Raw genomic sequence first — 72,089 nt, 5'->3', positions numbered from 1 at the left:
AGCATATATTACTGCATCCAATTCCAAATCATGAGTCGGGTAATTCTTTTCATGCTTCTTTAATTGTCTTGATGCATAAGCAATCACCTTCCCATGTTGCATCAATACGCACCCCAAACCTATACCTGAGGCATCACAATATACCACATAACCTTTTGTTCCTTCTGGGAGAGTGAGCACTGGCGCGAATGTCAATCGATTCTTTACCTCCTGAAAACTACGTCACAAGCATCAGACCACTGGAACTTGGTAGCTTTCTGTGTTAACTTAGTCAATGGTGCTGATATAGAGGAAAACCCTTCTACAAATCGCCTATAATATCCTGCTAGCCCCATGAAGCTGCGGACTTCTGACAGTGTTGTAGGTCTCGGCCAATTCTTCACTGCGTCGATCTTCTAAGTGTCGACACTAAGACCCTCGTCAGATATTACATGGCCAAGGAATGCTACTGAGTTTAGCCAGAATTCACATTTGGAGAGCTTAGCATATAACTTACGAACCTAAAGGGTCTGTAATACTATCCGCCAATGGCTCGCATGTTCCGTCTCCGAACGAGAATACACCACATTATCATCAATGAATACGATCACGAATACATCAAGATAAGGCCTGAATACACTATTCATGAGATCCATAAAAGCTGCTGGGGCATTTGTTAGCGCGAACGACATCAACAAGAACTCAAAATGCCATATCTTGTCCGGAAGGTCGTCTTTGGAATATCCTTCTCCTTAACCCTCACCCGATGATACCCTGAACGTAAGTCAATCTTGGAAAAATACTTGGCACCCTGGAGTTGGTCAAACAGGTCGTCAATCCTTGGAAGTGGATACTTGTTCTTTATAGTAAACTTATTCAACTGTCGATAATTGATACACATCCTTAACGACCCGTCTTTCTTCCACAAGAACAAGACTGGCGCATCCCAAGGTGAAGTGCTAGGAGTAATGAAGCGCTTATCCAGCAAATCCTTCAACTGCTCCTTCAACTCTCGCAACTCTGCTGGGTCCATCCTGTATAGAGGGATAGAGATCGGTTGAGTGTCAGGCAACACATTAATGCTAAACTCATCTCCCTTTCAGGAGGAAGGCTTGGGAGTTCATCAGGGAAAATACCTGGAAATTTATTGACCACAGAGATTGATTGTAGAGTAGGAGGCTTCACCTCCGCATCCCTAATGCGAACGAGATGATAAATGTAACCTTTTGAGATCGTCTTTATTGCCTTAAGATAGGAAATAAATCTACATTTCGGCGTAGCAATATTCCCCTTCCATTCGATGATGGGTTCACCAGGAAACTAAAACCTAACCATCTTCATACGACAAACAATATTTGCATAGTATGAGGCCAACCAGTCCATTCCCATTATCATATCGAAATCAACCATTTCTAACTCAAATAGATTTGCTGAGGTTTGACGACTACAAATCATTACTGTGCAACCTCTATATACCCTTCTAGCAATCACAGAATCTCCTATCGGAGTAGATACTGCAAGTGGTTTACTTATCAATTCAGCTTCAACGCCAAACATATTAGCCACAAAGGGTGTAACATATGATAATGTAGATCCCAGATCAATCAACGCATATACATCATAAGAAAACACAGACAATATACCTGTAACAACATCCAGAAAGGACTCGAGATCCTGTTGACCTACTAGAGCATAGGTTCGATTTTGAGTACCACTGGAACTCAGTACTACACCTCTACCTCTACCATGACCTGTCGACTGCTAAAAACCCCGTGCTGGAAGTCGAACTGATGAGGAAGAACCAGACATAAATCCAGTTGGTTGAGCCATACCATCACCTCCTCTGTTAGGACAATCCCGCATCATATGGCAAGGCTGTCCGCAAGAATAGCACGCATCAGAACCTCGACAACACAGTCCAAAGTGGGCCTTGCCGCACTGATCACAACGAGGTGTTGGGGGTCTCGTCTCACTAGTATCCCTATAATATTGTGAGCCTGATGCCGACGAACTCTTACCTGAACCAGAATAGGTAAATCGATCATACCGAGGCCTCTGAAATTGTGGAGGAGCACTAGCTTCAGGTGGCGCCGAACTCCTCGAAGACTGGGGCCTGATACTACCTCTGAAGTCATCAGAATACCCTGCAAACCTCGCCCTCTTATGCTGGCCCATATCTTGCTCTCTATCTGACCTTTGCTGGCACTTACGATCCTCTAATATCTGGGCATAAGCCTGAATACGGGAAATATGCATGCCCTCTACCAAGGAGGCTGTCGTGCACTCATTTATCAGATGTGGTCCCAACCCGTTCACGAACGAGTGCACCCTATCGCTCATCTCGGCCACCATATGGGGAGAATGCCTTGCTAAAGAATCAAACTGCATACTATACTCTCGCACACTCATATTACCCTGTCAAAGGTTCAAGAACTTATCATCTCTAGCTCGTCGTATCTCAACTGGAAAGTAGTGACGAAGAAAGGCCTCAGAAAATTCCTTCCAAACAGCTGGAGGAGCGTTCGGACCCCTGGATCTCTCCCAAATATCATACCAGAAAATCGCTAAATCCCGTAACCGATAAGAAGCCAACTCTACTACCTTTGTATTACTAGCATGCATAACCCGCAGTGTACGATGAACCTGATCAATAAAAGTCTGCGGGTCCTCCTTGGGGTCTGATTCGGTAAACACTGGAGGGTCTAGATTAATAAAATCACGAACTCTCGCACTAACCGGTTTATCAGCAGCACCGATATTCTACCTCTGATCATGAGTAGCTACCAAGCCAGTCAACAACTGCGCCGCACTTCGCATATCCTGGTCTGTAGTGCCAGACGGTGGAACTGGAGGTGCTGGGTGCCTCCTAATATCCTCTGGAGGAGACAGAGTAGATTAGTTATGAGACGGCATCTCACTCTGAGCCTCACTTTGGCCTGCTCTGGCTTGGGACCTGACCGGTACCCTCTCCCACAGCTGTATCAAGTCGTCTACTAATTGTTTGCTTCCTCGTCGAAGGCATCGCTGAAAGAAAACAAGATCAATATTAGAGACAAACACTTACGACTCAACTCTATCCACGATCTCGATTTAGGAAGAAGGTAACAACCCTAAATGTCATATAGCCTCCTGATTATAAATGCGGCGTGCGACAACATCCGTAATCAAGACTCTACTAGACACAGCTCATAGACAACCCCTAGGACAGACTTGCTCTTATACCAAGTTTGTCACGACCCAAACTGGAGGGCCATGACTGGCACTCGGGCCATACCTGCCGAGCACCAACGTACATTTAATCTAACCTTTCATGTTTGCTATAAGGGCCGACAAGATCAATATAAATGGTAGACATGAATACTAAACAATCAACAATGACAGATAATGGCATGAACATATATAACATAGGCCAACAAGGTTGTCATGGATCTTTGTATAAGGTACGAGCTGACAAGCTGCCATAAGATACTATACAACAAAAATCAGTCGACAAGGCAATCCAAATTATACATGAGTCGACACCTGTCTATGAGCCTCTAAAAGAACATAAGTGCTGCAACATTGCCGGAACAGGTCCCCGACATACCCATAATGTCTATAACAAAAATGCATACCAAGACCACGGCAAGTCCGGAGAAGGGATCTCGCCAATAACCGCTGAACTGAGCAGCCTACTATGGTGGGGGAGCTTTGCCTACCTGTCTATTAGGACCTGCAGCACGACATGTAGCGTCCACAAATAAAAAGAACATCAGTACGAATAAAGTACTGAGTATGTAAGGCAGGAAAGCATAAGTAAGAACAGTAATATAAACATGGATAGAGAATATACAACCTGTAACATCTGGGTACCTCTAAGGGCTACTGACATGAAATGCATGATACATATATATATATACATAAACTTTTAAAACATACGCCTCTGTGGGATCATCATCATCATATCATACTCGGCCGTAATAGGCTCATCATATCGTACCCAGCCGTAATAGGCTCGGTAAAAATGTACGCGGTCATCATAAGGCTTGGTAGAATTGTACCCGGCCACGTGGAGCTCGGTAAAACCCAATTGATCAGTAGTTGCACAATAGGTTCCGTACCCGGCCGACTATAGAGCGGCTTGGTAGAGTAAAATAGATACATATATATGATGCGTGCTGGACTAATTAGAATCACATTTTGAACCTTTCGGAGTGACGTAAAGTCGGTATCCTCCGTACACGTTATTAGGATTAACTCTTCATCAAGAATATTATAAGAATCAGGAAGTACCAACAACATTGATAACATAAGAATAAGAGAAGTAACATCAACATCAGTCGTTCCATAAGAAGGGAAACAATGCAAGTACTGCTAGCTTCTAAGAGTGGAGTATCTTTGGAAGCTCATTCATTACATTATGTACAATCGGAGTCATGCAAAAGAAGGAAAGGTATAGCCTTACATACCTTGTATATACTTGCCAACCTTAAGCTATGAAAATGTCATGACTCCTAAGTCTACAATAAGAGAAATGACACTATCGTTATCGTTTAAGCGTCGTAACTATTATGTATCGACCGCAACCTATTTTACGATGAAACGGAAAGAACCTCCCCTATTTATATGAATTCCCACAAGTTAAAACAACCACAAAATAGCCCAAACAACATTAATAATAATCATATTGAGCATCACAAAACAGTCCACCAACCAACAACATTACTAACAAGCCTTTCGATATATATCTCACAATTCCTAGCTTTAATGACTTAGCCGTAACTTGGATAATCTTAAATACATGTAGGGTAAGAGGTTCATTACCTTTAAATACAACTCCAATTTGACCTTAATTGACCACGAAATATCCCTCCAATGCTGCCACAAGAACAAGGAAGCGAAACTAGCAATCAATTAGGGTTTTTCGGCACTAGAATCACTTTAGAAGACTTGAAATAACCTAGGTTGATATTAAAAAATTGAGGGAGTATTTTACAGAACATAAACCACTTAAAACAACCTCTCACACGAGCTGTAACAACACAAAAATCAGCAACAACAAGAAGAACAAGAAACTTACTAGAGCCACGGGATTCCTTACACTTGATTTGTGTTGTTTGCCCTCTTTTTTGGTCTTGGATCATGAGAGAACCTTGAGAGAGTGTTTTTAGGGTTTTAAGGTTTGAATATACTGAAAATAAATGATTTAAAACGGGGTTGAGGCATGTTATATATATCCATATGTCTCAACCGCCTATGTGGGCCCCATAGAGAGCTGCTTGGCGCAGTCTCGCGACAACGCGAATATCTGTCTACTCCAAGATCGTATTGACAAACGGTTTAATGCGTTGGAAACTAGACTCATAGATATTTAATGTGATGGGTAGATCACCCCATAAGTACAATTAAGTTTGGAGAAAAGCTTAGTAACATTTGACCTAAAGTTTAAGTAAAATTATGAACGTAAGTTGCGATAACTTTTGTCGACTTTTGTTTCATAACTCTCTTGACTTCAAGAATTATGATACGAATATTATATGATTACAATACCTTAAAATACGACCTCTTGGGAATATAAATCACCTCTAGTTTTACCCAAAAATACGGGTTACAACATCCTTGATTCGTTTAACTTCTAATGCTTGTTAACCACTCTTACACACCCTTGTATCGTTTAAGACCAATAGGATTAACTTCTTATCATCTCAAAGATAATATATTCTCGGATTTACATCGAATAACTTATCGTGTGATCTAATGTACGCAAATATGGGTTGTAACAGACCCTCTGACTCCTGTAAAGATGTGAGCTTATTACATCGTATACCCGAAGGAATATTTATGTTCTTACTCGCCTATAATTATCCTTAGTTACTTACCTCCGCACCCTTGTGCTGTAGGGTTGCTTCTGAACTAAAATTTTGGCTATCTCCCCAGTAGCACTTTCTTTTATATCTGTAATACTTATACGGTACCTTTAACTACCCCAACTCCTATCTGAATATTTCTCAAGGATCACGATGTCATATCTGCGAGACTGAATTCCCTATGTTGGGGCTCACTACGTTTATCTTTCATGATATGTTGATTTATTTATGTCCTCTTGTCTAGCCATAACTAGACTCTTCCTGAATTAACTACCTCGTTGGTCCATTCTCATATCTATATTTCGCATAATCTCTCTTGGGTTATTTCCTTTGTCTTAACTTACCTCTCGCATTGGCTCGTTATGTATCAAGTGTTTATTCGCACTTATTTATGAATAACATCCCGGGCGGGAACCCTTACTTCCACTCCCCGGTGTCGTGCTTCCATGATGTTCTGGAGTCGTAACATATCTGTGGGATCTTAATAAATGCAATCTCATTCCTTTTGCCTTTTTACCGCATTCTTCCTTTACTATTCCATAGTTACCTCATCATCTTTGTGCATTTTTCACATCTTCACTGACATCTTACTCACCTTGCATTAACCCTTTTGTACCAAGGATAACTGAGTTTTTTTACGCACGAGGGTGACACCTAGTATAACTGACACACTCAGTCCCTTAAGCTTAACTCTGCTCAAAGTTCTTGATTTAGGGAAGCATCTTCCTGAATGACCTTTAAAGGTTATTATTTTGTTGTCCATTCTATTATTGCCGGAACGCGATCTATGAAATTGTCACGATGTCGACTATTATCAAATCTTCCGATCCGTAATTCATGTTCAGTATATCTTGTTTACTAGCCCATGCTGATTTCTATTACTCTAAGGGTCTAACTTTTCCTTTCGGTAATCATGTTCGAGTCACCAACTCATTTCTTGAAATGCGGATGTGACTTTATAGCTTATACTCTGTATTGTCTCAAGGCCATTCACCTCTTGTCTTTACCTTCACTTGACTATAGACTCTATCATCCTGTCATATTTTGATTTACCATCATCATCCATTTATCACGTCTTACTCATAATGCTTCATTTACTCTCTTCTTATTCTCTTGCTAATATTTCTGTCTATCACCTTATTCTGAAAACTTCAACAGAATATTCTTTTGTTTTTAGGTTCCCTTGCTCTATCCACTGGCTCTTCGGGTTGCCTAAAATGCTCTCTTGACTAGGGACGAGAGCCATACTAAGGTAAATATTTATCCCTTCTAGGATTCCAGTGCCAATCTTCTAAAATTTCTAAACATTCTAGTATTCATATTAGACTGTACTATTCTAGAGTGCACCATCTCGGTGTCTCACAAGGGATCTATTACCACGTTTGCACTATCCTTCGGAAAGGTTAGCTAATGATAACAATCCATCCACCATTTTGGGTTAATCTAACCCCAGCTGGATCCTGATATCCCATCCTTCTCTTAAACTATATATGTTAGATCCCATAGGGCATAATTGAGATAGGTGTGGCCAATTGTATATATCTTTGTTACTGTTGAATCTAACTCATAATGCTTATATTTCTCTGAATGAATTATAAATACTGGTAATCTTCACTAACTTGGTACCTCGTACCCTTCTTCACCTTGCTTCATTTACTTGTTGAAACTTGTCTCTACCTTCCGATTCTCTTATTGCTTTATACCATATGGGTGGATAGATGTTCATGCCTTAGGGTTCCTTATCAAGAAGCTTACACGTCTTAGTACACACATGATATGCTGAAGACCTCATATTTACTCATCATAAGCATGATGCAAAATCGAGTTCCTCTTACTCAACTGTTCCACAGCCATATTCAATCTCTTACCAACTGTCTTTCTGGACGTAGGTATCGTTATATTACAAATAAAATAGAATTTAGGAGTTTGAATTCTTACAACTGAGCTCTACCACACGATCTAGAGTAAGAAGTAAGAGTAACAGTCCTAAATGCCCTTTAGCCTCATGCTTATAAGTGTTGTGCACAACACACCCATAAATAAGACTCTACTAGACACGACTTGTAGACTCCCTAGGACAAAATTGCTTTGATACCACTTTTGTAATGACTCAACTGAGTACCAATGTAACATATCCTTCTTATCATAATATCATGGGTAAACTAGCCGGAAAGGCCATCATGAGATAACCACAATTAAACATAAGAGAATACTCGACATAAGATGAACCAACATGGTATATAAACTTATACATGTGACATACATGCTTATAAGACTGAAATGATCATTTGTACACTCAAAACATAGGCCGACAAGGCCATACATTCATCCATATATATGACATCAGTCTACAAGCCTCTAAGAGTACATAAACATCATAAAGGCAGGGACAGGGCCCCGCCATACCAGTCTATACATGTTCAAAGCATACTGACCAAATAAGCAAATCCATAGCAGCTGGAGTGCACCAACACCTTCCGCTGAGCTGATAGCCTACTAGGAGGACTGTCAACCTATCTATCGGGACCTGCGGGCATGAAACGCAGCATCCCCAGGCAAAAGGTATGTCAGTACAAATAAAGTACCGAGTATGTAAGGTATGAAAGTAGTATATAAAAGACATTAAAGAAACATGGAGTAAAGAACTAAACCTATAAGTGTTAATAACTCTGTGAATCATGAAACATTTATAATGTCATGCATATGCGTATAAATGTCATATCATGCATGGGTATATGCGTACATAACATCATCAGGCCTCTGAGGGCATCCCATCATATCATCTCGGCCTCTGTGGGTGAAATCATCAACGTATGCCAGCTGATCAGGTGGTGGTGCGTATATAACACCATAACCTATTCCCATACCCCATATACATATAATATACGCATATATAACGCCATATGGTCATGGGTCAATGTACATGTATAAATGAATGCAATGCATAAGAAGTAAGTCAATAAGATCTCTCGGGATGTCATAAGATCAATATGCCTTCGGTTAATATCACAAAATAAACTTTCTCACTTATGTATTTTCTGAGACCCATGAACAAACGATATAATAATAAGACATATGGGGAATCAAGAACATAGGCAACCCTAGTACTTCTAAGAATAGAGCCATTTGTGAAAGTTGGTGTTTGCTCATTTCGTTGTATCATATGGATCATGCCAAAAGGAAAGAAGTGATAGCCTTAACATACCTTATAGAAATATGTCCAATAACAATGCTAAACTTGGCTCACAGCACCTTAATCTAGAACAACGACAATGAAGCTATTGTGAAGTTACGGACGACTCTCTCATTTATATAACGAAAGTAACAAACAAAAAAAACCGAGCAGCATTTACCCTGATTTTACTGCTCCCTCAAGCTTACTATAGGCGAGACAATAACACAATACAATCAACAACTCGAAAACAACTAACTACAATTTAGGACCTTTAATACAACAAAAACCCCAATATACCATAACACACCCAATCAACAAGTTATCAAGTAGCCTGAAACTGCAATGACGAGCGACCAACCCACTATCCTACCACATGTGCCGTTTCTCCACGCCTTTTATCTTTCCAAACTCCATAAATCAGCAGAACAAGAGGCCAACACGAGTGGACTACAAAACAGTCCACTTAAAGTGGAATAAATCGAACTCACAGCTTCCGATCAGCATCCCGTGAGTTCTAACTATTAGGAAATGAATTTATCAATCTTCCTTGATATTTAAAAGCTTAAATACAGAAAGTATGCATTTTCTTAACTATGAAGTACCTTCCAAAACTCAAACTACAAAGAAAAAGAGAGGCGGTATAATGATACTTACGTCGTAGGGATCATTATAATGTTATCGTTTCTTGATTTCGTACCCGGGATGTTAATCTTTTTTGAGACCCTTGTAGAGAGCTTAAGGATAGGTTTATGGAGGTTCTCTGTTCGTGTTCTATGAAAAATGAAGAGAACGACGACTTAAAACCTATATATATTAACTTTTGAAAAGTCAAAGAGGTGCTAGCTTGGCACCCTAACATTGGCCCTTCTTCAGACGCTCATTTCATTTTATGCGGACATCGTATGAATGAACGGTTAAGAGTGTTGGAAACTATATTCCAAGACCTTCAATTTGGTATGTAATATGTCCCAAAAACACCTCTTATAACACACGAAATGTATTTCTCAAAAAGCTTTATTACAAGACAAATCCTTAGTCGGTTATTCCGCAACTTAAATTCGATTTTTCCCAAACTATATATTTTATATCCAAACATCATATATAGTCATATTATGACTTTATATTCATTTAAATAATTATTAATGAGTCTCATATTCATTATACATCTCATTGGGAAGCACATGGTGTAACAAATTCCAAGTATATTGGGAGAAAATCGCAGCTACATTTGACCTAATTTTTAGCACAATTATGAATGTAACTTGTGATGACCTTTGCCAACTTTTGTTTCACAACTCGCTTGAATTCAAAACGTAATACATGAATATCATACGACTAAAATAACTCATAACATAACCTCCTTATCATGTTAAGCACCCTATTCTTATCCCAAGAGTACATGTTATAATATTCCCAACTTGTCGACTTCCGACGAAATTTATTTTCTTTAGTTTGTTTAGCTTCTAAGTCTTTCAACCCTCTTGGTACTTGTTATTCATGATCTTAAAGATTTGTAACATCCATGGTAACATGATTAACTTACCTTAGGTACTTTCAAAAATGATCTCATTTCTGAACTTACATCAATTGTCTTACGACATACTCTTACATATGAAAACATGGGGTGTAACACGATACTTGGGACATGGCGTCGATTTTTATTGAAAAGCTCGACCTCCGTCCTCAAAATATACCCCAGTTTATTGTTAGAAGATAATTCCATGTTGTATCGCGTCAGTAGAGTTGGTGAGGTGTGGACTATGCGTCCGTCTGAGAAAGATAGATATGTAATTTTTTGAACGAAATAAGGTCCCAAGTTGGAACTCTAATTCGAAAGGGATACGGGCTAGATACCGGTCCGAAGTGATCGGAGCACTTTGATTTTTGAAGGAAATTTGGACTGTGTACCGGTCAGAAGTGATCAGAGCACTTTGATTTTTAAAGGAAATCCGGGTTGAGTACCGGTCCGAAGTGGTCGTAGTACTTTGATTTTTAAAGGGAATTCGGACTGAGTTCTAGTCCGAAGCGATATCGGAGCACTTAAATCTAAAATACCCGTATTGGAAAGTGGGCGCCTGTAAAATTGAACTTGAAACGAAATGCCCATTGTTTAGGAGGGTGCCTGGAAGATTGACTTTAAAATAAGAAAGCCCATTGTTGAGGACGTCTGGAAGATTAACTTTGAAATAAGGATGCCCATTGTTCAGGAGGGCGCCTGGAAAATTGTATTTGAAATAAAAATACCCATTGTTCAGGGGGGCGCCTGGAAGATTGACTTTGAAATAAAATGCCCATTGTTCAAGAGGGCGCCTGGAAAAGTAAGAAGTTATTTTTTCTATGTAGGAAAATTGATGAAAGGGTTCTGTTATTAATGAGTCGAGCACGCAATGGATGCATAATGATAGAATTTATGAAATGATATAGCCGAGTCTGACTAAGACTGCCTACGTATCCCAATGGAATCAAGCCAAAACGTAGTTTGATTACAAAAGGTGACTGAATCCGATGTGGATTGCCTACATATTCCTACCAAAGGAAATCAAGTCGCGTCATAGTTCCGAATATATAGGAATGATTTTTTGATTTTCTATTATAGGAGTGAGACCGGATCCTACGTGGGTCGCCTATGTATCCCCCCGTGGGAAGTCAGGTCGGGCGTAGTTCTATTACAACAAGACCTAACTCTACCATCAACAAAATTTAACTCTTTTTTTTTGTGTATTTTTCTCTATTCTTGTAGCTTTTTGTAGAGAGTGTTGGAAAATTTGAGAAGTAGAGAAAGACTATGATTTATTGATCAATCATCTTTTTTACTTGACTTTGGTTGGTAACAACAATTAGTTTTGTGCGTAAGAATTAACACCATATACTTTCCGACAAACCGAGATCAGCTTATGGGTAATTTCTATAGCTTCGAGTGGTACCTCAGATATACCTAGGTTCTACAAGATTTATTCGTCTTGCTTCAATCAAAGGTTTTGAATTCTGCCTATCTCATGTTTCAAGTGCCCTCACTACAAAGAAAGTCCTAATTTGCACACCTTTTTGAAGTATTTTTGTATTTTGATTTTAGGATACTTTTTGAGAAGTACACTCACACTCAGAAAGATGTTCAATGCATGCGATTGAGATACCATATGCTTGGCCTTTATCTGAGTATCCACTAATGTGAGAACACTTGGAATAAGATCATGTAGGGCTTTGTCATTGGTTTGTAATGTAGGCTTGGGGACGGATAGGTTGTTCATTTGGGATAAAAGTGGTTAATCCATTCTTGGGCGTTGCACTGCGTCCGTGTCTTTGGAGTTCAAACAATGCTTCGGCGTTTGATCTTGTTCGGCTTGATGTCCCTTTCTTTGCATTGACTTCTTTTGAACTTGTAGGAGGTTCTTCTTCCATTTTTGGAGGCTTTTTTTCTTTTGTTTTGAGGTTTCTCCTGCTTTGCAAGAGTTTTTCCCTTCTTCTTTTTTTCGTGGGGGTTCCTCCTTTTTTAATTTTTGGAGTTTTTCCTTTCTCTCCTTTTTTGTGATTTTTCTTAGAATTTGTGGAAGTTTTCTCCTTCTTGTTGGATCCTCCTTTTGAATGGTGGAGTTTCCGCCTTCTTTTCCTGAAGTCATGTCTCTAATTGTCTTGGACTTTGCATCTTTTGTTTTTTCATGTTTGTCGCCTTCACTTTAGTCTTCATCCAAAGTTACACGTCTTTAGTGCGTGCAGGGAGGTTGGGCCAAGAGAGGGATAGTGCTCTTAAGCACAAATGGGTATGGGCTAAGATGTGGTTGTCCAAGAAAAGGCTTAAGGCTCAAAGGGGGGAATGCTAGGGATTGATGTCATTCGGTAGGCTGGAAAGGCTCAAACGGGTAAAAGAAAGCCTACGATCCTTTCCCAAACCAAGGTTTACTCAGGTTTTTACCTCAACAGACATTCAGGTCAAGTTCTATATCTACAATGCTATGCAATTTAATCTAGGCTCACCACACAATGTACATGAAATGATGAGGACGGCTTTGTTCTTACCCTAACTGTAAGCAGGAGATTTTTCAAGCATCGGTAAGGTATAATTGAGAGGTACCACAAGCCTTTATGATTTACTCGAAGATGATCCTCTCCGTCATGCCACTTAAACACTTGTTCTTTCCCATGCACACTCCTAACTATGTTGGTAGCAAGCAAGTCAATAATTGATGATTTTTCCTTTTTGTTTTTTTTGTTTTTTGATAAATGAGACCAAACATGAGGAAGGGTGCCCTCCTTTTTATTTTTTGGATTTTGACTTAGCAATTGTTTTTTAATTTTCAACTTAAATTTTTTAAAAGATGAGACCGAACCTGAAGGTTGCCTACGTATCACGTTGAAATGAGAATCAGGTCAAGCGTAGTTCGGGAAGGGTTGGAAGAAAATATTTTTAGATTTTTATTTTATTTTAATCTTTTTTGAAATTTTGAATTAATCATTTTTGTGATTTTTGACAAAGAGAACTGAATATAAAACGGGCTTTGTAGTTACCGTTCCGATGCGATATCGGAGCATTGAAGGTTTGATGGGCTTTGTTACCGTTCCGATGCAATATCTGATCATTGAATGTTAGGCGGGCTTTGTAGTTACTGTTCCGTATAGGAGCATTGACAGGAAAGTAAAATGACAGGCTGTGCCATTCCGTATAAGAGCATTGTTAGTACGGGGCTGGGTACCATTCCGTTTAGGAGCATTGACAAGAAAGTAAAATGACGGGCTGAGTACCGTTCTGTATAGGAGCATTGTTAGTACGGGGCTGGGTACTGTTCCGTTTAGGAGCGCTGGCAAGAAAGTTAAATGACGGGCTCTGTACCGTTCCATATAGGAGCATTGTTAGTACGGGGCTGGGTACCATTCAATTTAGGAGCGCTGACATGAAAGTAAAATGACGGGCTGTGTACCGTTCCGTATAGGAGCATTGTTAGTATGAGGCTGGGTACCGTTCTGTTTAGGAGCGCTGACATGAAAGTAAAATGATGGGTTGTGTACCGTTCCATATAGGAGCATTGCTAGTACAAGGTTGGGTACCGTTCCGTTTAGGAGCGCTGACATGAAAGTAAAATGATGGGTTATATACCGTTCCGTATATGAGTATTATTAGTACGAGGCTGGGTACCATTCCGTTTAGGAGCGCTGACAAAAAAGTAAAATATCCACGTGATGGGAGGGACAAGAAAGTAAATCTCCACGTGATGGGAGGGACAAGAAAGTAAATCTCCACATGATAGGAGCATTTTTGATTTTTTGAAAAATGAGATCGAACTCGGGAAGGGTTCTTGATTGATGATTTTTTGATTTTTTGAAAATTGTGACCGAACCCGTAGGTTGCCTACGTATCTCGTCGAAACGAGAATCAGGTCAGGCATAGTTCGAGAAGATTAGAGATAAATGGGAGATGTTTTAGCTTTTAAATGTCCTCAAGAAAAGAGGATGATATTTTTTGGATTTTGATTTTGATGTCTCACGGAGAGACTTCTGCAGAAGAAACATTTTGAAGGTATATATATATATATATATATATATATATATATATATATATATATATATATATATATAAGTTTGACTTTTTGGAGATGATCCTTTTGTAAGGATTTTCGGTCAACTATGACCCAAGTGGCCAGACTTGGACCTATTCGTCCAATTAAGGACGAGAAAAACCAGACCCATTACAGGTTGACTACGTATCTTGACACAAGGTCAAGAATCAGGCACGTGTAGTTCGTGAAGATTAGGGATAGAGGAAGATGTTTCGGATTTTTTTTAAAAATTTCCTCAAGGAGGAATTATGCGGAAATATGTTTTGGATTTTGATTTTCCTTTGATGTCTACAGAAAGACTTCGAAGCAACAAGGGAAAATATATACATTTTACATTTTTTTCTGTCACGACCCAAAATCCTAACCTGTCGTGATATCGCCTATTGTGGTACTAGGCAAGTCGACATTAATGAAATAACTCCAACACTTAACAGAAGACGGATTTAGAATAGTTTAAATAATAACAACTCCTCATAAACAAGATAGAAATCCAAAATACAACGCGGAAATTCCCAACATCGGGGTGTCACTGAGTACATGAGCATCTATACATCACAAGTCCGAAAAATACTGTCTATGAAAATATGATACCAAATACAATAAGTGAAAAGATAGGGAAGGAGAAATAAGGATTGCGAAACACGACAGCTACCTCTGAATCTCCGAAAAGTCAACCGTGCAAAAGAATCAACACCCACTATATCCGGGAATACCTGGATCTGCACACGAAATGCAGGATGTAGTATGAGTACAACCAACTCAGCAAGTAACAATACTAAATAAAGAACTGAAGGTAGTGACGAGCTTTACAGTCATAGTTCAATTACAATGATTTCTAACAAGGAAGGTAGGCATGCTTTCAAGTTCAACAATTAAGGCCAAAAAAGTAATTTCATGTCAAGTTCAACTGAAACAAAGTGCAATATCCTTCTGATATTATCAAGACAGTGATACCTGGCAGCTAAGTGCAACAAGTATGGAACCAAATACATCCTCTCATGGCCACAGTCACTCAGCCCTCCCATTCACTCAGCACTGGGCACTCGCACTCAGTAGGTACCTGCACTCACTGGGGGTGTGTGCATACTCCAGAGGGGCTCCTTCAGCCCAAGCGCTATAATCCGCCCGGACAACTCACGTGCTATAATATAACATCTAGATCCGCACGGACAACTCACGTGCTTTAGTATAATATCTGGATCCGTACGGACAACTCACATGCTATAGAATAATACCTCACAATCAGGCCCTCGGCCTCACTCAATCATCATTGTCTCGAGTCTCTCAGGCTCTCAGAAATCATAATAAGCAGCCTGACAACAATGATATGATGCATTAAAAATGAATAATAGAGACTGAGATGTAATATACAAATAAACTGTGAGTGAGTACAAGGAAATAATTTAGCAGATAATTCAACATGTACACGACCTCTATGGGTCCCTACAATGCACACACATAGTCTAAACATGATTTGTGGTTCAATTTCTCTAATACATGGAGAATAACAGATAACAACAGATTATTCACTACGCAGTCCAATGGAATTTGACCAAGTCACAATTCCTACGGTGCATACCCACACGCCCATCACCTAGCATGTGCGTCACCCCAAAACCAAATACGTGACACGTAATACAGGGTTTCGTACCCTCAGAACCAAATTTAGAACTGTTACTTATCTTAGTCCGAGCAAATCTCTACTCCGATACACCCTTGCCTCGCGAAACGGCCTCTGAATGCCTCGAATCTAACCATAAACAATGCGATACAATCAACACGGGCTATATGAATCAATTTCACTAGAAAATACGAAGTTATTAATCAAAATCTAAAATCGGCTCAAAGCCGGCCCTAAGGCCCACATCTCGAAATCCGACAAAAGTCACAAAACCCAAAATCCCATTCAACAACGAGTCTAACCATACCAAATTTCTGAAAATCCGACACCAAATCGTCACCCAAATCCCCAAATCAAACCCTCCAAATCCCTAGCCTCAAACCCCTAATTTACACCTTAAATACACACCAACTAGGGGAGAAATCAATGGGGAAACAAGATTGTTGATAAAAAATGAGCACAAGGGACTTACCTCAAGAATCTCCTCAAAAACCCTCTCAAAAATCGCCTTAGACCGAGCTTGGAATGTCCAAAATTAAGAAAAATCGCGAACCCTTGTTTTTATATGTTCTGTCCAGTCATTCTGCTTCTGCGGCACCGCTTCTGCGGTCTACCATCCGCTTCTGTGGATTTCACTCTTGCGGACCAGCTTCCCCACTCATTCCCGCTTCTGCGCCAAATTCACCGCATCTGCGGACACATAGGTGCGGAAAGGACCTCACACCTGAGACCTCTGCCTCCTTCCTACTTGACCGCTTCTGCGGTCTCCTTCTCGCTTCTGCGGGCTCGCATCTGCGGTGCCCACTCCGCAGGTGCGATTACACCAGCAGCTGCCAACTTCAACAAATTCTTTAAGTTCAAAACTTGATCCGTTAACCACTCGAAATTCACCCGAGGCCTTCGGGACCTCAACCAAATATACCAACAAGTCCTATAACACAATACGAACTTAGTCGAACCTTCAAATCACCTCGAACAACATCAAAAACACGAATCGCACATAGATTCAAGCCGAATGAACTTTGAACTTCCAATTTCTACATACGATGCCGAAACCTATCAAATCACATCCGATTGACCCCAAATATTACACACAAGTCACAAATTCCATTACAGACCTATGCAAACTTTCGAAATTGGAATCCAACAATGATATCAAAAAGTTCAATCCCGGTCAAACTTCCCAAAAATTCAACTTTTGCAATTTCAAGCCTAATTCCACTACGGACTTCCAAATTACCATCCGGACACGCTCCTAAGTCCAAAATCACCTAACAGAGCTAATGGAACCATCAAAACTCCGTTCTAGAGTCATTTACTCAAAGATCAACATCCAGTCAATCATTTTAACTTAAGCTTTCAACCTTGAGACTAACTGTCTCATTTCATTCTGAAATCACACCGGACCCGAACCGACTACCATGACAAGTCACATAACAGTTATAAAGTACAAAATAAGCAGTAAATGGAGGGGACGGGGCTGCAACTCTCAAAACGACCGGCCAGGTCATTACATCCTCCCCCTCTTAAACAAATGTTCGTCCTCGAACGGGTCTAGAAATATACCTGGAGTCTCAAATAGTTGTGGATATCTGCTCCGCATCTCTCGCTTTGTCTCCTAAGTAGCCTCCTTAACTGGCTGACCTCTCCACTGCACCTTTACTGAAGCTATGTCCTTTGACCTCAACTTTCGAACCTGTCGATCCAAAATGGACACCAGCTCCATATCATAAGTCAGATCACCTTCCAACTGAACTGTGATAAAATCCAAGACATGAGACGGATCGCCGACATACTTTCGGAGCATAGAAACATGAAATACTGGATGCACACTCGACAAACTAGGTGGCAAGGCAAGCTTGTAAGCCACCTCCCCAATCCTTTAAAGTACCTCAAATGGCCCAATATACCGAGGGCTCAGCTTGCCCTTCTTCTCGGACCTCATAACACCCTTCATGGGTGAAACCTTGAGCAGTACCTTCTCCCCAACCATGTAAGCAACATCACGGACCTTCCTATCGGCATAACTCTTCTGTCTAAATTGCGCCATGCGAAGCCGCTCCTGAATCATCTTAACCTTGTCCAAAGCATCCTGGACCAAGTCAGTACCCAATAGCCTAGCCTCCCCAGTCTCAAACCAACCCACTGGAGATCTACACCGTTTCCCATACAAAGACTCATATGGAGCCATCTGAATGCTTGACTGGTAGCTGTTGTTGTAGGCAAACTCCGCGAGTGGCAGAAACTGATCCCAAGAACACCCAAAATCCATGATACAAGCGCGTAGCATATCTTCCAATATTTGAATGGTGCGCTCGGATTGTCCGTCCGTCTGAGGGTGAAATGTTGTGCTCAACTCACTCTGGGTACCCAACTCTCATTGCACGACTCTCCAAAACTTCGATGTGAACTGTGTGCCCCAATCTGAAATGATGGACACTGGTATGCTGTGGAGGCGAATAATCTCTCGGATGTAAATCTCAGCCAACTGCTCCGAAGTATAAGTAGTCCCAACTGGAATGAAGTGCGCAGACTTGGTCAGCCGATCCATAATTACCCAAATAGCATCGAACTTCCTTGAAGTCCATGGGAGCCCAATTACAAAATCCATGGTGATCCGCTCCCGTTTCCACACTGGAACCTCTAACCTCTGAAGCAATCCGCCCGGTCTTTGATACTCATACTTTACCTGCTGACAGTTGAGGCACCAAGCTACATACCCCACTATATCTTTCTTCATTCTTCTCCACCAATAATGTTGCCTCAGGTCCTGATATATCTTCGTGGCACCCATATGAATGGAATACTGCAAATAGTGGGCCTCCTCAAGAATCAACTCACGTAGCCCATCCACATTTGGCACACAAATCCGACCCTCCATCCTCAATACCCCATCTTCCCCAATAGTAACATCTTTGGCATCACCGTGCTTAACTGTTTCCTTAAGGACAAGCAAATGCGGATCATCATAATGGTGCTCTCTGATGCGATCATATAAAGAAGACCAAGAAACCACACAAGCCAAAACTCTACTCGGCTCGGAAACATCCAATCCGACAAACTGGTTGGCCAAGGCTTGAACATCCAAGGCTAAAGGCCTTTCTGCTACTGGTAGATATGCTAAACTCCCTAATCTCTCCGGCTTGCGACTCAAGGCATCGTCCACCACATTGGCCTTTCCGAGATGATAGAGGATGGTGATGTCATAATCCTTATGTAGCTCCAACCATCTCCGCTGCCGCAAATTAAGATCCTTCTGTTTAAACAGATATTGTACACTCCGGTGATCGTTGAAAACCTCACAAGGAACACCATACAAATAGTGCCGCCAGATATTCAAGGCATGAACAATAGCTGTTAACTCGAGGTCATGGACAGGATAGTTCTTCTTATGCACCTTCAGCTATCTAGATGCGTAGGCAATCACTCTACCGTCCTGCATTAACACTGCACCGAGACCAATGCACGACGCATCATAATATACGGTATAAGATCCCGAACTAGTAGGCAACACCAACACTGGGGTTGTAGTCAAAGCAGTCTTGAGCTTTTGAAAGCACTCCTCACAATCTTCGTTCCACCTGAACGGAGCACCCTTCTAGGTCAATCTGGTCATAGGTGCTGCAACGGACGAGAAACCTTCTACAAATCAACAGTAATGCCCCGCAAAGCCAAGGAAACCCCGAATCTCCGTAGCTAAGGATGGTCTGGGCCAAATCTGCACTGCTTCAATCTTCTTCGGATCTACCTTTATCCCCTCACTCAATACCACATGACCCAAAAATGCCACTAAATCTAGCCAGAAATCACACTTCAAAAATTTTGCATACAACTTCTCCTCCCTCAAGGTCTGGAGCACAGTTTTCAGGTGTTGCTCATGATCCTCCGGGCTCCGGGAGTACACCAGAATGTCGTCAATAAACACAATTATGAAGGAGTCAAGATAGGGCTGAAATACATTGTTCATCAAGTGCATGAATATTGCTGGGGCATTGGTCAGCCCAAAAGACATCACAAAGAACTCGTAATGACCATACCGAATCCTGAAAGCAGTCTTCAGGATATCTGGCTCCCGAATCTTCAATTGATGATAGCCTGAACGCAAGTCGATCTTGGAGAATACCCTGGCACCCTGAAGCTGATCAAATAGGTCATCAATACGTGGCAATGGATACCTGTTCTTCACTGTAATCTTGTTCAACTGGCGATAATCAGTACACATTCGCATAGAACCATCCTTCTTCTTTACAAAAAAGACAGGTGCACCCCAAGGGGACATGCTGGACTAATAAACCCCTTATCAAGGAGTTCCTGAAGCTGCTCCTTCAATTCCTTCAACTCATCCGGTGCCATACGATATGGTGGAATAGAAATGGGTTGAGTGCCCGGTGCCAAGTTAATACCAAAATCAATATCCCTGTCGGGCGGCATGCCCGACAAGTCTGCAGGAAACACGTTCGGAAACTCTCACACCACCGGGACAAAATCAATAGCAGGAGTATCAGGTCCAACATCCCTCACAAAGTCCAAATAAGATAAACAACCCTTCCTAACCATCCGTTGGGAACATAGTCTAGAGAACCTCTCCACTCGATCCTTGTCAACCCCGGCATCGCCAACGTGACGGTCTTAGCCTAACAATCCAGAACATCATGACATGGAGAATACCAAACCATACCCAAGATCACTTCGAAGTCCACCATACTAAGCAATAATAATATCTCCCACTAGCATAGATACACGAACATATGAAACTAAGGACTCACGGTGCATGTCCAGATAATGAGCAAAATACGATGATACATATGAATAAGTGGAACCAGGGTCAAATAATACAGAGGCATCCCTGTGGCATACTGAGACAATACATGTGATCACTGCATCGGAGGCAATAACATATGGTCTGGCAGGGTTAGCATAGAATCGGGCCTGATCGTCCCTTGCTAGGCCTCCCCCTATAGGGCAATCTCTAGCTGTCTGGGCCCCATCCCAACCTGGCTGAGTCGGTGGTGTAACTGCTGGTACTGGTGCCATCAACCGAGAACTCTAAAGTGGATCCCCACTCAACAACCTAGGGCAATCTCTCTTGATATGGCCAAAGTCTCCGCACTCGAAACAACCCCTCCTGTGACGGAACTGCTGCTCTGGATAACCCGATGAACTACCTGTAGAAGCTTGAGCAGATGAGGCATGGTGAGAACTCTGCGTTGGTAGTACACTGAATGAAGACTAGCCTGAATGAGCACCGTAAGAACCGTGGCTAGCTGATACGCCACGATGAGCTAGACGAGTCGTCTGAGCGGGCCTATAAGGATGACCCCTACTTTGGTAGGCCCCAGAAAGTACACCACCGAAATCGGCCAAACCTCGAGGCCTCTTGGCCTCCCTCTAACCCCGCTCCTGGCTACGAACCATCTCTATCTGTCGAGCAATGTCAACCACCTCGTCGAAAGTGGCATAAGATACCCTCTCTCTAGTCATAAGCAACCGCAGCTAATATGTGAGGCCATCAATGAACCTCATGATCCTATCCCGGTCAGTGGGAACCAACCAAACTACATGATGAGCTAACTCAGAAAACCTCATCTCGTACTGGGTCACAGACATGCCATCCTACCGAAGTTGCTCAAACTGTCTGCACAGCTCCTCTCTAAGAGACTCCGGCACGAACTTCTCCAAGAAGATAAAGGATAACTTCTGCCATGTAAGTGGTGCTGCACCGACAGACATGCGCCTCTCATAAGCCTCCCACCATCTGAAGGCAGTCCCAGAAAACTAAAAGTAGTGAACGAGACCCCACTGGTTTCCAAAATACCTGTTGTACGAAGCATCCGCTGACACGTGTCCAAGAAACCCTGGGCATCCTAAGACTCAGCACCGCTAAATGATGGAGGGCGAAACCTCTCAGATCTCTCCAGTCTCCTCTGCTCATCATCAGTCATAACTGGGACCACTGAAACCTGAGCCTCTGCAACCGGCTGGGCGAGTAGTACCTCCGATGTCTGAAGTCCCTGCACCGCATGCTCTGGAGTATGGGCAGCGGGGTTATAAGTACCTCCCCTGACCTGAGAAGGGGTTGGTGCGGCCTGAGCTGAAACCACCCGAGCAAGACCAGTGCAAACTGTCAATATCTGGGCCAATGCCTCCTGAAGGCCTGGAATCACGATGGGCACAACTGGTGCCTGGGCTGGACCCACTGGCTCAACTACATCTGGAACCTTCTCCTGAGCTGGAGCAACTGGTGGATCTGCAAGTGCTTGTCTAGCTGTTGTACGAGCTGCACCTCTACCCCTACCACGACCCCTACCACGACCGCGGCCTCTCATGGCCCTAGCTGGTGGTACTGGTGGCCATCCATCCTGTCTGGTAGCACGTGTCCTTACCATTTATGAGAGAATAGAATACAGAAGTTTAGTTACCAGAACAACAAATCCGCACGACAAGAATACAAGAATGTGAAATTTCTTAAGGGTTTGGCAGCCTCCCAAAGATAAGTACAGACGTCTCAGTACCGATCTGCAAGACTCTACTAAACCTTCTAATGATTCGTGAGACCTATGTAACCTAGACTCTGATACCAACTTGTCACGACCCAAAATCTTAACCTGTCATGATGGCGCCTATCGTGGTACTAGGCAAGCCGACATTTATGAAATAACTCCAACACTTAACAGAAGACGGATTTAAAATAGTTTAAATGATAACAACTCCTCATAAATAGGATAGAAATCCAAAATACAACGCGGAAATTCCCAACATCGGGGTGTCACTAAGTACATGAGCATCTATACATCAGAAGTCCGAAAAATACTATCTATGAAAATCTGAAACCAAATACAATAAGTGAAATGATAGGGAAGGAGAAACAAGGTCTGCGAAACGCTGGCAGCTACCTCGAAATCTCCAAAAGATCCACTGGGCGCAAAAATCAACACCCACTATGTCCGGGAACACCTGGATCTGCACACGAAGTGCAGGGTGTAGTATGAGTACAACCAACTCAGCAAGTAACAATACTAAATAAAGAACTGAAGGTAGTGACGAGCTTTACAATTATAGTTCAATTACAATGATTTTTAAATGGAAGGTAGGCATGCTTTCAAGTTCAACAATTAAGGCCAAAACAGTAATTTCATGTCAAGTTCAACTGAAACAAATCGCAATATCCTTCAAAAATTATCAAGACAGTGATACATGGCAGCTAAGTGCAACATGTATGAAACCAAATACATCCTCTCATGGCCACAGTCACTCAGCCCTCCCATTCACTCAGCACTCGGCATTCGCACTCAGTAGGTACCTACACTCACTGGGGGTGTGTACAGACTCCGGAACCTTCATCCCAAGCACTATAATCTGCATGGACAGCTCATGTGCTGCACGGACAACTCACATGCTATAATATAATATATGGATATGCACGGACAACTCACGTGCTGCACGGACAACTCACGTGCTATAGTATAATACCTCACAATTAGGCCCTCGGCCTCACTCAATCATCATCCTCTCCAGTCTCTCAGGCTCTCAAAAATCATAAAAAGCAGCCCAGACAACAATGATATGATGCATAAAAAATGAACAATAGAGACTGAGATGTAATATACAAATAAACTGTGACTGAGTACAAGGCAACAATTTAGCAGATAATTCAACATGTACACGACCTCTTTGGGTCCCTACAATGCACACACATAGTCTAAACATGATTTGTGGTTCAATTTCTCTAGTACATGGAGAATAACAGATAACAACAAATTATTCACTACACAATCCCATGAAATTTGACCAAGTAACAATTCCTACGGTGCACGCCCACATGCCCGTCATGTAGCATGTATGTCACCCCAAAACCAAATACATGACACGTAATACGGGTTTTCGTACCCTCAGAAACAAATTTAGAACTATTACTTATCTTAGTCCGAGCAAATCTCTACTCTGATACACCCTTGCCTCACGAAACGGCCTCTGAATTCCTCTAATCTAACCATAAACAATGTGATACAATCAACACGGGCTATAGGAATCAATTTCACTAGAAAATATGAAGTTATTAATCAAATTCCGAAATCGGCTCAAAGCCGGCCCCCGGGTCCACATCTCGAAATTCGACAAAAGTCACAAAACCCAAAAGCTTATTCAACAACGAGTCTAACCATACCAAATTTATGAAAATCCGACACCAAATCGTCACCCAAATCCCCAAATCTCTAGCCTCAAACCCCCAATTTACACCTTAAATACACACCAACTAGGGGACAAATCAATGGGAAAATTAGACTGTTGATCAAAAACGAGAACAAGGGACTTACCTCAAGAATCTCCTCAAAAGCCCTCTCAAAAATTGCCTTAGACCGAGCTTGGAATGTCCAAAATGAAGAAAAATCGTGAACTCTTGTTTTTATATGTTCTGCCTAGTCATTCCGCTTCTGCGGATACTTAGCCGCTTCTGCCGCACGGCTTCTGTGGATTTCAGTTTTGTTGACCATCCGCTTCTGCGGTCTCAACCGCGCTTTAGCGGGTGCACATCTATGCAAAAGAGTCCGCTTCTGCAGACCAGCCTCCCCACTCATTCCCGCTTCTGTGCCAAATTCACCGTATCCGCGGACACGCAAGTGCGGAAAGTACCTCGCACCTGCGACCTCTACCTGCTTCATACTTGACCGCTTCTGCGCTTTCTTTCTCACTTCTGCAGGCTCGCATCTGCGGTGCCCACTCCACAGGTGCGATTACACCAGCAACTGCCAACTTCAACAAATTCTTTAAGTTCAAAACTTGATCCGTTAACCACCCGAAATCCACCTGAGGCCTCCGGGACCTCAACCAAACAAACCAACATGTCCTATAACACGATAAGAACTTAGTCGAACCTTCAAATCACTCGAACAACATCAAACATGAATCACACATAGATTCAAGCCTAATCAACTTTGAACTTCCAATTTTTACAAACGATACTGAAACCTATCAAATCACATCCGATTGACACCCAAATTTTGCACACAAATCACAAATGACATTACAGACCTACTCCAACCTCCGAAATTGGAATCCGACCCCGATATCAAAAAGTCCACTCCCGGTCAAACTTCCCAAAAATTCAACTTTCGCCATTTCAAGCCTAATTCCACTACGAACTTCCAAATTACCATCCGAACACGCTCCTAAGTCCAAAATCACCCAACAAAACTATCAAAACTCCGGTCCGGAGTCATTTACCCAAAGATCAACATCCGGTCAATTATTTCAGCTTAAGCTTTCAACCTTGAGACTAACTATCTCATTTCATTCTGAAATCACACCTGACCCGAACAGACTACTTCAGCAAGTCAGATAACAGTTATAAAGTACAAAATGAGCAATAAATAGGGGGACGTGGCTACAGCTCTCAAAACAATCGGCCGGGTCGTTACATTTTCAGAGATGACCCTTTTGCAAGGACTGTTTGGTCAACTGTGACCCAAGTGGCCAGACTTGACCGACTCATTCAATTAAGAACGAGAAAGACAAGACCCATGATGGGTTGCCTACTTATCTTGACACAAGGTCAAGAATCAGGTACGCGTAGTTCGTGAAGGTTGGAGAGTATGAGGTGTATGATTTTCAACACTTCTTTTACTCTCCTATTTCAAGGCATTACAACTAACTATACTAATTTCATCAAAGATATGTATGAAATGCAAGGGCATAGACAAACTTAGAGTAATGCCTAGTTGTACCCATGATTGGGTGTGGTATCTCTGGAGTTGAAGAGCATATCCCTCCAGAAGATGTGCCCTAGCTGCTCCTTCGAACAGTTGCCTCGATGCCCTTGACTGTTTGCGAGACAGTTGTTGTGGTCGTCTCTCAATTGACTATATGGATGTTTTGTTGCGACCTTCCAGCTATCCACATGAACCTTTGGGTGATCGTCCCCGGCTATTAGTCGGGGTGATAATATGATCAAGATATAGAAATATTGTGAGAGTAATGCCGTCATAAATGATGGAATTAAGAATTGTAACTAACACTCCGCTGATTGTTCGGTTGATGTTCCACAATGTCCGATGTCGGATGCTATTTCACGTGCAGTCCCAGGATGATGCACCTTTCGCCCATCCACATGAACCATTTGATGATCGTCCCCAGTTGATAACAGGGAACGATGTTCTGATCTGAATATAGCAAAGTGGTGAGAGCAACGAAGTCATAAAAAATGGTGAAGTTAATTGTGAACTATTACTCCCCTGATTATCTGACTAATGTTCTACCAAGTCCGAGACCAGATGTTATCTCTTGGGAAGTGCCCGAGATGATGTACCTGCAAAACTCAGAGGAGAAAATGTTAGATTCCCTTTTAGGTGAAGTTATAAAATTAAGAGGGTACGTAGTTAGGCCGCGCAATAGTGGTGTATCCGGTTGTGATCGAAAACGTGATGTCGACAATCCCTGATGGTTCCGGACATTGTGTTGTCCCTCCTGCGTGCAAAGAAAAATTCTTAGTTCGATGGAGGGATGTTGATTCATGTTGACTTGAGTCTTTGCCCGTTCTTCCTTTTTTGTCTGAGTCGTGCGAGAATGACACTCCTTGAAAATTGACTAACGACTTGCCCCTGTAACAAAATGGGTTGACTTGTATTGAATCTTTGAACTTGGGAAGTGGTAGTGAACACCATGAATCTATAGCCAGATGTTTGAAGAAAGGACTTGCATCCCATATGTTGGGATTTAAGTCGGGTGAGGGTCAGAGTAAGGTTGACATGGTATTTTGTTTGGATTTTTTGGGTGATGTTTGGTTGACGCTCTCAAAGATTTCTGGGTTGAGAGCATCATTGCACTATTTCAAAAGAACTGCCCCAACTTTTCAATGCCGAGGAAATTAATTTGAAATAGTGGGGAGACCGAACCCTTATGTAGGGTTGCCTACGTATCTTGCTAGAGAAAAAATTAGGTCAAAACGTAGTTCAGACAACTACTAGAACCACGAGGGATCTGTATGGTTCTCATGAATGATTAATTGTTCCTAGAGAAGAAGTGCAATTACTAGTGTGAATTCCCGGGTGGGTGGAGACTGGTAACCTTTGAATAAGAGATAGATGGTAGCATAGCGCATGGATTTATTTCAAATGACGGAAGTCAGTGAAAGTGTGAGGTATGTTGAGAAGAATACATCAAATCAGTGGAAGATATACCAAGCTAGATTGAAGTATCTTTGAAAAGGATGGTAGAGTCCTAATGATGATGTGATTATGGTGGATGGTCATAAAGACCGGAGTGGGTATGTGCATTTGAGAGATTCAAGGTTCGACACAAGTCAACTAAAATAGTTAGATAAAGAGAACCTAGTGGTGGACAACAAGTAGAAAGCATATGTAGCAGATAGAGGGCACAAAGCAATGGCAGGCAAAGAATATATACCAAATATACAAAGAATATATAGCAAGTAAAGGATATGCGGGGATTAATTCAATTGAACCAAGATGCAAGATTGTGTGTACAGTGACCTAGGAATTCTAAGAGTTGATTTGCCTAGATTCGGATATGAGTTAAGGACAACTGTGAGATGGTACGTAGTTAACCTCGTCTACCGATCTTTGAAACTAAGGAGTTTTGAAAGAAGGTTTGGAGGGGTGAAAAGACAATCCTCGCGTGGCTTGTGTGTGATTGTGCACGACATAGTGTCAATAGAAAAGTAATGATAATTGGATAAGGCAGCACCAAGAGCATGTGTGAAAGAGTATACATCACAGTCATATGTAACAGAATATACAACATAGACATGTGGGAAGCATATACAACATGAGCATGACAGAGAATACGCCGCTTGAAGCGGATGACAAAAGTATACCACTTAAAGCATATGACAAAGAATATGCAGCTTGAAGTATGCAATAGAGGATACTCGACTTGAAGCATGCAACAGAGAATATGCGGCTTGAAGAATGCAACAGAGGATACACGATTTGAAGCACGCAATAGAGAATATGCTGCTTGAAGCATACAACAAAAAATACACAACTTGAGGCAAACGACAAAGAATATATCGATTGACAAAGAATACACCGCCTGAATCGCATCACAAACAATGGACTAATTGTAGCATGCGACAAAAATATACCACTTGAAGCAAATAATATACAACTTAAACCAAGAAATATACAGCTTGAAACAAAGAGTATATGATTGAAGCAGAGAATATACAACCTAAAGCATGTGATAGAGAGAATAAAAGTTGGAATATTGGAGAACCTGTAATCCCTCAACTATTGGATCGAATATGCTGTGGTTAGAACTTGAAGTATCCCCAACAGAGTCGCCATGTTGTTGCACTCTATTTTGCATGAGACAAAATAAACTACAACTTATAGTACTCTACAAGGTTATTAAAGTTTAGAGTCGACACCTAATGTTTAAGGTACACTAGGACACCTATATTACACTATATAATGTACACTTCGACTATGATCTACGAAACCATTGAGATTCTAGTTAAGGGTTCAAGTTATCTCGAGGGGAAGGTTTTAGGCATCCCTCAAGATCCACAAAAGGTAGTTCATGTGGACTCGATCAAATAAGGAAGGAAAGGTTCAAAAGAATGATTAACTACGCCACAAAGGATTTCTATCAAAGAGCAGTCAACACAGTTGTCACGTAGTGAATAAATATTCAAAGCGTGACTATTTTATTTGTGATAAAATTTATACAACAAAATATGCAAGCAGATTAATAAACAAAAATCTTTTTGGGATTTGATTGAAAGAATTGGATTCAAAATAGAGTATAAAGGAAACTTCGACTTACAATTAAAGCCAAATAATTTAACTATAAAAGGTTAGTCTTAATTGAATACACATGGTATAAGGTGAAGAATTATTTTTGGATAAAAACCAACTAGCAATTAGCTTAAAGAAATGACCAAATATAGTAGGAGGGTTGTGATGATAGGAAAGCATAAGAAAGAAATTATCCACATAAATCTTACATGTGATAATTGAGTAATTAAATCAAACATGGAATGTACATCAACAATTGAAATGATCTAAAAAAGAGTTTGAATAAATCTGAAGAAGTTAATTTATGATTAAAGTCAAATAATTACTACAATGAGTTATATTAAGTATATAAGAAAAATATGTGAAAAAATGAATAAATAGTGGTGAAAATTATCTTAAAAAATGAGTAAGTATTTTGTGATTGACTAACATAATTGACTAGATATATAAAGAATAAAACGTAAAAAAGGTTTGTTAAGATGTACAGATATAAAGGAATATAAATTTTTATGACAAAAGAAAATCAGGACCATATAAGAAAGACTTTAGAGTTTGATTTAAAAGGATTGAATAAACAAATAAATACTAATAAAATGCATATATAAGAAATCAGACAAATACACAAAGAGGCTAAGAATATTATAAACCTTGTACAAGAATAGCCTTTAAGACAATAACTCATGGAGAATATTGGCAATTATCGGGTTAGGCCTAAATGGATGTAACAATTGAATTAATCCTAAATATGGTAGACTCAATTATGATTTCTACAAGTTATGTCTAATTGGGGTGTATAATTAAGGAACGATATACAAGTAGATTGGTTCGAAAAGCATCCTAGTATGATTATAAAAAAGGTAAGTTTATTTGTTTTGAGAAAAGATGGAATACTTTTTGTTTTGTTATGTAGTATCTAATTTAATTAATTACATGCATATCTATCCCAATTATCCAAACAAGTTACGAAATATACTCGACATCCTAAACATGTATATATAAGCTTAACGAGTTATATAATGCACAACTTCGTAAGTTAAACGGATTAATAACTTGATGCAACTCATCCTAAGTGTTGGCAAATATGCAAATAATAAGTAAGCTAGCAAATACGTTATCTATCTATGGTTTCACTATACTTGCGTTTTGTACATCCAAGATAGGAAGTTACGAAGTGGGAAGCTTAACGGGAATTTATCTTTTCGTCTTTGAATGTCATCCTCTGAAAGCAACCCCGTGTGATAGTACCTCGCAAAATGAGAGAAAAATGAAATTGTTAGCTAAATAATATAACATAAAAGATAAAATAAGGAAGTGACATGTTTTGAAATAGTTTTTGTTTTAAAATATTTTTGGGAAATTTCTCTTGAAAATGATTTTAAAATGTTTTGTTTTTGAAAGATTGTTTGCAAAAAAAAATAATATTTTTTTGGGAAATTGTTTTCGAAAGATAGTTTTAAAAATAATATAGGATGCTCAGATATATGTAATATACGATATCCGTCTAGACAAGAGAACAGGAACCGCCTCGGTAACAACTCTGGTGGCCAACTGTGTCGCCTTCCGAAGGTTTTATTGGGTCATCGCATCCTCGTCTTTTATTTTTCTATGTTTATCATCATCACCTCATTATTTAGGGCCCAGTCCGAGTGTCATTCGGGGTGTCATGGGGCGTCATGGCCTCAATAACTCGGAGATTATTTTCTCATCGTCCGCAATCTTGTATAATATATGTTCGAATCAAATAACAAGATATATACCGTCACCAGCATGTCAAGAAAATCAGTTAAACCGTTTCCGAAAAGCCAAAAGAATCGATCAGTGGCTGGCCTACCCAAAGTGCACAAAAAGGTCCAAACAACATCAAAACAAAGCTGTCAGCCATAGCAAAATGGTGAAAACAAACACAAAAATGGAACACTTAGAATCCGCATCATCATCCGCCGGAGAAGGCGAAACTCGTCGGAAAAATCAAAACCCATGTTAGTCTCAATTATAAACAGTGATAATGACACCTAACTATCATAAAAATTAATAACCAATCGAACAGTGGGTTGCCAGAAATACACAGGTCTCTTGAAGATGGGCCAACAGTCATAAAACTCCATAAAACAACACACAAAAGGCTAGCCGGCGATGAACTCCGGCTTAATCGAAAGGATAACAGAAACAGAGGAGCCCGCCGGAAAAGCCATAAACTCCAGGTCCGTAAAGAATAACAATAAAAAATCATAAAGGGATGAGTAAAAGAGGCCACCGACATTCAATACTTCACAACAGATCTGAAAGTTTCCGGCCAAACTCTGGCGAGAAGTGTCAATTTCTCCAACCAGTGGAGTCTACCGAAGAGAAAAGAGAGGAAAAGATAGGAATCGCCGCCTGGCCGGTGGTCAACTCCGGCGGCAGCGACCTGAGCGACAGCCATGTCTCTCCATAATGAAGAGAGAATTTGGAGATGAAGAAGGAGCAGACATGGTCTCTCAAAAATGAGAGATTGAGAAAGCCCAAAAAATGGGGTGTGTGGCTATGAGTTCTCTCAATGGAGAGTGAGAGATTATTTAGGGTTTGGGTTATAAAAATCTGATGTTATAAAGTGAGGGAGTGTGTAGGTGTGGGTATATGTATATAGTGAGTGTGTAAATAAAAGATGTTGGTTCTTATTTTAGGTGAAAATATATGTAAAATGGAAGAAATATATGTGGTCAAAATTAAAGGAGGAGGTCATGTCACATCAGTCACATCAAGTCACATCAATTGACTAGTCACATCATGATGTCTTGTCGTGTCAATGTCATGTCGCGTCAACGTCTTGTCACACCAGTTATTGACTGGACATTGAATTTAATCAGAACTGGCTTCGATGTAATTTAATAGACTGTGCTACGAAATAAAATATGATTTTTTAATTATAAAATCTCATACTCCCTCCATTTCAATTTATGTGAACCCATTTGACTGGACACGGAATTTAAGAAAAGAGAGAAGACTTTTAAACTTGTGGTGTAAAATGAGGCACATATATTTTGTGTGGCTATAAATCATTGCATAAAGGTAAATTATTTTCAAATAGAGAAAGAGGTCATTCTTTTTGGCACGGACTAAAAAAAAAATAGGTTCACATAAATTGAAACGGAGGGAGTAGTATTTATTTAAAATGTAACTGCTACAATGGTGTTGTAGTAATTAATATTTTATTTTTGAAAAGACGATAAAATTGATAGAATATCCTAATTTTTGAAAAATAGGACCATTATCAATAAATCGCTTAAAAGTTTAGAAAAACGCACAAACACTACAGTATTTAACTAATTGCAATACAATGATAGAAATTCTCATATTTTGTGAAAATAAGAATAATTATCAATAAATTGCATTAAAGTTTAATAATGTGCAAAAACTACATTTTTGAATAATTGCAATAAAATGACAGAAATTTTCATATTTTGTAAAAATAGGAATAATTATCAATAAATTGTATTAATGCTAAATAACGTGTAAAAACTTTATTTTTATCATTTTTGACTAGGAAGCATGCATAAGTTAATTTTTAAATACGGAGGGTCAAAATTGAGTGTCAACAGTAACCTTGATACTTCTTAGGATATAACTTCTAAAAATGACTCCACTCAACACATTTATGAATTCTTGAATAATTCCAGCTCACTCTCGAACCTCGTCATTCCTAACTGAACTAAACTTGTTAGTGTTTAAGGTTCAAACATGTAAAAATATCATTCCATGATCAAACATACAGGGCATGAGACTCTATGGTCATATTCATTCCAACTCATTGTAGAATAAGGTGGAGGAGGTTGAGGGTCGCCAAAAGTCCAATTCAAATGTTCGACATAGAAATTTGGAGTTTGGGAAAGTGAATCGGTTCTTCTCAAGAATTTCTCCTTGAAGACATTATGTGATTTGTTAATAAAGATAAATTGAGTCCAGTGCACATTTCAACCTTACAGAATCTAGAAGAAAATATGCCAAGTAGCCTATGAGTTTGATTATCTCAAGAGTTATCATCCATGCATCCAGTATTTCATGTGTCCCAGTTAAAGCAAGTGATTAGGGGGTTTTTCACTCGTTGTCCCTATGGAGAATATTGGAATTTATGAAGGTTTGACCCATGAAGAGGTTCCTTTCCATCATTGATAGACATGTTCGGAAGTTGAAGAATGGAGAGATTGCCTCTGTCTAGTGCTGTGGCAAAATCAACTATGTCGAAGAGGCCACCTGGGAGGCCGAGGAAAATAAGAAAAGAAAATGTTCCCATTTGATATATAACCCAATGGTTGTGTTTAAAGAATGTTAGCGGTGTGCTATCTATGAGTAATATTTTAAACTCGTACAACTTATGTTAATATGCCCTTTTGGTAATGTAATGCTTGTAATGTTGAGATTGATGTTATTTATATTTTGTGATGCTTCATTGAGTTGTGGATGTGTTGTTAGGATTGGGTTCTGTGGCTCTCTGACAGGTGGATATACCTAAAAATAGGAAAAACTCTGTCGAAATATTTGGAAATCTGGAGAGTTAGCCAAATTTGGAGGCACTAGTGATTAATGATAAGTAAGAAGAGACGTATGAAGGTGATTAAGTGAAGAGCAAAGTTATCTTGGTGTCTAGGGTGTACTCTAACCCTCATTCGAGGACGAATGATTCTAAGCGGGGGAGGGTGTAAGGCCCCATGAATTTCTATAGCTAATTCGAGCGATTTCGAGCTTAGGAATACAATTTAATTTAGACCCGAACTCTATGAGAAATTACTGGAGTGGATAATGTTATTTGGATACTTGGGGGTAATTATTTTATTAATCTTTGAGTGTTGGATCAATGGGGAACACTTGGATGTTAATTTCAAAGCAATAAAAATACAGAAAAGACAGTGAAATATCTCCCTGTAGCACAGTTATAGCACAGGACGGAGGCAGGAATTTTAGCAAACCAGTGAGCTAAAGCCTTATAGCACTGCTATAGCACCAGTGAAAAACTACTGTACCTGTACCTATTAATACACGAGCGGGGAGAGAGAAACAAAAGGGATTTCAAGGCTAGGGCTTTTCTCTCCACCACCCATTCGACCAAGACTTCCAATACACACTAAAGGTGAGGTTTTAAGTGAATTTTTATGAAGATTTCACTTCTCAATCATTAGTTACAATAGGGGTTTGTCTTGGATTCCATAGGATTTCTTCAAAATCTCAAGAACACTCCAAAAGTTGGCTTTCAAGTTTTGGGCTACAAGCGGTAATTCTTCACCCTTAAACTTACATGTATAGATTGTTAGGGAATATATGAGCAAGAAATAAGTATTAGCACTTATGGGATGGTGATTGGAAGCCATAAGTTCTTAACCTAGATTATTGGGTGTTGTAGAGATTTTGTAATTAGTTAATTAGTAAATTTTGGTGGATGTTAGTTCATTAATAATTATAATGATGCTAAAGAAGGCAGTTAGTAGTCAAAGGATATTGTAGTATCTCTTTTTGGTGGGAAGAATGGATTGTTGGATGAAGAAACACCACTACTAGAGGTAGTAAAATGCTATGCACTCTAGGTGTTTTATAAAATGCTAAAATAACTTAAAACCTGGAAAGTTTTACTAATATTTATCCAATTGAATTATGTTGATGTAGATTGAAGTTGTAAGAGTATTTGGAAATTTTAGTATCACTAAAGAGCTAAATCGAGGTATGTTGGCTAAACTCCCTTTCTAGAATCGAAATCCATGAGTTCCTCGTAAGTTCTAAATGTGGTTTGTTCAAACTCCTATCCCAACTGTTCCAAATTGCTTTCGAAGATTGATTTGCCTAAATGCTTATGTAGTCGAGTCATGTTTGAATTACCCCTATCCTATGATGCTTCCCATTCGTGGGAAATTATTCAAATATGATTGTTGTAACTAATGCATAATATTTGAATCCATGTGTCAATTGTAAATCACCATGCTCTCCCTTGTAAATATTTCCAATGTGTTTGAGTTCTTATATACTCATGAGTTGAAGCTATAGATATCATGCTCCCCTTTTGGAAAAAGTATTCCATGAATAAATGGTATATTAATCTCTTATGATTTTAACTTGTATTTCAATTGCCAATCATTATGCTCCAATCTTTGAAAGGAATTCATTACTAATGAATTACTAATGAAATTAAACCTATGATTTCTAGAATGTTCTATATATTGAGGTTTATGATAATGATCCTTTGAAGTATAGAAATGAAAGTGTGAAATATGAAATGTGGCCAACGTGCCATGAATAAGGAACATTAGGTATGGCCAAGAGAGACAATGAAATGAAGATGTTGTGAATGGTGAAAAGTGAAATGAAGCGATAGATGGCATGAAAAGCTATGAGATGAATATATTTATATTTCTATTTCCTTTATATACAAAATATTGTTGGGAGTATCATTAGCGCACCGAGGAAGGGTGGGTTGTAAAGTCCCACACCCGAAACTATACGTGCCGGTGTAGGAAACGGCTGAGTGATAGAAACTTTCTTGTACTATGATGAGGTTATTCCCCTTAATTGGGATGAGTTTGTTGCTAACACCTATTTATATCACCATGTCGACCCACACAACATTGTGGGGAGACGACTTAGCCGATCGGGTGGTGATTGGACACCATGCCACATACATGGTGGTTCCTCCTTCTTATCATTATATTTGATTCGTATCATCATGTTGATCCATATTCATTCCGAGTGAGACAGCTTAGCCGATCGAGCGGAGATCAGACTCCATTCCATGTGCATGGGGGGTACTGGGTATCCATGTCCACCTGCATACATTGGGGTGAGATGACTTAGACGGTCGAGCGGTGATCGGACTCCATATTTCGTGCATGGTGTGATGATCGGTGGCTAATGATCTCCCAACCAAAAATATTAATGCTTATTTGAAAATTGGTTATGTTTTAACTTGGGTTTTAGATATTATTGGTTTTCCTTGCTGCTTTTATGATTCTCTCCTTCTTATCACATTCTATTCCATGAGAGAGTATTTAGCTTTACATAATAGTACTATTCCATATGTACTAACGTCCCTTTTGCCGGAGACGCTGCATCTTTAATGGATGCAGGTGGCTCTGCAGCAGGCGGCTCGGGTTCTTGATAGGTGTGCCCTCTTCTCAGCTGACTCGGTGAGCCCTACTCTATATTGGGGCCGTATGTTTGTACTGACACCTTTATATTATTTTGAGATATAGCCGGGGCCTTGTCATCGGCAACTCTATACTATTATCATGTCATTTAGAGGCTCCGTACACATACTATGGGTCTTGTTTTGAATGGGAGAAAGCTATAATTATTGAACCTGTCAGTTGATCTCACTTTCAACCTATGAACTTGTATTATTTTGCCTTCTACAAATGAATCTAATTTGTGAAATTGGAAGTGTACATTTTACCCTCTGGTTTGACTATCTATTCGTGAGTTATTTATAGGCAAGGTTGAATGGTAGGCACTAAGTAGGCTTGCTTGACTGGGGTAACTCGGTTGAGTGCCGGTCCCGCTTCCAAGGTCGGGGTGTGACATGCCTGGAACTAAGTCAATATCAAAATCAATATCCTTATCTAGTGGCATACTGGCAAATCCGTATGGAATACCTCCGGAAACTCTCTCACAACCGGTATCGAATTCATAGTGGGAACTTTCGTACTAGAATCCTGAATAAAAGCCAAATATCCTAGACATTCCTTCTCAACCATACAATGAGCCTTCAAAAATGAAATCACCTTACCTGTAAAATGACCAAGTGAACCCCTCTACTCTAATCTAGGCATGTCAAGATAGCATAATACAGAGACAACTAATCCATGCCAAAATTCACCTCAAAATCCATCATGTCCAACAACAGATCCACAATCGTATCATACCCATTAATAGTAACCAAACAAGACGGATAAACCCGATCAATTATAATAGAATCTCCAACAGGCGTAGACAAATAAACAAGAATATCCAATGAATCATGAGTCATAACCAAATATGATACAAAATAAGATTGCACATACGAATACTAGAACCCATATTAAACAATACCGAAACATCTCCATGATAGACAAAAATAATTCCTGTAATGACTACCTTGGATGTAACTGCCTTTGGTCAACCAGGAAGAGCATAGCAATGATCCTGGACTCCACTAGTTTTCCCCCTCCTCTAGGATGACCTTTGACTGGCTGACCTCCATTTCTAGCTGGCTGGCCTCCACCCCTAACTGGTTGGGCGAATGGTATGGCAACTGGGGCTAGAATCATAGTCTGAGTACCTTACGTAGATATACCACTATGAAGCCTAGGAAAATCCCTCATCATATTCCTTGAATCTCCATACTCAAAGCGAGCTCTCTGCTGGCGTGACTGCTGAGACTGAGTCTGTCCCTATCGACCAGAATAACCATCAAAAGAACTATGAGCTGGGGGCGCACTGTAGGAAGCCTGCCCCAAACGAGTACTGTGAGGATCATGACTGACTGGGGTACTATGAGATGTGTGAAGTGCTAATGGATTGGCATACTAGAATAACCTCTACCAAAATGACTCTTACCTCCAGACGAGGCACCCCTGAATCCTCCTGAATAACAAGGCCTCTTAACCTTCACCACATCTCTCCTATGACCACGAATGTGCTCAATCCTCTGTGCTATCTCCATTGCCTGCAAGAAAGTAGTCCATATCTCGGTCTCCCTAGCCATAATGAGCTTAATTCCAAATTTAAGCCCCTCAATGTGTTACACCTCATGTTTTGGTACGTAAAAGTACGTCGCAAGTCAATTGATGTAAGCTAATAAATGAGTTCATCTTTTAAAGAACATAAAGTAAGTTAATCAAGTTAACTTGGAGGTTACAAATACTTAAGATCATGAATACCAAGTACCAAGAGGGTTGGAAGGCTTAGAAGCTAAATAAATTGAAAAAAATAAGTTTCGTCAAAAGTCGACCAGTTGGGAATGTTATAACATGTACTTTTGGGATGAGACTAGGGTTATTAACAAGATAAGGAGGTTATGCTATGAGTTATTTTAGTCGTATCATAGTCGTGTGTTATGTTTTGAAGTCAAGCGAGTTGTGGAACAAAAGTTCGCAAAGGTCATCACAAGTTACAGTCATAAATGTGCTGAAAATTAGGTCAAATGTAAATGATCTTTTCTCCCAATGTACTGGGAATTAAGGGATGATACACATACCAAATTTAAGATCTACGAGTCTAGTTTTAATTAATTAAACCTTTTGTTGATACGACATCGGATTAAAGAGATATTTGTATTTTTGCGAGACTGTGCAGGCAGCCCCTATGTGACCCACTTGGTCGGTGGCCGACCTTCACCTATTTTTATCTCGTTTTTGGGATGAGATTTACTAATTTTATGAACTAATTCCATCCTCACACTCTCCAAACTCTCCCAAATAGTTTCCCCTATGCTCCAAACAAATTCCAAAAAATATACACCATAATCCAACATCAAAGTTAGCCAAAGGTGAAGAATAACCCCTCTATGGTGTTGTGATGTTAATAAGGATGATGGTGAACTAATTTAAGTTTAGGGTTCGAATTTTATCTACTGCCTATGGTATGTTTAACATCCTTTTGATGGTGTTTAAGGTTAATTACATATTGGTTGTGGTGTTGGAGTGAAAGATTACAAGATAGCACTTAAAAGGGGAAGAGATGTTGTTATCTTTTGTTGGGTTGTTTTAAGGCTATATATATATATATATATATATATATATATATATATATATATATAATAGTAAAAGTAGAAGATGAAAGTAGTAATAATTAAGTGGTTTGAGAGTATGTTGTTAAAAGATGAAAGTAGTAATAATTAAGTGGTTTTGCGATTATGTTGTTAAAAGATGAAAGTAGTAATAATTAAGTGGTTTTGAGATTATGTTGTTAAAATCCTACTCGGTACTCTCTCTCTCTTAATCTATAAAATTGTATTAAATATATATATGTTGTTATGGCTGAAAAATGGGGAAAATAACTTGATTATGATATGTTTTTTGTTGTTATGCATGTCTATATGTTTATCAAGTGAATTGGTGAAAGAAACATATGAAACTTTAGATTTGAAGTGAAGATTAGCTTAAGTCACTTCTATGGTGTGGTATTGGCATTGAGGGTTGTTGTAAGCTAAATATAACTTGGATTTCTACTTGAATCTATTGTAGGAGGTATGTGTATTGTGTTCTTGCATGTGCTTAAGGTTAAATTGATGTTGATTAAGTTAAATGGATGGACTAGACATGAACTAGTGAATAAAGTTGCTAACTGAGGATAGTTGGAGTTGTGGATTGTTTCCTTTGTTATAAATATATGGTATAAGGCTAGAATCATTGAAGAATGACTTCATTATCATGTTAATGATACTGTTAATTTAAAGTAAGAAGTCTATAAGGGGTGATATGGGCTATATGGATTCAAATCGGAGCTTGCCGCTCGTCGTGAAGTAGTGGTGACTTGTTGTTGTTATATGGTGTCTTGTTATTGATATTTATATGTTGCTGGATTTCTCTGGTTGTTGTTGTTGTTGTTGGTATGTGTTATTGGCGGAGGCCCTTGTTACAGGGGACATGCTGCCGGATTTACGTCAACGAGCTAATAGCTTAAGTAACGGACTTAGCCTTTACTCAGCACTGATTTTGAATCTCTTTATGCTATGGTAGATTGAGTTGTTTGAAGAGTTGCTTGGAAGGTATTAAGGACTCAACGAGGTTAAGGTATGTTAAGGCTAAACCTTTCCTTCATTATGGCATGATCTCGTAACGACATGTGTTTGATAATGATACATAAAGAGAAGTTCATACTCTTGAATTTTATGTACATTATCCTAGTCTCATAAGTTATCATATTCTCCCTTATCGGGACTTTATATTTAGTCAAGCATTGTCTTCTTCCATTCAAGAGAGCATAGGGTTTATATATATATTGGGCAGTATTACAGTATTTTCACCACCATCGAGCTATAATCAGTGGACAGGCCCCTATTGCGCAACCTCTCATCAGATGGTAAATTATATACCGATCCTACTATGGTCGAACACCTATGAGCGAGCCCAGAATGGCCGAGATATAGAGCCTAGTATGGCCGAGCGCCTATGAGCGAGCCTACTACGGCAAAGCACCTATGAACGAGCCTACTATGGCAGAGCAGTTATACGTACCGAGCCTTATAGAGCCGGACAACTATTTTACTTATTATATTGAGAGAGTTGAGTCAATATCAGTAGATAAGCATATCTTCAGATTATCTTTGACTCCTAGTTACTTTCAGCTATTATATTATCAGTTCAGTCTCAGCTTTCAGTTATTCTATTGTCTTACATACTCGGTACATTATTTCGTATTGACGTCCCTTTTGGCGGGGACACTACATTTCATGCCAGCTGGTCCTGATAGACAGCAGGATAGACCTTCCCAGCAGACAGAGTCAAACATCAGCTTGGTTGGTAAGCTCCACTCCCTCGGAGTTACCAAGTCTAGACCTTGGAGTCCATTTTTTATACAGGTCTGATGGGTAGATCGAGGCCCTATCCCAACCATGATACAGTCATCTCTAGAGGCTTGTAGATGAGTCTTATATATTTTGTATATCCGTAGATGCTCATGGCGGCTTCGTCGGCCTGCATAATTATATATACCAGCTTTTGGGTATGTTTACCCCTCAGATGAGAGAGACATTATTTTTAGATGATTCAGAATATGGCCTCATCGGCCTAAGTTAAGGGTTACCCCTCCAGAATTCACAGTTACAGAGTGGTACGCTCGGGCCGAGTATGGCACCGAGAAAAACAATTTTAAAAGAAATCATATTAGTTGTTCAAAGGCTACCTAGGTGCTCGGCGAGCTCGGTATAGTGCAGCAGTCCTGTTACTTTATCTCCCACTGTCTGGATGGTAAGGTCTTCCTCCTCCTCCTGCAAGATTGCACTGCAATCCATCTCTACCTTATCCAGAAATAGGTTCCTCATGCCAGCTAAAACCTCATCCTTCTCAGAACCCCAAATCATATCGGCCTGGCGGAATGTCTGGTGTATTAGTGGTATGGGTTGATAAAATGGATTGTAGAAGTCATTCCATGGTTGCGTCCAATCATTATATTCATGCATAGTGTATTTATACCCGAGACCAAAGGTCGTGCCATGAGTTTGTGGTCATATTGGTTCTGTGATTCCTTGGAGTTTAGCACTAAGATCCTTGCCTGGTTCAGACCCTAACCACTGCAGCATGCTTAGCACCTTGTTGCTCCACCATCATCCTTTCTCGATGGTATTCACCTGATCAATGTTGTAGAATGCTTCTCCTCCCAATTTCCTTCTATTCTCAATTGCTGGCACGGTCTGGTTAGTATAGATAGGATTACTTCCATCCCCATGGATTACTACCTCCTGATGATTTCACTCAAACTTCACGGCCCGATGTAGAGTAGAAGTAACTGCCCCAACCGCGTGTATACATGGTCGTCTCAGCAGCAAGTTCTAGGTAGCAAAGATGTCCAACACTTGGAACTCGACATCGAACCATATCGGGCCCATTTTAGATCTAGGTAAATCTCTCCAATAGTAGCTCTTTGAGACCTATCAAACCCTTTCATTTTTCATGCTTCCCATTCGTATCTTTGGTATACATATGCCCAAACTCATGGCAGCAGCTCATCTTTATGTTCAGACTTGAACCCCCATCAATCAAAACCCTTCTGGCAGCAGCTCATCTTTATGGAAAGTGATCATGTGACTCTCCAGCACCTGTCCCACCATGTTTTCCATCTCTCCACTAGCGATACCAGCAGGTATGTAAGCTTAACTCAACACATTCATCAAGGCATTCTTGTGTGTATCTGAGTTTTATAACAGCGACCAGATGGATATTTGAGCGGGAGTCTTTTTAGGTGATCAACAACAAAGTACTCCCTTGCATGTACCTTCCTCCAAAGATCGTCAGCACCTATCTCCACAACAGATGGTTTTGGTGCGGTTTACTTACTCGTTTCTCCAAGATTTTCCCGTGTGTAGACCCTGCCTATTCTGGTCATTCCCTGGGCGACACCCATCTCTTCCATCTTGGCTTTTTCTTTTCTCCATTCTTATGCTACATAATCCCATGGAACAACGTTAGATTTGTAGGACGGTGATGGAGCTACCATCATAGTGAATGGTGGCCTGGGTGTAGCTACCTTAACCTTGAACGGCACCTTGGTCTGCACCACAATTTGTGAGAGAGTGACATGAGATATTTTAGAAGTGTCTCCTCTCTGATAAGACCTATGGATCTTGATCACATTTACTCCCTCGCCCTTGTGATCAGGAAGGGGTTTATTGCGGACATTTGGTGCAGACTCCTTCGCATGTATAACCTTGGTGTCAATCAATGTCTGGATTTTATCTTTCAACATGCGACATTCCTCGATAGTATGTCCCTTCATGGGTGTGCTATAGACACAAGTCTTATTGGGGTTGACCCACTGAGAAAGGTTTTCAATAGCACCTGCGGGAATGGGGGTGACATAACCAGCAGCCTTCAGTCTCTCGTATAATTGGGCCATGGGCTCGACAATAGGGGTGTACTGTTTGGGAGTTCTACGGTCGAAGTTTGGTCGGTGTTTTGGGTAGTTCTGGCTGGCGGGGGGAGATGAGTGGTAGTATTTTGGCTGGGTATTATAGGTGTGGTAGATGGTGGCTAGGTAATGGTACTTTGGAGGTGTGGGTTGATATGCAGGTGGAGGTGTTTGATAGGTAAGGGGAGACTTAGGGCCTTGGGCTACCATCACGGCACCCACTTCCTTCTTCTTTGAAATGCCCCCAGACTATAAGGTTTTGTTGGTAGCTTACAGCGCTTCAAACTTAGTAACCATACCACTCTTGATGCCCTCCTCTATTCTTTCTACCAACTTAATAATATCAGAGATCTTGTGATTCTCTATAACCATCAATCTCTCATAGTACTGTGAATCTTGAGCTCTGACAAAAAATTTATTCATTTGTTCCTCTTCTAGCGGCGGCCTCACCTTGGCGGCTTCTGATCTCCAGCGTGTAGCATACTCATGGAAGGTCTTTGTTGGCTTCTTCTTGAGGTTCTAGATATAGAAAACATCTGGCGCATTTTCTGTGTTGAACCTGAATCTGTCCATGAAATCAGATTCCATACTTACCCAGTTAGACCACTTCTTTAGATTTTGGCTGATGTACTAGGATAAAGCATCCCCAGTGAGAATCCGCATGAACAACTTCATACAGATTTGCTCGTTCTTGCCTACTCCCAAGAGTTCATCACAGTAAGTCCTCAAATTCACCTTGGGATCACCAGTGTAATTGAACATCTCAAACTTAGGAGGTTTGTAACCCTCCGGCAGCTCCATGTCTGGCTGGATACACAAATATTCATAATTCAAACCTTCAACACCTTTTCCACCCTCAACACTCTGGACTCTTCCAGACAACTTCTTTAACTCTTCAGCCATATTTTGGATGAGCAAGTCCTTCTCGGTTGGTTCGGGTAGGTATAGTGTTTTTTGTGGGGTGTGTGGTAGGGTCTACACGTATATCGGGTTGCCTTGGTGTGTTCCTGGGGCTTAAGTGTTTGGGTGATCATTTATTGAGGTCTGAGGTGGATCGGGGGTAGGTTGTGGCATGTTCTGAGGGGTATGATAGGTGGTGGTTTATGGATACTGGGTCGTATTATGGTGATGTAGCAGAGGAGTTTGTAATGGTGGAGGGTTAAGGTTTTGCGGGGGTAAGGGTTTTTGATATTGATGCATTGCGGGAGGATTTTATGGAGCTAAGGGTGATGGATTTTGGGGTTGTTTGTTTTGGGGTGGAATTTGGTTTTGAGTGGTGGTGTTCTGATGATTGATGTCGGGGACATTAAAAGTAAGGTAGAGGTTGGCGAGATTTCAAACTTGCTCGAGTTCCCCTTGTAACAAAAATATCTTCTGATCTAAACGTAGAACCTATTCATTTTGTCCTGGCGTACTTCTTCCATCTGAAGTCTCTACATTCTCTGCTATAGTAGCATTGTCTTTTCGGTTACCACTCAAAACGTCCATCTTTCCTTTGACTTTGCTTTTGATGTCGTTGGGTGGAGAAGGAGGTGGAGGACCTCAGGATCTGGTGTGATATGCTGATGATGCCAGAATGCACGAGCCAACATTATGATTGGGAATAATCAAAAGAAAGAAAACAAAAAGGTAGCCAAGTCAGTAAGATGAAATAAAAGATCGTTTGCAGAATTTAAGCAAGTAGCACGAAAGGCATGCTATAGTTCGTATCCTAATTTTGGGACCTCATTGTGCCCGAGGTAGGCCTAAGCGACAAGTAGACTTGGAGAAAATTTATGCCAACGTTTCCTCATCCCATTAATGCAAAAAATAAATCACACCAAACTCTTACTAAATCGAAATAATAATACAAAGTCACTAATGACATGAAGTCTATCTAACTAGAAAGCAGTAAAGAAAATTTCCTCCTAATCTATTTGGTCCAAGAAGGACCTTCTCTAGGCTTTTCTCTTTTGGCTCCATCAATCACATTCCTAAGGTCACGCATCTCGAGCAGCAAGTATGCCATTGCCAGCTTTCCTCCCTCGTCGTAGCCCATACGTTGGCGATCCCAGAGTCTCTTCCTCATCTTTCCTTCAATTCCATCAACCCTTGCTCTGATTGTTTCAACCTTTTTGTCGACTTGTTCGTGATCTCTTTCTATTCTTTTATCGCTCCATGTCTACCTTATGTTGTTCTAGATGCTTGGCATCAGATTCAAACACTGTCTTGCATAGCTCTTGTACTTTACCTGAGCCTCGACCACCGCATCTTTGATCCTGTCTTTCAGAATGACTCCCGATTTGGCGTCCCCGGTTATGTCATCCTCTCGTCATGAAAGGTAGTAATACATATGTCTGGCGTGGTACTTGTCCGGCTTGATAGTCTCTCCATCTACAATGAATTTTTGGTTTTACATGTGCTGAGCCTCAAACTTGAATGGAATAACGTCCCCTTTAAAGTGTGCCTTATACTGAATCATATTAGAAACCCGAGATATGACCTGCTTCCTCCCAACTTGCCTCATTACCCTTATAGGAGCATAAGGATAGATGCCTCGTAACCCAATCAATACCAAATGAGTGATCCCTTTGGACTTAATTATGAACACTTTGCTGGGAAACCACTCAAACATCCAATGCACTTGTTCGTCAGTCGAATTACTAAAGAAGCATACCCACCCTTCAGCATTCCCTGGCTTTGCAAACCTATCTGGAGCAAATGTCACCTTCTTTGGATGATGACTGGCGATATAGTCATTAGTGGTCTACGCAAGAGCTCCTGACGGTAGTCTCCCCTGTGAAATTGCTCTAGCAGCCAAACCTGTAATAGAAGATTGCAACCCTCAAAGTGTCCAAACCCATGTTTGCATCGATCTAAAGCTCGGTAAATCTCAACTAGTATCATAGGAACAATATTGTATTTTTTTCCCTCGATCCCTTCCATCATGGTCCTAGCAACCATGGCCAAACGAGTGTCAATCTTTACTCCTTGCATCGGGAAAATTAGCAAACCTAGAAAATAGACTATGAAGACATAAACTCGACGATGAACCCATCCCAAAGAGGTGATAGCCAACTCCTCATGATGCAAAGGGTATAATTTGATGTGTACATACCATTCATAGAGAAACTCAAAAGGAATATAGGATTTCTTTAAGCAACCCAACTTGTCAATCTTCTTGAACCCTAGCATTTTCAAAATACCGCATGGGGTACGTTTTTCTAGTACCAACTGACCCGGACTATCCCATGGAAGTTTGGCAAAACCCCCAATTTCTTCTAAAAGAGGAGTCCACTCTATATTGCTGAACCGGATGACAACCCTCTTCTCATCCCAAAACATGGTGGCTGCCTCAATTATTTCTCTGTTTGGCTAGATGTTCAACAAGGAAGGTAAATTACCCAATACTCTTCTTACATTGTTTATGTCACACAACACGAGGTCATTCCACCAATTAATCAGTAGAGGTGGGATATTCTGGACCATGCCAAACCTGAGAATTTCGTGCCTCATTTTCTGCAATTAAATAAAAGGTTAGCCCTTTCCCCCTCCAGATTTTATTATTTACACAATAACGGTCAACATGTTGGCACATTTTCTCCAAGTAATGCATATAGCATGATTGTGTCCTTTGGGATTGTGGAAATCCCTTTGGACTTTGGACACGGCTTATCTAAACAGATTTATGTGTCATTGACTTTTTAATCCATACTAGGTTTTAACATGATGCATACACATTTTAAATTAAAATGAGGTTTCTAGACGCGTCTAGACTGATACTCTCAAGCGGAGGACTTGAGAGGGAAAGGCACGGGACGACTGCACCATTGATTGACTAGTCTACTGTTAATAAGCCCACTCAATTTAAAAAGGGGTATTTTAGGAAAGCTCAAACACTCATCAAGTGTCACTATGTTGATAATAGGCACGAGTGCAGTATGATGTTGAAAGCATGCTTATGCGAAAATAATAACATGTAGCCAAGTATTTTTCATGGTGAAAGCACATAAAGGCGGTATTAAATAATGTGATAGAATAAGCGAAAGAGAAAGGGAAAAGAAAAGACAAAGGAAATAGTTAGCATGGTTCACATCATTCTAAAAACATAATTAAATGAAGCAAATAAAGGGGATGGGGAAGGGAGGTTCATGATGTAGCAATTTCAAGCAAACAAAGGGGTGGGAAGAGGGGAATACATGGATGAAGTCAAATAATTCAATAATTCACACAAGTAAAATTATTTATGGTAAGAGCCTAAGTATATCCCCAGCAGACTTGCCATGTCGCCGCGCCCCATTTTCTCGCGAAAGCGGGTTTTGACATGTGGCAACTCTTTTAAAAGGGTGTTAAAAGAGAAGAGCCGCCACCTAATAATTTTTAAGGTGTGTTAGGGTACCTACTTGCAAATAACTCTATTTTAACTAGTCTGTATTATCAAAGATCGGGTAAGGGCTCAATTACTTCAAAGAGAAGGTGTTAGGCACTCTTCGAGGCAACTGTAGTTCCCGGCCGAATTTTAAACTATGTGGGGATTATTGAATTACAATTACTCTATTTGGTCATATAAGTTAAAGAAGAGTAGGGATTCTAAATTTATAAGTCAAAACAAATTTGCACATAGGAAAGAAAGCAGATTATACGTTAATAAATAGTTGATACAATCTTTCAAGACTATAAGACATGACCTAGTTTAACCTAAGTTCAAACGAACAAGTGTACAAACAGTAACTATGGGGGATCCTAAGTTTTTTAGCCTAAAGGATCACCCTATGCAACATAAATAATACTTCGCAACTCCCTTAAGTGTAATGGTTGCTCATATTATTCAGTAGGCATAGACTATCATCTCCTGCTACCCAATTACTATCTTGAAGTTGTTTACCTAAAAACGTTCTAGTTCAATTCTAAACTGCATCCTATGCGTGCTTTACCAGTCCCTTGCCTATGGTCCACGAGGTTTTGGACCTACTATTTTGGTAGTTCTGGACTTCCCTGACGCTGCTCAAAATGAGAAAACTAGGCGCGCATTCAAAACAAATAGGACTACACATAATCATCATAAAAGGGCTCAAATTCACCTCCTCACATAGGCTCAAGTGCACACGATCAAGTAAACAGGCAGTTGATATTCAAATTAACCATGCTTAAGACAGAATTGTTAGGTGGACAGGCAATTATAAGTAGGCAGATATGGAAATGGAGCAGGTTGTGTCATTTAAAAACCTATAGGCATGATGTCGAGATTATCAAACTTAGACACTTTAGCACTAAGCAGTTGAGTAGTGTCGATTCTTATTGCATTAATCCTATAGCCATGGTTTCTAAGTGAGAAAACACGATTAAACATTTTCAACAGTAAAATCTTATAGGCGTGATCTCTAGACGGTTAGATTCAGGCAATGGAGCTATTTTAAAATGCAAGTTTATTTTATCAATCCTACAACCATGCTTTCTATGCGAGCCGCACAATTGGGAGAGATGTATCAATGTGAACGGTTTCAATTACTTAAACGGGATTCTATAGGCATGTTGTCTATAGAGGTAAAAGATGCTGAGCAATATCAGACGAGTTTGAGTTGAATACTATAGACATGATTTCTAGCCATGTTATGAGTTTTGTAGGCAAGATCAATATTAGGATCCTAAGATGCAATTTCTAAATTATCATGCAAGATTGAACCTATAGGCATGTTGTCTAACAGTATATAGAGCATGTTAAGTAAGTACCAAGTAAAACACTTTGAATCCTATAGGCATGTTTTCTAGCTATTCATGCAAGAATTAAAATATCCCATCCCCCACACTTTCACTAATTCCCCATTATTCATCATTGCAAATTATTATAGGCCCAAATATAGTAATACAAGCTCAAATAATGATCACAGTCCTAACTAAGACAATTACAAGCCCAACATAGATACAAATCAAATAAAGGATGCTCCTTAGCTTTCAACCAAAACTTGGAGCCTCGTGCGGATGAGAAGGCACATGCTTCGGACAGTTATCAATATGCTGCAGCTCTCAGCACCAAACTGGCCCAACAATCAGGCCCAAACCAATGCCTTGCTTACCTATTTGGATGTCAAATTAATCGTACAAGTGACAAGCTACATACTAGGTCAATTAAGCAACTCTAGAATCTACACACTTAGCTCTTAATGCTGCAGCTAACAGAGAAACAAAAGCTTTCCAAACCAAAGGCACACAGACAAGATTACACAAGGTCTCAACAGGTATACATAGCATACACAGGATAGATACATGCTATATTTTCCAGATTACAAGTTCAGAGTGACAATGTGGAGCATCATAAGATAGCAAACCACATTAAGCAGAATTTCAAAGTGAAGCATGGTTCAGAATTAGCCTAAATGGGGAGTTTAGACATAAGATTCTTAACATGTAAGTTTAGAGGAGTCATGATCATGAACAAAAGTAAGGAACAGTTTTACATGAAAACATAAACATGAGAGTCCAATGAAGACATGATCACAACTAACTTGCAGCGAACTAGAATAACAAATGGCCTAGTTGACATGGCAAGCAATTACTTAGTTTGAACATGACGAAATTAACATGCTAAGCATCAGTCATAACACTAGAAGAATTCAAGAAACATGTCACTTGGATCAACAGGGCAGGCATGCATCTAGATTAATACTAGTTGAATTTATATAGAGGAAGAAACTAAATACTAAAATATACTCTAGGAGTCTTAGGCAACACTAAAGAATATAAAGTTAAACAAATCAGGGAGCACAACATTAGAATTTACCAATAATAGAGAAACATATTTGGCTAAACATTAAGACAGTATTTGACACACAAGGTTCACATAGGCATAGATCAGAGAAAACGATAGATCATAAGAGACTTGTTATGGAAAATTCTAGGCATGCTAGATCCTTAGAAGTTTCAGTACAAAATTTCAAGGTAGGGCATGAGTGTATCCAATATCGAACAACCAATATAGGAACTCGAGCATACAAAGACATGACAGTCTCAAACAAGCATAACAGCCACAAATCTTCCAAATTGAATACATTGAATGAACATATGTAGACTTATACAAGTTCTGATGAAGGATAGAAGAAATTCAAGGCAAGGTCGACATAGTGTCATATTGTTTAGAAGAGTTCACATAACATAGATGTTCAGAAGCATGAAATAAATAGGGAAGAAACATAATTGTGAGCGTCTAAACACTTACTGGTTTGCAGATTTAACAAGCAAATGAAGGAGAAAACCAAGTGACAGTAACAAATCGAGTATCAGTAGCAAAGAGAGAACAACATAACCCCAAACCCCAGTGCGTCAGAGTTCACAGAAGCTTCAGACGAGCCACGAGCAGTGCTCGCACTGGAAAGGTCAATAGAGTCGATTATGGTGACCTTGGCTTGCAGACGACCAAAATCATGAGTTTCAGAATAGTGAGAGTGAGCAACTGAGGGAGTGATAATGATTTTCCATTTTTTAGGGGAATTGGGGGAGGGGTTTTTATAGTACCACTAACATATGAACAAATTAGGAAATAATCAAAACCATGCAAATCCAGTGGGAATCGAATTTAGGGAAAATCGCTCACAAGCCCTAATCACGAAGAAATCAACGGAGACACGCCATAATCAAGAGAATATTCCCTCTTTCTGGGTGTATAAAGCCAAGATCGTATCCAAATCCATAGGGTTGAAGTCGTATCTACCTGATTCAACAGAATCATCCTTGCCATTGATGGACTGGTAACAAAAGTTACCATAACTGAGCAAGAAGAACAAATAAGGCGAGTGAGATCCGCGTATGAACGCATATAAGGAAAGGGCGAATGGTAAATCTCCCGAGTCGGTTGGGGTTTAGTCTTTGAGAGAGAAGAGAGCGTGTGAGGGCAGATGTGGAGGGGAAATGGGTTACGGTTTGGGGTTATGGGGATATAAGGGGAAATGTGCGGTTTATTTTGGGCCCTTGATCATTTGAGATCAACGACCAGGATTAAAAGTGATAGCGGGGTGGGTAGAAATCGGGTCCCGACCGGGTTGGACATAAAAGGGTCATTTGGTTTGGGCTGGGGGATTGGGCCAAGCCTTTTGAGGTCTGGACTGATAATTTGGGTCCGAAAATTGGTTGGGCCAGCTTTAAAACAAAATAAAATTAAAGAAAAATAAATTAATAAAATAGCTAAATAAAAATATTGTTTATGCAACTTAGTATTTTAAAAATAATAACTGAAGATTGTAAAAATATAAAACAATTAATTGTAAAGTATATGCTATTATTGTAAATATTGTAAATAAGAATAAAAAAATCAAAATATAATTATATAAATGGAGTAGAATGTGCATAAGGATATAAATGACTAGTTTAAATCACTTAAAATAATTTGGGGAATAAATAGTAAATATTGAATAATTAAAGATGCAGGAAATCAATTTTAAAAGCTTAAAAATTATAGAAATCACTTATAGGACCCCTGTAAATTGGGTAATAGTGCAAAATGATGTTTTGAAAGTATATGAAATACTTTATAAAATATGACGACAAATTTAAGTATCAATACCATCAACCGTCAACTTCTTAACATGCATTCACCGTCTGCAACCAAGTAGCAATCTGTCTCTCAGAATCCTCCTAGTCTTCAAATCCCTAGAATACAAGAATCTCCATGTCTGATCCTAACTCCACCATTCAAATGACTGATACATCCCTCATACACAATCATCTCATGAGGAATACTTCCATAATTCTTCCGTGCCACATAGCAAAAGCTGAACATCAGCAGTCATCAACCAGGAAATTACCGTAATACCAGTCAAGTATCCTCAAGTCAAAACACAGTGTGCCTTCTGAAATGCGCACCCTTCCCAGGCGATACCAGATAATGCAAACATTCTTCTAAACATCTGAGCCGCCTATGTTGTCTAGAACTCATGACCTTCCCTTCGAACAGAACTGCAACCTTGTACAAGCAAACTTCGATCCCACACGTCGCACCGCATCTATCATTGAACCATAGGAAAACACGATAATCCCATTATGGACTCTGAATAACGAGCAAGATACACAACCCATCCACCAGGAATCTTCCACTTGCCCTGATGTTGGGCATATTTCTATATGTTATAATGTTACTTTACTCATGTTTTAATCATTTTTTGGTGTTATTTGATCTTTAAAATGCCCAACATGTGTTAATTATTGGTTTATGATTAATTGAGTTAAGTGTGATGATTTAGGATGTTTGAAGTACAAAATATGAAGAAAAGGTGCTCCAGCTGTAGAAGAAGAGGGTGGATGCGTCGCATCCAACCTAGAAAAAAAGTGTATTTAGTGTATCCTTGGCAGTGAAATCGGGAGAAGGCATCCACCTTAGCATCCGCACCTGGGCACAGCAGGGATGAATGAACAGAGGGTGGATGCGAGCCATCCACCCCAGCATGTGATGCTGAGAAGTTGAAGCTGAGGTCGATGTAGCATCAATCCCTGAAGGTGAGTCGGAATAGGAAAAGGAAAACTTTGGCCCACGGCCTTTGTACACAATATATAAGCCAAAAATGCCTCTTTTAGGTCATCTAACACACGGGGAAGAAGAGAAAAAGCCATCACAAAGTTTGGAAACTACGGAATTCGTCTTGAGTTCTTACTTTTTCCTTCTTTTATTAATTTTTATGTATTCTTGGGAATTACTTGATATTGCTACCATGAGCATGCATGTCTAAACTCGTTAGTTTTGGGGTCAAGGGTACTACATGAATGTTGACATTTGAAGTTTGAATTGACGAGTTTGATTTTATCATAGTGGATTGTTTATTTAATCTTGTTCTTAATTATTTTGCTGTGTAGCTAACAGTGAAATACTATTTACGAATCTAGAGTTAAACTCGAAAGTGGGAATTCTAGATTGCATATAGGATTAAATAGAGCAATTTCGTGAACCCAGACATCGGGGGACGGATTCAAAATTAGGATAGAAATATACCTAATTGTATTGTTTGGTTGAATTATAGAAAGTGTAAATGCGTTCTTGTTAGTCTTAATTCCATAAACATATAGGCATTAAGTTAACTTCAATAGACGAGTAAGAACTCGACAGAATGAGTAACATTAACTCTGTCAATCAACAAACCAGATAAATCAATTAGTCAATTTAAACAGAGAACACAACAAGATTGCTAGGTAGCCTATCACCCAACATGTGTTAATTATTGATTTATGACTAATTGAGTTGTGTGTGATCGCTTAGGATATTTGTAGTGCCAAAATATGAAAAAAAGGTGCTCCAGCTGTAGGAGAAGAGGGTGGATGCGTCGCATCCAACCTAGAAAAAAAGCGTATTTAGTGCATCCTTGGCAGTGAAGTCGGGATAAGGCATACACCTTAGCATCCGAACCTGGGCACAGCAGGGATGAAGGAACAGAGGGTGGATGCGAGGCATCTACGCTAGCATGCGATGCAAGTTGAAGCTGAGGCGGATGCCAAGCATCCAACCCAGCATCAATCCCTAAAGCTGAGTCATAATAGGAAAAGAAAAACTTTGGCCCACGGACTTTGTACGCAATATATAAGCAAACAATGCCTCGTTTAGGTCATCTAACACACGGGGAAGAGAAGAAAAAGCCATCACAAAGTTTGGAAACCACGGAATTCGTCTTGAGTTCTTACTTTATCCTTCTTTTATTGATTTTTATGTATTCTTGCGAATTACTTGATATTACTACCATGAGCATGCATGCCTAAACTCGTTAGTTCTGGGGCCATGGGTGCTACATGAATGTTGACGTTTGAAGTTTGAATTGACGAGTTTCATTTTATCATATTGGATTATTTATTTAATCTTGTTCTTGATTATTTTGTTGCGTAGCTAACAGTGAAATACTATTTATGAATCTAGAGTTGAACTCGAAAGTGGAAATTCTAGATTGCATATAGGATTAAATAGAGCAAGTTCATGAACCTGGGCATCGGGGAACAGATTCACAGTTAGGATAGAAATATACCTAATTATCTTACTTGGTTGAATTACATGAAGTGTAAATGCGTTCTTGTTAGTCTTACTTCCATAAACATATAGGCATTAAGTTAACTTGAATAGGCGAGTAAGAACTCGACAGAACGAGTAACATTAACTCTGTCAATCAACAAACCAGATAAATCAATTAGTCAATTTAAACCGAGAACGCAACAAGATTGCTAGCTAGCCTATGACCCAACGTGTGTTAATTATAGGTTTATGACTAATTGAGTTGTGGGTGATGATTTAGGATGTTTGAAGTGCAAAAATATGAAGAAAAGGTGCTCCAGTTGTAGGAGAAGAGGGTGGATGTGTCTCATCCAACCTAGAAAAAAAGTGTATTTAATGCATCCTTGGCAGTGAAGTCGGGAGAAGGCATCTGCCTTAGCATCCACACCTGGGCACAACATGGATGGAGTAACAGAGGGTGGATGCGAGGCATCCACCCCAACATGCGATGCTGAGAAGTTAAAGCTGAGGCGGATGCAAAGCATCCACCCCAACATTAACCCTGAATCTGAGTCAAAATAGGAAAAAAAAACATTTATCCACGACCTTTGTACGCAATACATAAGCAAAAAATGCCTTTTTCAGGTCATCTAACACACAGTGAAGCGGAGAAAAATCCATCACAAAGTTTGAAAACCACAGAATTCATCTTGAGTTCTTATCTTTTCCTTCTTTTATTGATTTGTATGTTTTCTTGGGAATTACATAATATTGCTACCATGAGCATGCATGGCTAAACTCGTTAGTTCTGGGGTCATGGGTGCTACATGAATGTTGACGTTTGAAGTTTGAATTGACGAGTTTGATTTTATCATAGTGGATTGTTTATTTAATCTTGTTCTTATTTATTTTGCTGCGTAGCTAACAATGAAATACTATTTATGAATCTAGACTTGAACTCGAAAGTGAGAATTCAAGATTGTATATAGGATTAAATAGAGCAAGTTCGTGAACCCGGGCATCGGGGAACATATTCGTAATTAGGATAGAAATATACCTAATTATCTTGCTTGGTTGAATTACAAGAAGTGTAAATGCGTTCTTGTTAATCTTAATTCCATAAACAAATAGGCATTAAGTTAACTTGAATAGTCGAGTAAGAACTCGACATAATGAGTAACATTAACTCTGTCAATCTATAAACCAGATAAATCAATTAGTCAATTTAAACCGAGAACGCAACAAGATTTCTAGTTAGCATATGACCCAATGTGTGTTAATTATTGGTTTATGACTAATTGAGTTGTGTGTGATGATTTAGGATGTTTGAAGTTTAAAAATATGAAGAAAAAGTGCTCCAGCTTTGGGAGAAGAGGGTGGATGCGTCGTATCCAACCTGAAAAAAAGTGTATTTAGTGCATCCTTGGCGGTGAACTCGGGAGAACGCATCCGCCTGAGCATCCGCACCAGGGCACAACAGGGATGAAAGAACAGAGGGTAGATGCGAGGCATCCACCCCAACATGCGATGATGAGAAGTTGAAGCTGAGGCGGATGCGAAGCATCCACCCCAGCATCAATCCCTAAAGCTGAGTCAAAATAGGAAATGGAAAACTTTAGCCCACGACCTTTGCACGCAATATATAAGCCAAAAACACCTCTTTTAGGTCATCTAACGCACGGGGAAGCAGAGAAAAAGCCATCACAAATTTTGGAAACCATGGAATTCGTCTTGAGTTCTTACTCTTTCCTTCTTTTATTGATTTTTATGTATTCTTGGGAATTACTTGATATTGCTACTATGAGCATGCGTGGCTAAACTCGTTAGTTCTGGGGTCATGGGTGCTACATGAATGTTGACGTTTAAAATTTGAATTGACGAGTTTGATTTTATCATATTTGATTGTTTATTTTATCGTGTTCTTAATTATTTTGTTGCATAGCTAACAGTGAAATACTATTTACGAATCTAGAGTTGAACTCGAATGTGGGAATTCTAGATTGCATATAGGATTAAATAGAGCAAGTTCTTGAACCGGGAATCGGGGAACGGATTCGCAATTAGGATAGAAATATACCTAATTGTCTTGCTTGGTTGAATTACATGAAGTGTAGATGCATTCTTGTTAGTCTTAATTTCATAGACATATAGGCATTTTTTAGGTTAACTTGAATAGGCGAGTAAAAACTCGACAGATTCTTACGAGTAATATTAACTTTGTCAATCAACAAACCAGATAAATCAATTAGTCAATTTAAACTAAGAACGCAACATGATTGCTAGCTAGACTATGACCCTGGAATATCCTCTCCTACTGATTTTCATCCGAAATTGCCTACGCGTTTTAGTCGATATCTAGTTTATTTAATTTCTTTGTAGTTTCTTCGGGTGTTAATTAATTACTTACACATTTTGAAAAAGAATTCTCTTGAATAGATAATTTGTTTGAGTTTGAATCAGTTGAAAGTTAATCATAAGTCTTCGTGAGAACGATACTGTACTCACTACTTTATTACTTAACGACCACGTATACTTACATGTGTGTTTGGTCGCAACAAGTTTTTGGTGTCGTCGCCGGGACTTAGAAATTAGCTACTTGTCTGAGTTAAGCTTTTACTAGTTATTTGTTGAAGTTTTCATTTTCAGTTTGCCTTGTTTGTGTTAACACAGACTCTTCTCTTGAATACGGAGGAGTAGAAGCGCAAACAACCTCCTTCCTTTAGATCCTGAAATTAAACGAACACTTCACGGGATGAGGAGGGAAGTGGAAGATAGAACTAGAATAGAAAGAGGTCAGGACATTGTAGTTCAACCACAGCCACTAGAGATGGAAGGTAATTAAGAGCGTCCGGTGATAGAAGTCGCAAGGCCCAATCTTGCTAATATGACTCAGGCTATTGTGAAGCCTGATATCACGGGTCACTTTGAACTCAAACAGTACATAGTGCAGCTGATTCAGTCCACAGGGCAATATGTGGGTCTATCTCATGAAGATCCGTAGCGGCATATTCAAAACTTCCTAGAAAGTACGGATACTTACAATTATCCGAACGTTTCCAAGGATTAAGTCAGGCTGACATTATTCCCCTTTTCACTTCTGGGGGAATCCGAAGAATGGTTTCAAAAGGAGCCAGCGAGCTTGATCCATACTTGGGATGATCTAGCACGAAAATTCTTAATCAAGTTTTTTTCCACTAAAAAGACAATGTCGCTGAGGAGCCAGATTCTTGGGTTCCAACAACGGGATGGCGAGACTCTTCATCAAGCTTGGTAAAGATACAAGAAGCTACTCAGAGACTGCCCACATCATTGTCAGAATGATGAGGTATTGGGTCACACTTTCGTTGATGGGTTGGACGAGACATCAAAGATGAATCTTGACTCAGCTTGTGAAGGCAGTTGCATGGCAAAGCCATATAGTGAAATCCAACTCCTGTTAAATAATTTCATTGCTAATGATAATAATTGGAAAGGAGATGGGGAATCACGAAGAGCACTTAAACAGAAAGCAGCAGGTGTAATTGAGCTTGATGATTTCTCAGCCATGAGAGCAGATATAGCGAAATTAGCAAATCAGATGAATAGAATGACAATGCACCAAACGCAATAGATGTAACATGTGCAACAGATGTCGACTTGCTATGAGTTATGTGGTGAAGGTCACATGAGTGACATATGTCACACGAATCCTGAATACATCTATTATGTGGGGCAACAGAGTAGAGGTCCGATGAGTCAGCAAGCACAATATGGGAACACTTACAACCCAAATTGGAAGAATTACCCTAACTTCTCCTGGGGTGGAAATCAGGCGACTCAGAATCAATATAGGCCTCAAGGAATTTATAGTCAACCTTAGAAGCAACCCCAGCAAGTCGAGGAGAGTACAAATGACCTGTTGAAGAAGTTGCTGCTTGACAATCAACAATTGAGGACCGATTTTAGAAATCTTGAGAGGCAAGTTAGGCAGTTAGCATCAAATCAAAATACCAGGCCTGTATGCGCTCTTCCCAGTGATACAGAGAAGAACCCTCAAGTTAATGCAATCACACTAAGAAACGGGAAGGAATTGGAAGAAGCTCTAAAGAAGAGAAGAGATAAGCTTACACCTGAGGGAAAGTTGATTCCTAAGGCAACACCTGAGTCAAAGAAAGATGATGCATGTTCAGAGCCAGCGAGTGCTACAAGGCCACCACCACCTTTCCCCCAAAGGTTACAAAAGAAGAATGATGATTGCATGTTTAACAAATTTCTCTCTTTGTTAAGCCAGGTTCAATTAAATACTCCATTTGTGGATGTACTCTGTGAAATTCCAAAATATGCTAAGTACATCAAAGATATAGTGGCTCTCAAGAGGAGATTAACTGAATTTGAGACGAGTGGCACATACTGAGGAGTGCACTTCGAGGGTCAAAAATAAGCTTCCTCAAAAGCTTAAGGACCCTGGCAGCTTCACCATCCATGTGCGGATTTGGGAATATTGATATGGGTCCTGCTCTTTGTGATTTGGGGGTGAGCATAAATGTGATGCCCTTGTCCTTGTTCAAGAAATTGGATCTGGGAGCTCCAAGATCAACCATTGTGATGTTGCAACTAGCTGATAGATCCATAGCTTACCCTAAAGGAGTGATTGAAGATGTGTTGCTGCAAATTGGGAAATTCATCTTCCCAGCGGACTTCATTATCCTAGATTATGAGGCTGATGAACAAGTTCCAATTATATTGGGACGACTTCTCTTAGATACATATGATGCAATTATTAAAGTAAGAGAAGGAAAAATGATTATGAGGGAGGACAACGAGGAAGTGGTTTTCAATGTCTACAAGGAGATTCAACTTCCATGCTATTATGAGGAGCTCTCTATGATATCTGTTGTGGAGGTGGAGAAGAAACTAATAGATCAGAGTGTATATCTAGACGATTCTCTAGAGAAAGCACTCAGGTTGTTCGATAGCTTGGAGATTGATGATGAGGTTTGGGAGATGATGCATATACTGGATGCATCATGTGTCTACATGCAAGGATTAAACCCCTTTGAGCAGTTAAATAGGTCGAGTGGGCCTCCACCAAAGACGTCGATTAAAGAGGCTCCAAAATTAAAACTTGAGCTCTTGCCCCCTCACCATCAATATACTTATTTGGGTGGGTGTGACACTGTACCTGTTATTGTTTCCCCTGACTTGTCTAAATTGCATGAAGAAAAGCTGTTAAGAGTGTTGCGTGAGCACAAGAGAGCCATTGGGTGGACGATGTATGACATTAGAGGCATTAGTCCAGCCTTCTGCATGCATAAAATTCTCATGGAGGATGGACACAAGCCAAGTGTAGAGCACCAACGCCGCCTAAATCCAATCATGAAAGAGGTGGTAAGAAAAGAAGTGATTAAGTGGCTCGATGCAGGTATTGTATTTCCAATCTCTGATAGCAAATGGGTAAGCCCTATCCAACGTGTGCCTAAAAAGGGGGGATGACTGTAGTGGTTAATGAAAATAATGACTTGATTCCCACATGAACTATGACTTGGTGGAGAATTTGCATAGATTATAGAAATTTAAACAATGTCACTCGCAAAGACCACTTCCCCCTCCCCTTTATTGATCAAATGCTTGATAGACTAGCTGGACAGGAATACTACTGTTTCCTTGATGGCTATTCGTGGTATAATCAGATTTCTATAGCCCAGAGGACAAGGGAAGACCACATTTACGTGTCCCTATGGCACGTATGCATTCAAGAGAATGCCCTTTGGTCTCTGCAATCCACTTGCGACTTTTCAAAGGTTTATGATGGCTATTTTTACTGACATGGTTGAAAGATTTGTAGAAGTGTTCATGGATGATTTTTCTGTGTCTGTATTTTCTTTTGATAATTGTTTAATGAACCTTGATAAAGTGTTTTCTAGGTGTGAAGAGACAAACTTGGTGCTAAACTGGGAAAAGGGCCATTTCATGGTACGAGAAGGTATAGTCTGGGGGCACAAGGTATCCAAAAATTGTCTACAGGTGGACAAGGCAAAGGTGAAGGTGATTGAAAAACTGACCCCACCAGCATCAATTAAGGGCATTCGTAGTTTCTTGTGCCATGCAGGTGTTTTATCGTCGTTTCATTAAAGATTTTTCAAAAATTTCTTCTCCTCTATGCAGGCTTCTTGAGAAAGATATCCCCTTCAAATTTGATGATGCTTGTCTGAGAGCATTTAAAGAGCTGAAGAATATATTGGTGACTGCACCAATTATCATTGCCCCGAACTGGGCACAGCCATTTGAATTGATGTGCGATGCGAGTGACGTCACAATAAGAGCTATTTTGGGGCAAAGGAGGGAGAAAATTTTTCACTCTATTTACTACGCGAGCAAAACTCTAAATCCAACCCAGATGAACTACACTATTACTGAAAAAGAGCTGCTTACAGTGGTGTGGGTGTTCGACAAGTTCAGAGCTTATCTAGTGGGAACCAAAGTCATCGTCTTCACCGTTCACTCAGTTATAAGGTATCGGTTTGAAAAGAGACACGGCAAGCCGAGGCTGATTCATTGGGTCCTCGTTTTGCAAGAATTGGACTTGGAGATCGAGATCAAAAAGGAACAGAGAATCAAATAGGTGATCACTTGTCCAGATTAGAAAATCGAAACCATGTGGCTAAGGGAGGTGCGATTAAGGAAATATTTCTGGATGAGCAGTTATTGGCAATCACCTCGAGTGAAGCCCTGTGGTATGCAGACTATGTGAATTTTATTGCAAGTGGGGTGATGCCACCTGAATTATCACCTGATAATAGGAGAAGATTTCTACATGATGTGAGGCTTTACTTGTATAATGAGCCATTCCTGTATAAGCAATGCGCATATCAGTTAGTACGAAAGTGTGTTCTTAAGGAGGAGATGAAAGCAATTTTTCATGACAGTTACGCTTCTCCATATGGATGTCATCATGGTGGGGATAGAACCACCCAAAAGTGTTGCAATCGGGTTTCTATTGGCCAAAATTATTTAAGGATGCACACGCCTTTGTTAAACAGTGTGACAAGTGCCAAAGAACCGGAACAATCATGAAAAAGCACGAGATGCCTTTACAAATTATTCTGGTAGTAGAGATCTTTGATGTTTGGGGGATTGATTTCATGGGACCGTTCCCATACTCTAATGGTCACAGATACATCTTGTTGGTGGTCGACTAAGTGGGTGGAGGCCATTGCTATTCCTACTAATGATGCAAAGGTAGTGGTAAACTTTGTAAAAAATGCACATCTTCACGCGCTTTGGGACTCCAACAGTGCTGATACGTGATGGAGGAACTCACTTCCGTAACAAGTTGTCGAACAATGTTCTAGCAAAATATAGAGTTAAGAACAACGTTGCCCCCGCCTATCATCCCCAAATGAGTGGTCAAGTGGAAGTGTCAAATAGAGAGGTGAAGCAAATTCTGGAGAAAACGGTAAGTGGAAATAGGAAGGACTAGGCCGGAAAGCCTGACAATGCATTATGGGCATATTGAACTGCATATAAGACCTCCATAGGAACATCTCCGCATAAGTTGGTTTAGGAGAAGGCGTGCCACTTGCCCGTTGAGCTTGAACACAAATCCTATTGGGCGATTAAAAAGCTAAATATGGATATGGACTTAGCCGGCGAGAAGAGGTTGTTACAGCTCAACAAGCTTGATGAGTTTCGATTGAACGCATACGAAAATGCCAAATTGTATAAAGAAAAGACCAAGAGGTGGTATGATAAGCACATCCAACATCGCGAGATTGAGCCAGGTCAAGAAGTTCTCTTGTTTAATTCGAGGCTGAAGCTTTTCCTCGGAAAGCTTACGTCTCGATGGGCGGGTCCTTTTGAAGTGGTTAGTGTGAAGCCTCAGGGAGCGGTGGAATTGCATGATACGAGTTCAGGTGGTACATTCTTGGTAAATGGACAGAAAGTAAAACATTATTGGGGTGGTGACATTGCACGTCACAAGACCGCGATGGCCTTGGCCGATGCTTGAAAAACGTGTTGCGTCGTTCCGCGACGTTAAATCAGGCACTTCTTGGGATGCAACCCAAGCATTTTCTTTTGTTTTTCGTAGTTTACTAATTTTCCCATTCTTTTTGTATTTTTGATTTTTTTTAGGAGTTCCTTAAACTTTTATTTTGTAGGAGTTAATTCTTGTATAAATTTATCGGGGAAAAAAAACTCCAGGTATGGGAAAACAAGGTGGATGCGTCGCATCCTCCTCAGTGCAAAACATTGACGGGCCAACTTCTCAAGGTAGTGAAGTCTGCCCATAGCGCCCATAGCCGCATCCGTGAAAATTTAAGGAAATCAGCTAGGATGCATCGCGTCCAAGTAAATGTTATATTTTTATTACACATCACACACCTTAAAACCCCAAATACTTCTCCCACATGTTTCCTCTCAACCCAAACACGCTTCCTTGCACATCTCTTCTCACTGGTGCTGCTCCTTTTGATCAACGCTCAGGTATGTACTTCCTCTTTCTCTCAATTCTCATCTCTTCTTGTTTCTCTAAGTAGTAGCATAATCCCTTCCCCAAATTTCCCCTATGTTAGGCCTCACAGATGTGAATACTACATACAAACTAAGAGGGCAACTAAAAGAGGTTTGAGGCTTAGGGTTGTTATTTTTTCTTAGTTGTTGATGTTTGAGAGATGATAAACTACAAGTCCCTTCATATCATTGATTTTGGGAGGGTATTTGAATTGCCCAACTATTAGAAAACACTAGGCAAAACTATTGCACTCTACTCGTTCGACAAAATGTCTGAGAGGTAAAATTTAGGCGCCGGCGAAGTCTGAGTAGAGCGACACTAGTATATGCTAGTGAACAAGTTTGGGGTCGTTTGAATGGCTGTCTACAACCATGTTATAGTGTAGGAGCTAGGGGTGCTCATCATTCTTTCACCTTTCATTTTGAGGCATCTGATGGTCGTTAGGCTTTCGAACGACCAAGTTTCGGGTTGAATTAAATATGATTAAAGTGCTTAACAGCTTGTGTTGTGATGTACATTATTCCTACAGTTGCATTATGTGTACTCTATGCATAGTGGTATATCTTGCCACTAAGTGTGGGGTTGCAAGTCATATAGTTGAGTAAGTTGCTGCAGTATGTGCGAGCAACACTTGAATCAGTCTCTCATTGTGCATAATGGTATCTATAAGTGCATTGCTCACTCATGTACTACAAGTTAGTTTATTCCTGCTGAAAGCCACGGGCTATGTTTGAATGAAGTACTGAATGGTATAAGCATGCGAATGATTGGAAGTACACACTTTTGCACGGCTGCTCCACATCTGAAACTTCAATGTTCTGCTAACTAATTGTTGACTTCTTTGTTTTGCCAGGTACTTAGGTTCACAAGGGCGGCAACGAGCAAAACGTCCAAGTAACAAGAAAGAGATAATGACAAGCAACCGCCTAAAAAGCCTACTGGAAAGGCAACTGGTGCTCCAAACCCACAGAACAAAAGAAAGCGGGCTGAGAAAGCAAAGGCACCACCGACTAGGCGATTAATTGATGAATCAGAGCAAGAAGAAGAGGAAACATTAGTGAGGAGGACTGTGAAAATGAGTACCACAAAAATATCAGCAAATTCGCCAAGCAAGGGGATAGAGTTCAGAGAACCTGTGCTGCACCAGACCAAATCCACCAAGTAGATTGATCCGAAAGATAAAGGGAAGTAGAAAGTTACCTTAGAATCTGAGTCTGAGTCTGATTCGGACTATGAGCTCACAAATGTCAACATGAGCAATGAAGATGGGGGTGAACCAATTGACCGAGCTGCTTGGGAGAAGAATTTTGTTAGTGAAAAAGCATTTCGGGCTTATGAGAAAATCCTGGATTCAAAGAAATATATCCCAGAAAAGCCAATCATCATTGGAGCACTGAAGAAAAATTATCCTGATCTTCTAAACTCAATTCAAGAGGTGCAACAATGGGGACCTATCTTGAAGGGCCACGACAAGACCAACCTTACTATTGTCAGAGAGTTTATACCATTTGGTGTCATTCACGAGGCAGCATTGTGAGAGTACGATGGGTGGATATCAATGTCTCAGATGTAGCTCTGAATGAGTTTTTAGGGGTGTCACACACACCAACAGATAGGTATGACACTATATGCAAAGATCCTGATTACTCACATATTCAGTCTGTCCTATGCCCTACCAGGAAAGATGCATAGAAGTGTGGAGTACCATTCTCTGGCCAAAGCGTTCATGAGCACATTGGCACGTGTGGTGCTGAATTTCATATGCAATCGCCTAATACCGCGCCAACACAAAAGTAATGTCCCTCGATACCGAACAGTAGTGATGTATGGTTTATTTGAGGGGATCCCGCTCAACTTGGGAGCCATCATGCACGACCAGATGCAGCGCACCAGGATAAACTACAAGTGGAGGATGTTCTGTGCGAATACCTTATCGGCTTACTTGACGGAGATGAGAGTGTTATGGGACAAGGAGAATGATGACATCGAGGTTAAAGCTCCAGGACCGTGTAATGTTACTCATGTACTAGAGCCGACCAAGGGGAGGGTTTCTAAGTTCACCATTCAACAGTTGTTTGAGCAGATGAGCGCTGATATGCAAGAGAACAGGGCTGAGTAGATCAAGACTCGGCCAGAGTTGAGTTCCACTATAGGTTAGTTGATTCAAGCTCGTGCAGATCTAAGTCAAGTCCAGGCTGAGCAGGTTACGATAATGAGGGATGTATCACTACTCCTCTGTGCATTGGTCCAACATATAGATATAGATATTTCACAGTTGCTTGTACCATCCACTATTTCTGCTCCTCATATAGATCCGGGGTCTCCATCCACCATGCCCACTGAGACCGTCATGCCGCATGCTACAGACTCAGCTCCACCTAGTGATGATAAGACTGTGACCGAGTCCCCTATTCGTGAGGATGATATTGCTATACTAGAGGGGGCCATGATAGATGTCATGAATGATTCGAGTATTCACTTGATTGTTGCTACTACTCCCGTCCAGGCTTTCCAGACCACTATCTCTGATGCTCCTCCACAGACCATGGATGATCCCTCCACCTCGACTTCAGGGAGTTTCTTCTCACCCTACTCTACTTTATTTGTGTGTATTGGGGACAACGCACGGTTCTAAGTGTGGGGTGGGGGTTATTCATTTTTTTTTGGATGAATGTACTTAACTATTACAATGTTTGTTGCTTTTGATACTTTTGGGGTTGTAATATTCATTGAATTAATAGCCTGTAATAGTTAGTTAAATTCGTCTATAGGTAGTAACTCTCAGTCTCTTGTTGTGTCTATTATAGTAAGTAGCCTTATAATAGTTGGTAGATAAAAAAAATAAAAAAGAAAAAAGAAAATAGTGGACTTTTCCCGACGACAGACTACCTGGACAGTTCTCTTGATGGATTAAAGTCCTTGGAAAAATACAAAAAGAGTTTCATTTTATTCTTGAAATTAGTGTTAGTATAGGAAAATTGACAGAAAAATAAAGAAAAGTACAACAATATTTTATTTGCTTTGAGTAGTTAGTAAGTTTAATCTATTAGGCAATAATCCTCCTTGGTGTTTCTTTGGCCATCGGTTCTTTTTTAGGGGATGAATTTTTGAACCGGGTATTAGTTTTTATTTTTAGAGTAGTGTAGGATAAAAAGACTCGGATGAAATTTAGCACATTCAGTGATTTGTTTGATACCAACAGAGCTAGACCTGAGCATGTGGATTATAACTTTCTCCATGAGTTTTTGAGAACTATTTTTGCCTTGAAAAGTTGAATAGTTTTTTTTTGTAACGCTTAGGCTCATTTGCTTGACTCCTGTGCTAACGGTTAGCCCTGCATGTGAGTTGCTTTGATTGAGAGTTAGCACAGGAGTCATGCTAAAGTGTAGTTCTAGACACAAATATACTATATGGAACTACACATGGAACCTCTGTACTTGCTTTGATTGAGAGTTAGAATGCAGCCATCCTAATTGAATCATATGCTAAAGTGTGGTGAGAATTTTTGTGTAGTTCCATATAGTATATTTGTGTCTAGAACTTGCCCTGCATGTGAGTTGAAGCGAAATCCTAGGTTTTGCTCGGTTTGAAATATGATTTTAGGCCTTCTTTGATCCTTTTCGAGTTGTAATGCTACCACAAATATAATCATCCCTAGTTAACTCTTTTGAGCCTGTAGACCTTTTATTTGGCACCCACAATACGAGCTCTTTTGTTCTTAATTGAAACTTTTTATCCTTGCACCTCTTGAAACACTTTAATTGTGAAATGAGTGCTAAAAGAAGTAAGGAGGGGATTTGGGTGGCTTTCGAGTGGAACCAATGAAAGGGAGAAATGTGCACTTATTTTGTAAAATAATACACCAGTAGCAAAAATTGAAAATAGAAAAAAAGAATAGTTGAAAAAAAAGAAGAGGAAAATCTGGAAAAAAGAAGAAGATAAAATAGAGATGAATAAATTGTTGTCTTGTTCTTGCTAGTGGGGTATGAATTGAGGTAGTTTTTAAAGAAAGAGGGAATGTTTTGGAGGATGATATTGTTGTGAAATTGAAGTGGGGTTGAAGAAAGTTGCGCTTGAAGTGATTACTTGACGTGTTAAAGTGCTTAGGAGGGTTAACCACTATTTTCTATATCTATCCTACTCGTTCCATAGCCCACGTTACAACCACAATAAAGACCTAATGAATTTTAGACTGAGCGGACCTACATTAGTAGAGATTTACATAACGGGCAAGCATATGGGACCTTTTCTGTGCATGTGAACTTCTTTGAGAGAGTGTGTGAGTTCTTCTATTGTTTGAAGTCCTTAAATTACGTTCGAATTTTATTTGAGTGTGCAGACTATCTCTCTTTGTTTCGTGGTGAGGGCACATGTTTCATGATGGATAGGTGACTTTATTAAACTCTTCAGTCAGAGTGAGTAAGTTGGCCTGAAAGTAGTTATGCTACGGAGTCATTTTCTGAGGTTGAGATGTCCCGAAGTTGCTATTTGATTATTTTGAACTGTTCACTATTGTGCTTGGCATGTTGTTAACATGGGGAAGAAAGTCCGAGTATGAATATGCGAAGGGCTAGTTGTTGGTAGAAATCAAAGTTATGGGTGCTTGAGCTTAATTGAAATGTGTGGCTTGATAGCGATAAGCTTAATTTTGTTTGATCTATTGTAGGTTGATTCTACTTTGCTCGAGGATGAACAAAGGTTTAAGTGTGGGGTGGTGATGTTGGGCTTATTTCTATATGCTATAATGTTACTTTACTTATGTTTTAATAGTTGTTTTGTGCTATTTGATCTTTAAAATGCCCAACATGTGTTAATTTTTGGTTTATGACTAATTGAGTTGTGTGTGATGATGATTTATGATGTTTGAAGTGCAAAAATATGAAAAAGTTGCTCCAGCTGTAGGAGAAGAGGGTAGATGCGTCGCATCCAACCTAGAAAAATAAATGTATTTGGTGCATCCTTGGCAGTGAAGTCGGGAGAAGGCATCTGCCTTAGCATCTGCACCTAGGCACAACAGGGATGAAGGAACAGAGGGTGGATGCGAGGCATCCACCCCAGCATGCGATGCAGAGAAGTTGAAGCTCAGGTGGATGCGAAGCATCCACCCCATCATCAATCCCTGAAGCTGAGTCGGAATAGGAAAAGGAAAACTTTGGCCCATGACCTTTGTACGCAATATATAAGCCAAAATGCCTCTTTTAGGCCATCTAACACACGGGGAAGCGGAGAAAAAGCCATCACAAAGTTTGAAAACCACGGAATTCGTCTTGAGTTCTTAGCTTTTCCTTCTTTTATTGATTTTTATGTATTTTTGGAAATTATTTGATATTGCTACCATGAGCATGCGTGGCTAAACACGTTAGTTCTGGGGTCATGGGTACTACATGAATGTTGATGTTTGAAGTTTGAATTGATGAGTTTGATTTTATCATATTGGATTATTTATTTAATCTTGTTCTTAAATTATTTTGCTACGTAGCTAACAGTGAAATACTATTTACGAATCTAGAGTTGAACTCAAAAGTGGGAATTCTAGATTGCATATAGGATTAAATATAGCAAGTTCTTAAACTCGGGCATCGGGGAACTGATTCGCAATTATGATAGAAATATACCTAATTATCTTGCTTGGTTGAATTATAGAAAGTGTAAATACGTTCTTGTTAGTCTTAATTCCACAGACATATGATAATTAATTTAACTTGAATAGGCGAGTAAGAACTCGACAGATTCTTACGAGTAACATTAACTTTGTCAATCAACAAACCAGATAAATCAATTTGTCAATTTAAACCGAGAACGCAACAACATTTCTAGCTAGCCTATGACCCTGCAATATCCTCTCCTACTGATTTTCATCCGAAATTGCCTACGTGTTTTAGTCGATCTCTAGTTTATTTAATTGCTTGGTAGTTTCTTCGGTTTTTAATTAATTACTTACACATTTTGAAAAAAGGAAATCTCTTGAATAGATAATTTGTTTGAGTTTGAATCAGTTGAAAGTTAATCATAAGTCTCTGTGGGAACGATACTCTACTCACTACTTTATTACTTGACGACCACGTATACTTGCGTGTGTGTTTGTTCGCAACATGCCCCATCCAGGAGAAGCTCAAAACGCGCAACGAACTCCCCCTGCCTGTAGAAAATATCCATCTCAAGCTGTGGTCGACACCATCGAGAACTCTTCGAAACCCATTTGCACATAACGAAGCAATCAGAACTGAATCCCTCTAACTCAACCAAGTTACATAGGTCACCAAACCCAAGAGCATTGCAATAACACACCTACAAAGCCTCGCCACACCAAAAGAACCGATCATTTCTATTACCATCCTAATCCAAACCACTACCAAACTGACCTATTTATCCGAACCCCTCTTGACATGCCTGCAACTTAACATTTCTCTTTGCCAATAAGCTATGATCCTTAAACCCAAGCTCACCATGAGAGATCCAAGCATGAATCATGTTGTCCTAAGGCTCATAAGCCACTGTATTCCCTCTAAAGCACCCAAAAAATACCGCAACCGATATACCCACTCTGAACAGACCTTCATTGAATCTGATGTTGTTTCCTTAACCTCTCTGATACTGAAATGTAGAATCCATGATGATATAAAATGCCACATATCCCGACATCATCCCATGCAAATCTCAGATCTTGTCCATTTACAAATCTAGGAAATCCTCAAATACCACATATGAATCTGGAACTCAGTAGAACTTCCTCGAGAGTCATCAACTCTGCTCTTATCTCCAATGCACAACCAAAACGAGCCGAATGACTTGTGCTCCATTAGCACTCAACATCTAAGAAGTAACCCCACTTTTTTTTAATCGAGTGAATCCTTTCTCCTAGCACACTACATCCATAATGAATAACAAACCCGAATCATTCCTAGGTTTCCATATATCCATAAAGTGTAGTACATCATGTACCCGGAATTTTCTTTCTCGATTCATCCTCGAAACCTCTTCAAGTGATAATCGATCGTCAAGCAAGCCTTGTCCAAAATCATATAACACATGACCACACAATCTGATTGTCGATAGCAGATTCCCCCACTTGGCTCAAAGCCATATAACATAACATCAAATAACCCACAATACCCTTACTCCATAATTGTCATAATCCCTCACTGTAATTCAACTAAACCCTTCATACGCTCACATAGCACCAGCCATAGAATGCCTCAATCTTCTGCTAAGTGCATATCTATCCTCGTGCTAGTCACGCAAATTCCATCAATCATTCTAAACTCAAATTGTAACACACCTGATGGTAGAAAGAAAACTCTCCACAAAAATATCATAAAGATCAAATATCAGTAGGCCACCCCGCAAGTGATAACCCACCTGCTTAGCCCAAAACTGGTATCTCTCGATGACCCCATCATGGTCACCACCACTATGGAATCACTTAATCTTTCCAAGTCTAAACTCTTCGACAAGAAATAAGGATCTGCTTCATTCCGCAAATGAACAAAATGAACGACCCCTCAATGCACTTATTACTCAAGATTGTATAACACATCAACATAGAAATCAAGCGTCCATAGTTCTTCACATCCCAAGCAAGATTCTTCTCGTCACATCCAACTGTCTAAGCACATTCCTCAGTCACATAATAAACATTATATATCTATCCAACCACTCACTGAGCTATCAATCCCACTCCAAGGGACACTACGAGACATATAAGTTTGAAAGCACATCTCACACAATCGAAACCACCGAACCCAAGATACGGTTAAAATTTGATCTCAAGTCCTCCAGGCTGGCCTATCTCCACAACATCGAAAACACATCTCGCACCTTATCCATGATATCACAAGCCGTCGATACATAACTGATACCGAGTGATCCACATAACGCACGAGTAGATGGAAGGAATTCAAAGGGACACACTTCAAGCTGAATCGATGTTGCACGATAAGGAAAGAAAAATGGGAGTTTTTTTGCTACATGTCTTGTAGCCTCTCGAATATAGGTATGGACGTCATCAAACCGATATGCAAGACTCTACTAGACACTTTCTCATGACTCGTTGTACCTATGAACCTGAGCTCTGATACCAACTTGTCACGACCCAAAATTCAACTAGTCGTGATGGCACCTAACCCAACTCGCTAGGTAAGACAAGTAACAATCAACACAACTCTAATAAATTAATAAGAAACCAGTAAATGACATAACTGAAATTTTCATACAAAAACCTAAGGATTGGTGGTACAAGTCATGAGTCACTAAGACTAGATTTGCAAAACTGGTATGAAATAAATACAACATCTGTTTGAAATATACATAAACATAATTCAAATCTAAAACTACCAAGGACAGGTGGTAGCTATATCCGGAAAGGAAGTACTTCTTCAAAGCCAGCTCCCGTCATCGACATCATCTCATCTCCAAGATCTACACACAAGGTGCAGAAGTAATGTATGAGTACAACCGACCCCATGTACTCAACAGGTATCATAACTAACCTTGGCGAGATTATAGAAGCAAGAGTTATAAAAGATACCCGCCTATCACATGTACATGTTCATAAATTCCCATAAGTGTAGCACATAAAATATGTCAAATCATTAAATCACAAAAAAACCCACCTTTGTGCTCTCAATGTTTCTTAATATATTCTGCTCAGTAAATAATCCAGCATATAAGCAAGATATGCAAATAAATCAAGTAAACAACCAAGAAAATTGCAAGTAAAGATGAAATGAAATAAGAAAATATCAATCAGTTGTGGTGTGCAACCCTATCTAAATAGAAATCACATCACGACTCTTAGGCCCACATTAGAATCTTAGTAACTGAACCAAACAAAAGACCAGCTCTCCTAGAGCTCACATCAACCAGAAACCCGTCGGTTTCTCACAATCCGCATGTACAGCATCAAGAAGTCACATGAGAGGGTGACCCTTGGGGGATGGATCCATATCCACACACTGCACAATGTAGTCACGTGTAATCAGCCCGGCGTAGTCATAAACTCAATATCATAATCTGCCTGGTGAGGTCACATGCTCAATATCATGAATCCACCCAGCGTTGTCACATGCACAATATCATAATTCGCCAGGTATCGTCACATGCACAATATCATAATCTGCCCGACGTGGTCATAGGTACAATATCAAAATCTGCTTGGCGTGGTCACGGGCTACCAGTCCAATCCATATAACACATAAAGAAGACATGCAAGAATACATGTACATTATCAAAGAATATCAAATTTCATACTTCTGGACAGGTATAAATGATATGCTAAGGTGTATGCATGTGCAAGTGTGATATCATAGCTCAAATCAGGTAAATACACCATAAAATAGCAACTATCAGGTTTAATCAGGAGATTAACCTCTATAAAACCTCAAACATGGCTCAAATGGCTCACAACAGTGGTAGAAACAAGAGAAACATCACAACATGAAGCTTGGCTATCAATTCAAGGCATATCATAGCCTAAGCACTACCCTGAGCATGGATAATACCCTGGCGCTCGAACATGGGCTTAGCCCCACACATGTGCGCCACCCATAGCACGTAGTTATCACAAACAAGATCAGGAAACTAGTGCCTCAACCAAGTTTAGGCAAGATACTTACTTCAAGCAAGCCAAATAAGTACTCTAGAATCTCCATCCCGTGCGAATCAACCTCTGAACGGCTCAAAACTAGACAAAATCAACTCAAAACATCAAAATGTCATAGGAAACAAACCCAAATGATAAAGGTTGAATTGTTAATCAAATACTCAAAGTTAACCAAAGGTTAAACCGGGCCTGGGCCCGAAAATCGAAACCCGACGAAACTCAAAATTTTCAACACCTCATTCGAATACGAGTCCAACCATACTAATTTCATCAAATTCCGACTCCGAATCAATGCTCAAAATCCAATTATTCACTTTTGGAAAGGTTGGACAAAACCCCCTAATTTCTCTTTTAAATCCATCAATTAAATGCAAAAATCAAATATGGAATCAGGTAGTATAATCCAATCTAGTCAAAAATACATACCCCTTTCCAAATCATGAAAATACCCTAAAATATCGCCCAAATCCGAGCTCTAGATCTCAAAATGTGATAAAATGAACAAACCCTCGAAATATAAGCTTTCGCCCAAGGTTTTCTGCATTTGGGGACCAAAACTCGCACTTGCGCACCCGC

General features: G+C 40.0%; 1 long non-coding RNA gene across 3 annotated transcripts; it reads right to left on the bottom strand.

The window, feature by feature from the left end:
- Positions 1-22,859: 22,859 nt before the first annotated feature.
- On the bottom strand, positions 22,860-31,570 carry LOC107789731 (uncharacterized). 3 transcript variants are annotated; one of them, XR_001648900.2, is made up of 2 exons: positions 25,871-31,570; positions 22,860-23,130 (listed from the first exon to the last, which is right to left on the bottom strand). It is a non-coding gene; the product is annotated as an uncharacterized LOC107789731 (long non-coding RNA). The 3 variants fall into 3 exon arrangements; XR_012705823.1 differs by having other exon boundaries at positions 25,883-31,570; XR_001648899.2 differs by having other exon boundaries at positions 25,893-31,570.
- Positions 31,571-72,089: the final 40,519 nt, after the last annotated feature.

Source organism: Nicotiana tabacum, chromosome 23 (assembly GCF_000715075.1).
Source record: "Nicotiana tabacum cultivar K326 chromosome 23, ASM71507v2, whole genome shotgun sequence".
Taxonomy (NCBI): Eukaryota; Viridiplantae; Streptophyta; class Magnoliopsida; order Solanales; family Solanaceae; genus Nicotiana; species Nicotiana tabacum.
Note: the sequence above shows the minus strand (reverse complement) of the source record. Positions and strands in the feature narration are given on the sequence as shown.